Source organism: Sylvia atricapilla, chromosome 5 (genome assembly GCF_009819655.1).
Source record: "Sylvia atricapilla isolate bSylAtr1 chromosome 5, bSylAtr1.pri, whole genome shotgun sequence".
In the NCBI taxonomy this organism is placed as follows: domain Eukaryota; kingdom Metazoa; phylum Chordata; class Aves; order Passeriformes; family Sylviidae; genus Sylvia; species Sylvia atricapilla.
In genome coordinates this window covers 30,883,404-30,955,492 of record NC_089144.1, presented here as the reverse complement: position 1 = coordinate 30,955,492, position 72,089 = coordinate 30,883,404, and the positions used below count along the sequence as shown (strand labels likewise).

General features: G+C 39.8%; 1 protein-coding gene across 1 annotated transcript; it reads left to right on the top strand.

Annotated features, from left to right (window-relative positions):
- Positions 1–20,235: 20,235 nt before the first annotated feature.
- On the top strand, positions 20,236–58,726 carry LRIG3 (leucine rich repeats and immunoglobulin like domains 3). The gene is made up of 19 exons (XM_066319082.1): positions 20,236–20,423; positions 27,539–27,610; positions 27,882–27,956; positions 40,523–40,657; positions 41,319–41,462; positions 43,370–43,513; positions 43,829–43,972; positions 44,391–44,534; positions 45,804–45,884; positions 46,538–46,609; positions 46,970–47,041; positions 48,127–48,290; positions 51,233–51,553; positions 52,079–52,360; positions 52,804–53,256; positions 53,456–53,614; positions 54,692–54,835; positions 54,920–55,195; positions 57,691–58,726. Exons 1-19 carry the CDS (start codon positions 20,236–20,238, stop codon positions 57,933–57,935), a joined length of 3,315 nt encoding a protein of 1,104 aa, XP_066175179.1. The 3' UTR covers positions 57,936–58,726.
- Positions 58,727–72,089: the final 13,363 nt, after the last annotated feature.

The window sequence follows — 72,089 nt, the reverse complement described above, 5'->3', positions numbered from 1 at the left end:
TCAAAGTGTCGAGTATCTTGGGCAATTTCAATCCTTACTGCAGAGAGAAAGACATTACCACAGAGTTATTCTCTGCCAATATCAGAAATTCCCCTTTATTAAACAAGTTCAAGTAACAGCTCAGTGCTTCCAAACTTAAAGAAAATGTGAACTGTTACATTTTCCACAGAGCAAAAGAGACATATTTTCTTCTCTGGAATAAGTAATTTTATATTAAGTGAAACAACACAATAGTAATAATAATAATAATAATAACAACAATAACAACAACAACAACAACAATAATAATAATAATAATAATAATAATAATAATAAAGTTCCATCTGGACACCACAGCTAAAGCCAGAGAGAATAAAATCCTGGAAGCATATCCCATATGGAAAATAGAATTGTTACTGCTGTATGTGACAGTTTCATATACCTCTGTAATGGTACTGCTGTTGCTTTCCTCTGGAACTAGAAAAGATTTTACTCCATGATTGAAAAGTTTTACTGTATTTGGTATTCCTGACTTTCTGTCAGAAACAGTTCATATTCTAGAAGATTATAAAATATTTGTTATAAATACATCATTTATGTAGGAGTAAAATAGTATGGACTCATCTGGAAGTGATGACATTCACAAATATGACTGGTTTGAAATGAGATAGTTTCTTAATCTATTTAAGAAAATAATTATTTTTTTTCAATCAAGGACCTAACTTTCCTTCCTCAAATTCCAATTTGAAGTTATTCCTAGAGAACAAGCAAGGATAAAGAAATTCAAGACAGAGACAGACTGACTGCAAATGTCTTGGCTGGGATGGTACAATTCCATATTGTGAAACAAAAAAAAAAACAAGGACAGGAAAAAATACCTATATTAAAAGTATGAAAACCAGAACTCCATTATATCTTAATGTCATGTTAAGAATTTAGAAAGCAGCAATGCATCCAGTGATGAGGTCACTGATAAACCTGATCCAGGATTTATATATCTTTAGGATTTTTGGATGATATTCAGAAAATATCATATAATTTCAGATCTTTGATGAGAGAGAAAATGTTCCAAATGTACAGGGCAGCTAGAGTTGCACTTTCTGGAGCAGTAGTAGCACTGCATGAAATCCCAAGTTCATGTTCTCTGGAAAGGGATGAGTTACTTGGATGCATGTTCTCATCATCATTAACCATCATAAAGAAACCACAAATTGCACCACAGGTTGCAATTCACCTTACTGAGATGCTACTGCAAGGATAAAGAACAATTCACTAACAGCGTTACTAATGACAGAGATACACATCAAAGCATGCCTTCTGGAGACAAGCATCCTTACAGCTCTATAATGCAGAAAATATCTGCAAAATAAAATACTTTGAGAGTGATGAGAATGGCAAAGTGTTCATACTCCAGAGGCAGCCATATCTCAGCAGAAGACAACTCAGGAAATCAGTCCCTATTATGGATAAAGCCATAAAATGGAGTTTTATTTAAAAATGCAGGATAAAGCAGTAGCTTCAGAGGATTTGGAAGCTGGCAAAAAAGCTTGCATTGCATGTTTGAAATAATTAGCTGAGGCCCATTACAAGCAGAAATGCTAAATCAGTAGCATACACAGATTTATGAAAAATTATTCCTAATCAAGTAATCAACAGAACTAGGAGATCTGTAATACATATTTTAATTATTAAAATTTACAGGAATTACAAGATAGAAGCAGATTAATATTCTATTTTCTATGAAGTGCACTGAATGGAGGGCAAAACTAAGGTCATAGGCAAAGAAGTCTGTTGCTTATAAAGCCTATCAACTGGTTGCTCTGGATGAGTTGTGACCTAACAGCACTCTGACCAAGAGTTTCTTATTTCCTCTTTGCACCTCCCTATCGTCATTTCTACTCGCGTGCACTGATTCCCACTTACAAATTCAGGCAGAGACTCTTTTGATCCTTGAAAGATGTGTAACAAACCTGACTTGCTGAGACAGCAGGCCTCCATGCCCCACGGTAGAACACTAATCAGTCAGTGTCAATAGGGAACTTAAGCACAAATTATCATCTAATAGGTGCTTTGTAAGCAAATGAAGACAGAGTTGCAAGACATCCTACAGTGTCACAGCAGTTACCAAGCATACAATAAAGAACTCAGAAAAGAATGCATCAAAGAACAATGTTTTTGTTTCACATCAGCAGGAGAATGAATGACAGAACAAAAAAAGCAATAAAATATAGGGGATAATAATGGTCCAAAGCTCATGTACTCAGGTCAGCAGATGTGAATATAGCCTTCAGGAAGTACTTTTAAGCACTTGTGATTAAGAATGCAAAACCTAAACTGCATTGGAACAAAGTGTATGGGCGACACATGGTAGATAGCCCTGCAGCAGGCAAGGCAAGCAATCAGAGGTATCAGTGACCTTGTCATATGCAGTTATGTCATGTATATGCCAGGATCTGAACTTAACAAGAATCTCATCGGTCAGTGACACCCAGTGCTTCTGATTTTTCTGCAAGATTTGCAAATATCACATAATAGCAAACAACATCAACAGGAATCCAGAGATGACATTAAATAGAACCTAAACAGTCACATAGAGAAGACTAGTACAACCATGATGATGTGAAGGGAGAAGATGGATTCCTAGAACGTCAGTGCACTGTTGAAGTCTGGCTTCAGCAGGTCAAGAAGGTCTTCATGGAGAACATAAAATAGTTACTAAAGGAACATGTGCATATAACTCAAATCAAGGGATATGGCCTGGAACTGTTCATCAGTTGCCTCCTAAGGTGTGAACAGACATTCTCTTACAACAAAGCTATTCATGAAGTACATGCTGAGCTCATACTATCTCAGTGGAGAGAAGTTATAAACATGCAATGAAGACTTTATATTTTCTGAAAAAAGTATTAAGTAGTGCATTCTCCAAACCCATCATCTTGGAAACACTTCCAATCCAGACTTCATGTTCTCCATTAGTGCTGAGAGGATTTTCCCTGGGTCTGTCAATCCACAAGACTGCTCTGACAGTCATGTTGGAGGCAGCTAGTACTCTTCCTTCTTCATCCAGAGATGCAAACAAGTAGTATGAAAGTATCTCTTACTAAGACAGAGTAAACTATCATATGTTTATTAGAGTTTATGTTACATTGAAGCAGATTTACAATAACCAAGTGACAAAATTGGTGGAGTACTGACAGATACAGGGAGATGGCTAAAAAAGCCACAACAAGTCTCTCAAATGTTGGCTGCAGATGTTTGTCTACAAGTAACTATAGTCTTCAAGAATCTTTGAATCCTCACTTGGTGAATTAACTGCTTGCAAAATAAGGAACTCCAGGCATGTTGTTCCAGGCAGCGTGAAATGTGCCCTAGGGGTCTTCTGCAACCAAAACCCAAGCAGGACTTTGATAAAAGTAGTCTTGGGATTAGGGATTGGGATTAGGAAAAATTTAAGGTACCTGACTTCTGCTATGGGCCTAAGTGACTTACTCAAGAGCATTTGAAGAGAGTGGAGATTGAATTTTCACTTATATGCTAGAATTCTATGCTTAGGCTATCCTTCTGTGACTGAATGGAAGATGAATTTACCAGGTTAATAATCTAGAAAATATATATATGGAACACTGTCCTTGACTATCTTGTACAGGAAGAGCTGGAGGTCATGGTGCAGCTGTGATGGCAACATCTATGATGTAGTTGCCATCACAGAACTGTAGTGGGATGACTCACATAGCTGGAGCACTGCACTCAATGGCTGCAAGCTCTTCAGAAGGAAAGGGAGAAGAGGTGGAGGGGTGGCCCTTTATATTAAGAAGACTTTTGGCACCATAGATATTGAAAATAATGATGATGGAGTTGAATGCCTATGGGTAAGGATTAAGGGGAAAGCCAACAAGGCTGACATGTTGTCTATTTGGACTTCAGCAAGGTCTTTGACACTGTCTCCCACAGCACACTCCTGGATAAACTGGCAGCCCATGGCTTCAACAGGAGCACTCTTGGCTGGTTTAGGAACTGCCTGGATGGCTGAGCCCAGAAAGTGGTGGTGAATGGTGCTGCATCCAGCTGGGGACAGTCACCAGGGATGTCCCTCAGGGGTCTGTGCTGGGGCCAGTTCTGTTCAATACTTTCATTGATGACATGGATGAGGGTATCGAGTCTTTCATTAGTAAATTTGCAGATGACACTAAGCTGGGAGCATGTGTCTATCTGTTTGAAGGTTGGAGGGCTCTGCAGAGAGACCTGGAATGGTTGGATGGATGGGCAGAGTCCAATAAAATGAAGTTTAATAAGTCCAGGTGCCAAGTCCTGCACTTTGGCCACAGTAACCCCCTGCAATGTTACAGGCTGGGGATGGTGTGGCTGGACAGTGCCCAGGCAGAAAGGGACCTGGGGGCACTGGTGACAGCAGCTGAACATGAGCCAGCAGTGTGCCCAGGTGGCCAAGGCCAATGGCATCCTGGCCTGGATCAGGAATGGTGTGTCCAGCAGGATCAGGGAGGTCATTCTTCCCCTGCACTGGGCACTGGTGAGGCCACACCTCGAGTGCTGTGTCCAGTTCTGGGCCCTCAGTTCAGGAAGGATGTTGAGATGGTTGAGTGCGTCCAGAGGAGGCAACGGGGCTGGTGAAGGACTCGGAAAACAAACCATATGGAGAATGACTGAGGGAGCTGGGGTTGTTTAGCCTGGAGAAAAGGAGACTCAGAGGTGACCTTATCACTCTCTACAACTTCCTGAAAGTTGGCTGTAGTCAGATGGGGGTTGGTCTCTTTTTTCCAGGCAGCAACTGACAGAACAAGAGGACACAGTCTCAGGCTGTGTCAGGGGAAGTATAGGTTGGATATTAGGAAGAAGTTTTTCACGGAAGGAGTGATTAAATACTGGAGTAGTCTGCCCTAGGAGGTGGTGGAGTCACCATCCCTGGATGTGTTTAAAAAAAGACTGGATGTGGCACTTGGTGTCATAGTCTAGTTGAGGTGTTAGGGCTGGGCTGGACTCGATGATCTTGAAGGTCTCTTCCAACCTACACATTCTGTGATTCTGTGAAATAAGCTCAGTCTTTTTTCTGAGTGACTTCATTCTATACATCACCTTTAAATATTTTTATTTTTATCTTTTTTTCTTTTTCTTTGTATTTTGGGAGAGAGAAGGAGGGAAGGAAGAGGACATCACCTTTCCAAGTTGTTTTCAAATAGAGATTTTATTTTTCTGTACATAAAATTTTGATCAACATGTAACATCCATTTTAAGTGATGCTGACAGTTCTTTCTGCTTATATAAGGGAGAAAACTGAGAATTATCAGATTTGTCTACAGACATCTAGAATGTCATATATGACCTTATGTCTCTTCACACTGCAGAAGCTCCTGCCTTTGGATAACACAGGGTTCTGGAGAAGGAAAGCATAAGGAGAGGGACTCCATCTGCTAGTAACAAGCGCTTCCCTTGATGAGCTCTAATATTTCCAACTGGAAATCCAAAGAAGAGTTAATGCCTGCTTCAAAGTCTGAGGGCACAGATAACTTCACTTTCACTCTGCTTGGCCACAAACCAGAGCTGCTGGTCTTCTTATTACGTGGCAGCCAGTAAGAATTTGGTCTAAATCGGACTGTGGCTTTCCTCATTCCTATGAATCAAAGAATCACAGAATACCTACCTATGTCTAGACACAAACAAAGCTTCTATTCTTATTGACATTTGACAAAATTACTCTAAAAAAGAGCTCACTAAAGAGCTCAACCTCCACAGGCAATGTGATTTCCAGAACTCCATGTCACTGCACTGTTGAGAGGCCTGATTTATTATACACAGTTACGGGGTAATTAATATGTATTTATTACTTATTATTTTATTATATGTTTATTTTGGTGAGACAGTAGATTATCTGCAAAGCTCTTTTTTAAGATGTTTTATATCTTTGACTTATCTTGGCTTGAAAATTACCACAATTATTTTGCGGGAAATGGGAATGAAATTGAAAAAAAACAGGTACCAAATTCCAACTCAGAAACAGCAAAGGAAGTTACTTTTCTCACTTATTTCATTAAGAAAGCAAAATACATGTTTTGTCCAGCTTTGACAAGCTAAAATATAAAATCAGACTATAAAGCCATAGTCCTTCCATGAATTCCATCCTTTCAGAAGTCTGTGCAGTCACAAAACCCTCATGAAGTAAACGGGTATCTGCCTATTCACAGTTCATAGTCCAAGTGCAAGGGCTGGTTTATGATTTGTTTTCCAATTGTTTCACAGGCATTGTCCACTGTCTAATGGATAGGATATTTGATAACAAACCAAGGAAATAAACTATTTAGGACTGAAGTACTGCAAGTTCCTGACTGGTACTCAGTATTGATTTTGCATAGTGTGTTTTGGTTTTTTGGTTGGTTGGGTGGGTTTTTTTGCTTTGCTTGCTTTGCTTTATTTTGGGGGGAGATGTTTGTGGGTTTGTTTGTGGGTTTTTTGTATAAGCGATTCTCTTAATAAAAGTTTGAGTGCTCTTTTTTCCCATTACTTAAACACAAAACCTTGTTCCCCTAAATAGTCCATTCCGTTCAGAGGTAGAGTGGTAGAAAGTGAAACACTTGATTAATATATTCCTTGGCAACTTCCCACCAGCACAACCACAGATACAATTGTTTCATAATAATCTTTTCCTTCAATAACTCTTAGTAGAGGTTCTCTTTAAACCTACCATTGCCGAGCCCCGGCAGTCCTCAAGTGCAGTTGGTTTTACCATGCTTCTTTAGGTATGTAAATTAAGTTGTTTTAACTGTATTTTGCTATATTCCTTAAGGAAAATAATCAGAAGATGACTGCTTTTAAAAATCCAAACAGTGACAATCATCCCATTGACTTCAAAATTTTTATGGGTCTAATTTTCTCATTCTATTTCCTTTCAATATTTTGTTGTCACGCTAAATTAGTTTTAAAATGAAACAACATCTAAAAAGTGTTAAAAGGTTTTTTCCCCCCGCTTTTTTAGGCAATAAACATCTTGATACTTCACAAGAGGTCTCTCATTCGTTTTGTTAAAACATCTTTCAGGTAAGATGAAAAAGTGCAAGCATTTTGCTATACTAAAAGCTTTTTGCTATGCTGAGCTCAGAGGAATAAAGAGACTTGAATCGACCAGTGATGCTCTTAAAAAGTAATTACCAAGGTGCTTTCTAGAAGGATTAGTGCGTCTTAATATGCTGATTAATTAGCTTCTAAATACTGAATTTGTAAAACCAAAAGTAGTTAATATCTGAAGCGTGTTTAATTGTACAAACAGAAGTCTTTTCAGAAAGGAAAAAGTGCTCAGTAACACCTTTATTGCCTGCCTATTCTACGTGGCCTAACTTTGCATTTAAGGGTCCCCAGTCAGTAACAGGCAACAAACACCCCGTGGACTTCAGCGAGAGAGCGGCCGGGCTCCTGTGCCCCGGGGGACGCCGCAGGGACCGCGACATCCGCGGGGGGAGCGGGCGGGCACCTCCCAGCGCCCCGGGCACCTCGGCGGCACCCACCCTGGGGGAAAGGCTAACCGGGTGCCTCCTGCAGCTCTAATTACTGCTGCGCGTGGGAAAGGGCTCCCGACAGCTTCTTGCGACCTCTCAGTCGAAGGCAACCTCAAAAAGCAAATAGCAGATAAATACCTTGTAAAAGCTCAGTTAGAATTATTATTCAGTGCAACATAGGAGTGCTCTGCCTCCTTCTTAAAAGCAAACATAATTTGCCAAGGCTTCTTAAACTGCTTGTTACACCCACGTCTTCACTTGGACTTAATGAAAGTGTCAAATGTCCCGTTGGGTGAAACAGATGTCAATCTTTCCCTTGTGCTGCGGTGGTCAGCTGAAGCAGGGCATTTCCCTGGTCTGACACTTGTACACCTACCTTTGTCTGCATTTTCTTACATTCTAAGTAGTCTCCTTTACTGCAATCTGTTTTTCAAAGTACACTTCACTGTACATATCTGGATTTAATGTGTTGTACAAATAATCTACAGAAAACATTGTCTTTTGTGACTTTAGATATAGGAGTTAAACTGCTGGAATTAAAAGACCCTCAAACTCTTAAAATTAAACAGCTCAATAATTGGTTGCAGAATAGAGACCTACATTACTTCTTGTCTCTCTTTCTAATATCTACAAGTTATGTTTCATTATTTGCTGTCTTTTATTGTGTTTACAGTCCTTACTAATTATAAATATATAAACCCCACTTTTTTTACCCATTCTAATTCTGCAAATTAAAACAAGGAAGACAAGCCTTGGCCTCAAGAGCTGGACTTGATGGCCCTTGTGGGTCCTTTCCAGCTCAGGATATTCTAATTCTATGATCCTACAGGACATTTTTCACCAGTGTCTCTCCAGACCCTTTGTCTTTACTGAAGTTTTCAGCTGAAAATCTGATCTGTGACAGATCAGTTAGGGAAAAAACCCAAACCAAACCAAACCACACCAAAAAAAGCAAACAAAAAGACCCAAACAGCAACAACAAATCTACCACATAAAGATTTAGTGATACAGTTTATTGAACACTCAATTTACCAGAATGGACCAAATTTGTTCCCAAAATAATTCACCAAATCCATAGCAGCTGTAGGACTGTGTTAAGGTCACTGGTAGACAATATGAGACAACACTATTAAGTGTGGGACAGAACAGCATCTTTCTGATGATGAGAAATGCCTAGCCTTTTCTTTCATGTGGAGAAATACCAGCCTTTTTTAAACCATGCAATAAAACACCCATTAGCTGCAGTGTTATCCTCCTTACTTGATGGTTTGGTTTTGGTTGGTTGTTTTTTTTTTCCCCTGTGTGTGTGGCAATAACACATACTCCAAGTTTAGCATCAAAGAGACTCAAAGTTGCAGTTGTATAACAATTTGGTGAGTTTGGAAGAGTGAAGCAAAGGTTTCTCATCTGGGAACTTCTAACGCCTCAGCAAGGAGGATGTTTCTATCAACACTGCAAATCACAGAAATCTGTGGGGTGCAGCAGGATTTGCAGGTTTTCCTGCCAGGCTGTTGAGCCTGAGGCTGACAAGAGATAGTGTCAGTTGAAAGCTGCACTAGCTGTGCTTGGAACCTACTGTACTTGTGACAAAAACAAGCAGCACATGAAGTCAAATATGTGCACAGAAAGTTAAAGTACATATAAAAAGTATTTATGCGTATGTATGAATTTACAGGTGCAATATACAAATGGGTGTCTGAGCATTCAAATCAAGAAACCAAGACAAAATCGTGCACTTAAGAACTGTAGCATGCATGCAAACTTTGTGGCTTTAGACAAGATTTAGACAGTACTAGGAATGGAAGAACTTCAAGTACAAGCCCTAATGCATGCTGTCAGGATTGTTTTCAACTATTTTTCAGATTTTGAGCCCCTACACATTACTTACTGGCATTATGAATGTCTGGTAGGCTTATGAAAATGAGCTTGTTTTTCTTGTACTGTGAGTTCTATGATCATTAATACCACACCTGTGCATTACTGAAGTAAATGGAAGTGCACATTGGAGACAGATCAAGTTTGAATACATAACTGCATTCTGCCAAACTAGACAGTAGGATTTTTAATGCTGTCCTTAGAATCTTATACTAGCTTTTTTTGAGCTACTAATCGATCCATTCTGATCTTGCATAAAGCAAAACCAGGGGAGAAAACATCTGAGACAGCAAAGCTTCAAGATCAAAGATGTCTATGGAAAAAAATTAATTCATTTGAAGAGGAAAAGTGAGGTTTTTTAAGTTCAAAGAACTACTATGTTTCTAGACTCAGACTTGGTGCAAGAAGACTGGACTTACCACCACATTAAATGGTACTCTTTAGGGCACAATATTGACATGCTCTTTTCAGTGGTAACAACCATTTAAGGTGCACCTAGGACCCCTAATGCCTTGCCACTGGTTCATATTATGGCAGCTGGCATCATTTGTGGGGCCAAATGATCAACCAATGAACAGAGATGGGGTAGAAATAACTCTAACAAAAATCGTGATCTGGCTTCATCTAAGGCACCACAAGCAGCTGTGCTCACACTGTGGAAAGGGTGGTTAGGGCAGGTTTGAGCAGGCAGTGTGCCAGATGGGAAAATGTGAAGCCACTGGCTGTTTGAGAAAATGGTCTGGGGAGCCATTCACAGAGATACTTACTCTGTTTTCTCTCCACTACCTCACCCCGTCATCTTAAAAAATTGTCTGGAGGTATGGAAAGGTCCTCAGGCCACAGGCAAAAGGCTATTCAGGCACACCTGCTCTGCTGAGGGAGAAGTGCTAGAGACAGCCTAGGGACATGCTCAGAATGCTTGCAGCTATAATGATTTTCCCCATCCACTGTATCCAGGTCTGTTTTGCTACAAGTCTAACACTGAAGTCTAGTTCATGATGGTGAACTGGTCAAAAAGGGTTCTTGCCATCCATCTTACTGGGCTTACAGTTCTGTGTCCAAACCTCCTTCTTAAATACATGCTCGAGTGCTCTTTGAATAAACGACATTTTTCAAAAGTCCATTTCAGCTCTGGAGATCGGTGTGTGCCCCTAAATAATGACGACAACAAAGAATTGTTTGCATTTGCAAAGCAGCTTCTCTGGTAGACTTATTCATTTGTGTGAACTGTTTTTCCATATTTTATAATTAATTATACACTTAATTTTAACTGTTTAAGAAAATTAGAAAATGACGTATCCGGAAAGCAGTAGAATAAGTTCAAGAGAATTAAAATGCAAGAGAAGTCAGGCAGCTGTACTTAAAAATTTTTAACAAAATTCTACCGTTTTAAATTTAGCTGTTGACATTTTTAGACAATCACATTTAGTTTTAACTTTGCATGCTCTCTTCTTGTTGATTTTATTTTAACATACTTTATAGTTTATTTTTTCTGACATGCATTCATATATATGTGTAAAAAGAACATTTATTTATAATTTATGATATTAATTTATATACTGAAATATACACAAAGCTAAGTTTCTTGGCTAGATCTCTTTTGATTTTTAAATACTATTATTTTACAAATAAGATGCAACTCCAAGGATTTAACATTGCCCCAGGAGAATTGGTCTCTGAGGAACACATTGCTCACAGCTGCAGTGAAATATCCATCACTGAAAATTTCAGCACTTTTAATTCCATCTCAGTGACATCAGTGGAATAACTGAAATATTACTCACATGTGGTACTCAGTAAGGACATGTATGATTTTATCAAAATTCTAGAAAAGTAACAAAAATCAGAGCAAAAAATTTTACTGTGGTAACATGGTGTACTTGTGGTAGAATTTTTTTTTCATTATTATTAAAATAAGATGTAATTTTCTCAAAGTTTAAAATGATCAGCAAACCTCTTCCTGTCTACTTTAGTTTATAGCGTCTTTCTTTTAATCCCCCCACAAAATTGAGAAATTCATACTGTAGCAGTAGCTTAGCCAACCTTTTGGAGACTTTGCTGATTATAAGTCACTGAAAGGATAATTCATTTATTGAGTGTCTGCAACTCAATGAAAAAAATGGTTTCTTAATCACCACTGCCAGACTTGTGCCCAGCCTGACCACATGTGTGATAGTACTGCTTTGATTTTGACACTGCATATGTGTGCCAAGGTACATAATACCCCACTGTGCCTTCTTATCCTCAGATCCTCATACCTCAGATGTGGTAGGAGGCTGATAGTGTTGTTGGTATCTTTCTAGAAGATGGCTTTTTCTAATGCTGAGGTCAGTACTGTCCAAAGAGAACTGTACACTAGACTATTTGTCTTACGGCAGTGCTAAAGCATTGCACTCTTATATCCTATTTATTTATTTCTCCACAAGCTGAACAGCAATAGAGAACACAACTGCAAGGAGAGTCCCTGAACCAGAAGTTCCTTCTTTGGAGATTACAGCATACTACCAGGAAAGTATTTGAAGAATTGACATATGCAACTCTCTGCCCTGCTAAATATTTTGATAGATTGAAGAGTGCAGAGAGGTTAGTGAAAGAGAGAAATTACTGAGAGGAGGTGGCTTCAAACCTGTGAGGGAAAACAACAAAGGAAAAACTTCACAACTGACAATATTATGGAAATGTATGCTGAGGGTTATTTTAGTCCACCCTAGCAGAAAACCCACTTCGACCATTAGGAAACTGACAAACTTCAGTTTCCCTGTGTTCACTAACAGCTAATTAGGTATTTGGAAGGTGAACATCTCCATTTCAGAGACTTCCCAGACCGGATTGCCTGAATGTCAGAGATGTACTAGAGGCCACAGAAACTTTTGCTTGTAAAAGGTTCCCCAAAAGGATTCATACCAGGATTCCTTGCAGTTTCTCCTGATTCCATATCAACAAGATCAAAGCAAAGAGTGTGTTGCAGACCACTGATTCACCAATCTGGCCAGCTGTTGCACAGGACCGGTGTTGGTTGCAACTCCTGCTGGGATGTTGCTGGCCCCCAGCCCATTCAGATCTGCAGGCTGTGTGCTGCTGTCAGATCCAGCCTACTCTTTGATGCTCCAGCTTGGAAAGTCAGATTTTATTGGCAAACATAGCTATTTTAAGTAACCACTTGAAAGCTGTGGAAGTGGTGCAATGTGTGTTTGGCCAACTTCTTACTGGGATAGCACTCGCTAATTTTGTTGCATATAATAACTGGGAAAGCAAGAGGCAGCAGACAAGAGAGGGTGGGGAGCAAGTCCAGATGACACTACAGTGTGCTAGGACTCACTGGTTTCCTAACGATGGCAATGGGATATCTTTATGCAAAATTTGAAGTGCTACTTGCTGCACTGTGACACTGGGTATTCATTTTGTGAGAGCTAGAAACTATGTCCTCCTGACCTTGCTACCAGCTTTTTGTAGCCTACTCGATTCCTCTCCTTTAATATGTGACTTCCAAATGGGATATATTCATCTCAGTCCTCACCAGAACATTATTTCTTTCTCTCACATAGAAAACTCCAAGTGATATAGCCCAAAGTGCTTCCTATATTGTTACTGTTGACACATACTTAGTTTGTGATGCACTACTAGATCTTTCCTGCATGTGGTCCCGATTTTGTATTTGTGCATGATAATTCACTTATGCATAACACTTCCTCTTTGGTTTACTAAGTCTTATAAGATTTAACCCATTAATTAATCCTTAGTAGAACTTTTACATCAGCAGGAAACAAAGGGGGTATAATGCAATACGTTACAGGGGTATAGTAAAATTTAAAACTACAATTCATATTTGTGGTAAATTTTGCTTACTATTGTTACAATGATATTTAAGGTACTGTCATATTGATGCTGGCCAGATGCCAGGCACCCACCACAGCCACTCACTCACTCCCCCCTGTATCTGAACAGAGGAGAAAAAATATAACAACGGGTTCATGGGTTGAGATAAGGACCGGGAAAGATCACTCATCAAGTACCATCATGGGCAAAACAGGCTCAACTTAGAGATATGAAGTGAATTTATTACTAACAAAATCAGAGCTGAATAATGAGAAGTAAAATAACCCCTGAAAAATGCTTTCCTCCCACCCCTCCCTCCTGGAGGAGCTCTACCTCCTGGCTCTATTCCACTGGCTCAAGAGGCAGAGAATGGGAGTTATGGTCAGTTCACCACCTGAGGCTTCTCCCACTGTTCAGGGAGAGGAGTCATTCCCTGGCTGCACTGTGAGGCCCCTCCCACAGGAGACAGCTCTCCATGAACTTTTCCAGTGTGAGTCCGACTCACAAGCAATAGCTTCCCGTGAACTGTAAACTGCAGCAACGTGAGTCCATCCTATAGGCAACAGTCCTCTGAAATCTGCTGCAGTGTGGGTCACTCTTCCATGGGGTGCAGTCTTTCAAGGACAGGCTGCTCCAGCATGGAAGCAGGGCTCGTCTCTCCATGGGCCTCCCACAGGATCAGAGCTTCCTCTTGAGCATCCACCTGCTCTAGTGTGGGGCTCCTACACAGGCCGCAGGTGGATCTCTGCACCCTCATGGGCCTCCATGGGCTCCAGGGGCACAGTGCTTCACCATGGTCTGTACCATGGGCTGCAGGGAAATCTCAGTTCCAGCACCTGAACCACCTCCTGCCCCTCCTTCTTCACGGACTGTGGGTCTGCAGAGCTGTCCTTCTCACGTATTATCATTCCATTCTTGTCTGGCCAAAATAAAAATATATCACAACTTTTTTTAGTCTTTCTTTTTAAATAGCACAAAGGCATTATCATCATTTTTGATTGACCTGGCCTTGGCCAGCGGCATGTCCATTTTTTGAGCCATCTGGGACTGGTTCTGCTAGACATGGAAGAAGCTTCTAGAAGCTTCTCACACCTGAGAAGCCACCCCTGTAGCCTCCCCACTACCAAAACCAGGCCATGAGAAACCAATACAGGTCCCATTATAGAAAGAAATTTGAGAGATATGCTCCCTTATTATTCTGTTTAGCTTAATGTGTACATTTGAAGGCAGACATTGAGAATCATCTGAAAAAACAGGGTCTAGACTAAACTAGTCATAAGGCTCTTTTTAGGCAGAAAGAGAAAATCTCCAGAGACTGATTCACTGTAAATTCCTTGATTGTCTATTTTAGAAAGGTAGTAACCACTTCCTGGATTTGTCTCTTTTTCCAGTGACTACAGAAGCCAATACAAATGCTTTAGAAGAGATACCAAACTTCCAAATTGCTAAAATTACACAAGATGAGTCCCAGCTGCAGCTCATTCTCCCCCTAGAACAGACAATCAGACATAAATTCTTCAAAAATTTAGGGCCTAACTCCCATTGATTTCTCACTGTGAGATTCTTTAAGCAGTTGACTTCAAGGAGTTATACACCTAAAGGTACTGAATACTTACCATCAGGGCTGCAAAACACTGACAAAAATCTCACAAATCTGCCTGTGACTATTTAAGCCGATACAACCTTCAAGCCCTTTTTCCTGTGGCAAAAATTTCCATCCTCACTGCAGAAAGGAACTTATGTTTGAGCTTCAGGTACCATAATCCCCCACCCCAAGGAAGGGGAGCACGAGGAGCCAAAGACCTTACTGTCTGGAAGAGCCACTGCTAAGCTGAACAGAGCACACTTTCAGATTACCTTTTGGACCACTTCTTCATCTTTCTTACCATGAAATGTTGACTTATTTTATAAGATTATTTTAAAACCCTCACCAAACTAAAACAACAGGTAGAACAGATCTGGCAGGTATTTTATTACAGTAGCACCATCCTGAAATTACATCTACTTAATTTTATTTAAATTGACAACATTTCAACTTGAGTGTTCCTTAATGATATGAAACTAAGTCTTATTTTTTCCTCTTTGAAGGTACATCATTGTAGCTGTTGATAGTTTAATTGTCCTTCCAATCAAGCACTTAACTTCCTACTTAGTCCCACACAGGACATGACTTGAAGACATTAACAATCGTCACTAATGTGGATTGCCTTAGGATGTTTTAAGTTTATTTGTAATGGAGGCAAACACTCACTGTTTGGATGAATTCTATTAAAAGCTGAACATTTTCTGCCCTAGGCAAAGTTTTCAGAAAGAGTTCATATGGTTTTTCTGGTTGTAATCAGTGCATTCAAATTATGCATAATTTGGTTTTCATGGTTTCACTGTTGGATCACATAAAGTCAATTAGAATTACTACCAAAAATAAAATTCTGTATGCACCTTGGAATATTCACCGTGGAGCTATGACACACTAGAAGGAGATTCACAATTACTAGGAAATTACATAAGAGTATTTTATTATTTTCCTCAAATGCAAATGAAATTGCAATAGCTAATCACAGGGTTTGAAATAAATGGTCATGTAGTCTTAGTGCTACTACAATCTAAAAGTAGTATCAATTGCTATACCAAATGGTCAGAAGCAAAGGAAGGTGGAAAAGCTCTTCATTTAGAGTAATTTCCATGAAAAATATTCCATGATATTGGATGTGATTGTTGTTTACACATAAGGAAGTGAAAAGGCTCTTCTGCATACACTATGGAGGTTTTGTGGGGCCCTTCAGTAACTTCCAGACAGGTGTCTGAGGCAAAACTTTCTCTTGCCTATTGCAAAGTATTTCATGTAGGCAAGCAGCCTCCACAAAAACCATGTCCTGCTCCACTTCTATTTTATAAGCAGGATGGGTCTCACAGGTTCATCTCTCCCTTCAGCTGTGCTTTTAGAAAAAAAGTTTTGTTAGCCTTAAGATTATTCTTTTTAATGGACTAAATTGGTGACTTTCCAACAGACCATAATGATCTTGACAGCGTGAACTCTTCATTTCCTTCTCTCAGATAGCCCTAAACATGTTCTTTGACAATAAATAAAATCGAACTGTGATAGTTTAGGAATAAATAGACAGGACATTGACATTCTGCCAATCCTCCAACAGTGTTATATACTGACAGGAAAGTAAATAGATGGGCCATTGGTTTCATCTTGCTCTGTCAGAAGTGAGATGTGTCAGAGTATAAGCAATGTTGTTCTGCTTTGCTTCTGCTTTTTACTGCTGAACCCTACCCAAATCACTTCATTTACCCATGGAAAGTAGAAAATCTGAAATAAATACCAGACACAGATTTGGATTACAAGGTGATCCAGGAGTACATGGGAAGACTTTAAATTCCTGAGGTGGCCTTAACGGACAAAATCATTTAGTATTTAGTAGGTGTAACTGTTCAGTCCTTTTGACCTTCTGATATTAATCCTGCAGATCTAACTACACATAACTATATACAACTACATGTAATTGTCTGATGTAATGACTTGAGATTCCTTTGCAAAATGAATAAAAACCCTGCAATTAGAATAACTGAACTCTTACTAGTGTTACAAATGATGTTCTAATTTGAATTCAGAACAGAAAATGTATAGTACCTTAATTTAGTTTTGCTCAATCTAGCAAGAAGTAAATTATTTTTAATAATCTGCTAAACCCAGTCTGATTTACGGTTGACCTCTTCTGGAAGTAGATTATTTGAAAGCAGTGCCTGATTTCAGTGCACTAATGATATCCAAAAAAATCATACTTAGACAGCTTCTGGGTGTGTCTCTTGCCTGAAGTGAATACATATTTTAAACAACATATGTTTGGACTTGAATCTGTAAACCTGTGTTTATTTGATTTAAAATAATCAGAGACTGAACATGATACCAGTAAAATCAAGCCATAACATCCAAAACAGTGGGCTGTATCTCACGACACAATCCCGTCCTCCACTCCCAACTCATCCACAGGATTATGCTTGGTAGTGTTGTGGAGGAAACTAATCTCGTTAGCCAAAGAGAGAGCTTGAGGGTCTAGTTTTACAAGAATTTTTCTCTGCAACCATGCTTCCCCCTCCTCAACATCATTCCCTCAGGCTGACCTGTATTCAGGCTGCCATGAAAAGGACCTGCCTTTGCATAACTACGAGTAAAGTGTCTTCCTTGTGCAGCTACATGGAAAACTGGATAAGGAAATTATTCTAACTTAGAATTAGTATGTGTGGTGTTATTATTTTCGAGGGGTTTTAATGAGTCAAATCAGTACCCTAATCCTGGTGAATCTGCAGTTACACTAACGTCAATGCCAAAGAACTGTCACCAGAAGTTCCTTGCTACATGGGGAGATAACAGGGTAGATCAATGGGAGACCTCTTATTTTGGATAAGCTTACTTTTAAGCCTATAAGATATAGTCTGGCCAAACTTATGAAGGAAGGACTTTTATTTATATTTATACGTACAGTCACAGTGCACACTCAAACTAAAACCAATGATGAAGAGACTCCTGGAAGTGAGTGTTGCCAGAGCTGTCAGTGCTCATATGAGGTCCCTGAGGCTTCTGAAGAGAGCAAATCTCCCTGTGGAAAGGAAGACTTTGTGTCATGGGACTCTGAAATACACATACATATAAGTGTATATAAGCATACATATAAGTATATATAAGCATTGTAGGATTCATAATATTGATTATTTTGAGAAAAGAAGCTGCAAAGACAAATGAACTAATTTTCTGAATGGATTAACCTTGCTTAACTTGAAACAGCTTCATATATTACTAGTACTAAATATGCATTAGGTTTTTCTAAGGACACAGTATTCCCTGACTGCATGAGTGGTTTTCAAAATTACAAAACCAGAAGTTCCTGCCCTTTTCATCTTTTTCCTGCTTTTGTCTCTCAGATTCTCTCTTGTTCCATAGTTCACATATGAACTGTACCTATTATTGACTGCTATGATAAATTAAGTTCAAAATACTTTGTTTCTAATTTTTCTTTTCCTTGGATATTAAAACTGACAGCTTAATGACTCTCTTGCCACCTAGTAGTGAATCACCACCCGTAGTAACAGAAGGTAAGAGAAGCTCACTTTTCCCAGAAAAGTGAGGCCGTTTGCTGTGCAGTCTGGGAAATCTAATACAAAGCTTAGTTACTTTAAATCTAGTTTAATTTTTGTAGATAATAATTACCTGGAGCAACATAAAGATCCTTCTCTTGAATTTTTGATTACTCTGCAAAATTAGTAAGTATAGCATAGCTTGCCCATATATAAACACATGTTCAAGTGTCTTTGTATCTTAGTGTTAGAGTGTGAAACAATTGGACAGCTAGAACAAATGCTAGAACTTGAGAAGCTTTCCCACTGACTTCCATGGAAACATCTACAGACTAATGATGGATAGCTTCAAAAATCCAAATTTGGCACTGTCCTGCTTGTTTAGAACAGCTCAGTGTTTCATAGGCTTTGTTGATCTAATGGCACTCTAATGTTTTCCAAAGGAAGACTGGAAAAGAAACTGCAATACTGACATGCCAATGGTACCAGGACAGTTTTCATTCACTTAAAATAAAAAATAATAACTTGTAAAGACATACTAAGTAATTTCTAGCCTGTAATTTGTTCCTTTGCTTGTTTACTTGCTTTTATATGTAGAAAAAAGTGTGTTCCTGCAGCATTTGTTTGTTTTCCCATGGTAATTTCCTTAAGGAACATCACTGGTCAGTGGAGCACAAGCTGACAAAACACTGCACAGCTCTGCACACTCTATGCATCTGAAACAGTCATGCTGTCAGTGGCACATGAATGTTTGTAGTTACTTAGGACTTGTCAGTCTGGCTGGCAAACTCATGACTCCTGCCTAAAATGTAGTTTTGTTTAACAAAAATCCCTGCATCATGAGATATATAGGGAAACAATAAAAACCAGGACAAAGTTTCAGCCTTACAAATCTTGATACTGGAGCTGTTGAACTTCTAGAGGATCCAGGTTTACCGTGAGCAAGATGTCTGCCATCCTTCAGGTGTACATAAAGGTGGGAAGGAAAGCAGTGCTCCTGAGTAATTTGATGGCTGCTGCTGCTGCAGAGTAGGGGGTGTGAAGCCTTCAGTGATTGAATCCGCTGCAAAGTTCGGGCTTACATATGGAACTTGAACAATAGGTATTTACTTAAATTACATCGATTACCTCAGAGATGTGGAATCTGTACGTCCTGCCCACTTCCCTGAACCTTTGGAGCCGGGATCCTGTGGGGAACATAATGGGCTTAATTACGGTGTCTGGACTAGCCATGTAGGACCCGGAAGGCAGGAGTTAACCTCACCTCACCTTTTACATGCCAGTGACCCCAGGCTTGGCTGGGAAGCCGCTGAGGCCTCTGGAGCAGCTTCTGGATTACGAGGACACACGGTACCTGGCGTGATGACAAAGGGAAACCCGGGCAAGCACGGCCATGCTGCCCGTGCCTTCTCACCTCGGCCCGGGAGCGGTGGGCGACGCTCAGGGCACACGGGGCCCGCCGCCCGCTCCGCCCGCCCATGGAGAGGCCGAGGTCAGATGCAAAACCCCACAGCAACGGCCGCCGTGCTGCGGGGCCGGCCGTGTGCTGCGGGGGCCGGCCGTGTGCTGCGGCCCGGGCGGGACGGGGCTCCGGGGAGCCACCGCCGAGGCACGGCACTAGCGGGCCACGACGCCGGCCCACCCGCGCCCCAGCGCCGCGGGGCCCGGCCGCGGCTGTCACATGGCACGGGGAGGGGGCTGCGGCGGGGCGGGCCGTGCTCGGGGCTCCCCCGGCCGCGCGGAGGCGGGCTGAGGTGGCGGAAAGTTTGCGGAGTGGCTGGCGGCGCTGCGGTCCCCTCCCGCTTTCTTGTCTTTACTTTTTCTACGCCCCCGTCTCCCATCGCCTTCCCCCCCTCAGCGGCCGCTCCGGGGCATGAGCGGCAGCCGCCACCCGCGCTGAGAAGCAGGAGGTCGTGCCGCGCTCGGCTCTATCAGTGGGGGGAACGCCAGGGACGGGAGCCCGGGCAGCGGCTCCGAGCCCGCCATGCTCTGCCGGCCCCGCACGGCGCCCGCCGTCCTCCCGGCGCTGCTCCTGCTGCCGCTGCTGCTGGGCGGCCGCCCCGCCGCCGCCCGCTGCCCCGCGCCCTGCCGCTGCTCCGGGCACCTCGTCGCCTGCAGCCGCCTGGAGCTGAGCCGGCTGCCCGAGCGGCTGCCGCGGGGGGCGGTGCAGCTGTGAGTATCGGGGTGGCGGGCTGGGGGCACCGGCCCGCGTCCGCCCGCCCGCCATCTTCTGCCTCCGGGGCCGCGGCCGGCGGGCTTTGCGGGCTGCGGTGGCGGCGGCCGGGTGCGGGAGCTGTCAGCGGGAGCGGCCGGGACGCCAGTGGCCGCAGCGGGACGGCGTCCCTTGGGGCGGGCTGCGGCCCCCAGCGGGGGTGGCGATAAGCGCCCGGCTGAAATGGGCCCGGGAGTGCTGCTCAGTGTCGGAGGGGGCGAGGAAAAAGTTCTCTTGTCTTTCTTGGACGACGTGCAGTAATCATCACGTTAACGCTGATCGGTGTGTCGGGAAGGCTCCTATCGCTTTTTTTCGCGCAGGTCTTCGTTCTTGGGTAGTTTCGGCGCTGGCGATGGTGCGGGCCGCACAGTGGCCGAACCTAGAGCAGCGCGAACTCGAGTACCAGCTGAAGAAAAGTTACTTTCAGTGACAAACTTTTATAGAAAACGCATAAATTAGGTTAACTTTCTAAAAAGTTTAAAAATTGCCGAGGGAGTTCTCACATTTGTTTTTAATAGCTTGTCACTGGAAGATCATCTATATTAGTCGTATTAATTTTCTATTACATTTTCGAAGCAGATCGAGATAAGGGCTTTAAAGTAAACAGGAAGACTTTCAATTAGTTGTGGCTAATTCTGTTCAATTGCTTCGTCTGGAGGTCATGCTGCTTTACTCATGAAATGTGGATGGCTGTATTGACACCATATGGAACTGAACACAGGCATGGCTCTGGGAGTTGACGGTTTCCAGGACTGGTATAGAAAAGTGTGAGGGGAAAGGCACTTTTTTTTTTTTTTTTTTCCTAATGTGATTGAAACATACGGATCTACTACTGGATGTTTTACAGTCAAAATTCGACAACTGTTATTGCTTTCTACTGTATTTCATCCCTCTTACTCTTTTGAAGTGTTTCAATATGCGCACTTAAGTTTTCTGACAAAACATAAAGATTTTATTTTGATGTTAGGTAAACTTTATAGTTTAGTCTCTTAGCTTAGCATACATTAATGCTGTTAAAATTTCGTAAGGAGAAAATCAACAGAACTTTTCATTTTTTAGACTTGCTTTAAAAAGCATTTTTCGTTAGCAGTAATCCAAATTTGTCTTTTCCACTTGCGTTCCCGAGAGACAATAAAACACATTGCAGGGCTTTTTTTGTTAGCACAAGGGATATTTTTCTAATTAGAATTCCCTTGGTAGTGTAAATTGCCCTTATGTAAGTTCACATTCCTTTAAAAGTGTGAGAAAATAAGTTCCGCTTGTATAAATAAGCTTTGGTCTGTTGTAAGAAACCCTGCTGTGATTACTCATTGGACAGCTGTGTCACTTGCTTTTAAACTCACAGGAGTACATCTCTGTAGGTGTCACCAAACCATGTGGTCTGGCCGCTTTTGTGTAAATATTTCTTTTGTTTGTGACAAATGCCTTAGAAGTACCCAGCTCTTTATTCCTTCTCCTCTTAATAAGAACAAGGAAGAGTGTTACCATTGTCTGTTACCTCCAGCTACCCTGGTACTTGGACCTTTGATTGTGCAATCTGATAATTAATGCGTTCAGCTTAATATAGGCAAGGAAGGTTTGACTAGTCTGGATTATTGTTGCTAAAAACTGCACATTACAAATTGTAAAAGACTGTTTATTAATTTTATTGCTTTATGTCTGCTATGTTTTCCATGAAACTCTATGGTGGGTATAACCAAAGGGCTAGTAGTTTAATTGCAGGCTTTCCAGTCCTCTTGAGAAACAACTTTTTTACCACGTTCTCAACATACGCAGGCAAAACTCCCAAGCAGGAGACTGAGAGCTCTTCTGCCTGAGAAGGGCTAGGCCCATGTTAGGCTTTACACCTTCCTTTGCCCATCTGTACTAGCCCATATGGAGAGCAGGTTTTTGAAACTCTTGCTGCATTCTTTCATGCTTTTTTTTTGTTCAGATTCCCTGCTGAAAAAAAAAATTCTGAGAGTGACCTCAGAATGGACAAAGAAGGGGAAAAATGAACCTGAGTTACATCCCCTCCTTGGTGGCAGGTGTGAGTCTACTGCTTTGTATGGAAGTGGCTTCACAAAATGGAGTGTAAACAGGCTATAATTGCCAACTTCACTGTGATTTTAGCCAAAAATGCCTTCTTCTATTACCTTGCCTTCGCTAGAGGTAACAGTCTGCTGAAGAGTGATAAATATTTAAAATGGCATTGTGTACAGATAGTTTTGAAGTTGGATTTTCATTTAATTTCAGGGTGTGTATCTTGATACAGCAAGAATGTGGCATTATTGGAGCTGGAGGAGGAGGAAGAGTGTTGAGCGTTGGCCAGCATTCTCCATGTGTGCAAACTCCCACTGGCACTGCAGTAGCCTTTGCCAGGTTCACTCAGGAATGCTAGAACTGTTGGTGGAGCAGAAGGGAAAGTCTGAAAAATGATTTTCACTTGTGTTTGTATTACATCTTTAGTATTTACATTTTATAAATCCTCTAGTTCTCTACTAGAATTGCCAGAAAAAAATCTGTATGGTTTTCACAGCTGTTTTTCAATATTTTCCAGACTTAAGCTTGAACATAGCAAGCTGATTTATGAGTCACTTTGGATCAGTGTCTTAAAACAGCTACAGCCTGGCTTTTTGTTTTTCAGCTCTGCTGATTTCTGCTGAATTAGCAGCTCTATTGGCCCCAGTGGGACTGATTAAGGAACTGTTGCTGGATTTGCATTTTAAAATTTGACTTGGGGCTCAGGTTTCTGAGTTCTCTAAGGAAGAAGATGATAATTGTGACTAAATGTTGTAAATTAAGTTAGAGTCTAAAAGTTAGATCTATAAAATGTGTGAAGAGGCACTTGGCCTTCTCCCTGTATGCAGTAGGCTTCCTTTCAGTTTTTAAGCACACAAACATTGATGTTCAGAGTTATGTTTCAGCTAGTACTGATCTTGAGAGTTACAAAAGATGGTCATACCCACATAGTGGAACACAGAAATTAGTTTGTTTCATAGAACAGGTTCTTAGAGGGTAAAAGCTATGGCTTGCTTTCTCAAGTGGACGCAATTCTACTTAAACCTCCAATCACTTCTTTTAAAAATGTGAGGTGGAAAAGAGGTATATATGCTTACTATTACTATAAAGAATTTATTAATATGTATCTGGTTTCTGACTTTTCAGAGTGTGTTCTGTTCAGTCTTCTGTGACTTTTGAAATTTTAGTAGCAAAAGTAATCACAGAGGGAATTTTCTCCCCCCTTGTAATTTGGTTTTAACATACAAGGAAAATTCAGAAATGGAAAACATGTAGTAATAATGTTTGAACAATGTCAGTTCCATTTCTGTGAAGAAGAAATAGAATTTAATTTTCTTTTTCTTCGTACTTGTTTTAAGGTATGTTGAGAAATGCATTGGACTGAAATCAACATGCAGCTTTGCCACTGGGATGATAGATACTTATATTTTTAAAAATGGTGCCAATCCAGTGCTTATAAGTTCGAGAAACTTCTACAGACTTAAGCTTCACTTAGATTTTTAGTAAAAGGCAAATATTTTAACTCTTGATTAATTTCCAACTACCCTGATTGAACTTAAAATGTAACTTGCAAGGCTTTTTTTTCCTGAGTTTTCATGAAGTTTCCTATGCTGGTAGTACTGAAGTAATGTTTAATAAAATATTTGAAATACATATTTTATGCAACTATGGGTGGGCAAGCATATAGACTGTATGAAACAGGCAATTCAGTATTGTCTGGAGGGTTGGGCATTTTTTTGTTGGTTTTTTGCTTCGGGTTTTTTTTTTTTTCCATCTTGCATTTGACAACCTGCTGTAAGTAAACCAGGCATAAGAAATTTTTATGTATGTATTTTTTAAAGTAGGTGTGACTTGGAAAATGTGAATGTATCTTTAGTGTTAAAAAACAAACACACAAAAAAAAGTAGTTTGAAACCTAGTGTTAGTTACGCTCAGGGTTGCCTTGATAGACTCCAGATGGATGTGAGCTTGAGCTATGAGTGAAAGTGTCTGGCTCCAGTGTGGTGATCATGCACAGCAGTGGTTGTAATTGCAGGATTTTTATAGTTTAAGGACTCTGCCAGATTTTTTTTTTTTTAACATGTTATAACTCCAGCAGAACAAATCTACTCACGTCTGTTACTGTCTGGTAGGTCCTTTAGGCAAACATGCCTTAAATAAACCTTTTGCAGAGTTTTTAGGTGAAATGAAGAAATGCAGGTTTTTAGCACTAATGTTGAAAGCTCTTTGTTGAAATAATTACTGATTCCTAAGTCCTGTCTGAAGCGTGGAAAACAGTAACGTGTTAGGCACTAACAGCCATAACTTAACTGAATTTTGGCTGTTTATTTGCATAGTTTTTATAACCCCTACAGACTAAAGCCAAATACTGAAGTAAGTTTGAGGGCAAAAACTGTCTCTACTCTGCCTTTAAGAACCAAGTTGGATTGCTGTCTGGATTTTTGTAGCAGCATACTTTTCAGTATTTGCACTTAAGAATGCAGTGTGAGAATTTCAAATCTGTGCAGCTAATACCTTCAGATGTTAAACAAAGGGATTTTTCTCCAGTCTATGGCAAGGAGAATGTTTGCACTAGATTTTTAAGCAGTGAAAGATGCAGTCCTCTAACTTTAGTGTGGTTAACCTAATATACGGAACACAAAATAATAATGGTGAAACTAAAATTAGTGGGCTTTTGAAAACTTTGACACTATATTGGTTTTTCATCGTTAAGAGGAAAATCTGTAGGGGTTTAGACACCTGAAAGAAGGCACAGATACATTTTAGGTGCTTGAGTCCAGAGCTTAGTCTCTGAAAACATCCCCTGTGTGGCCACCTGAAGGGTGATGGGATGTGTTCCCCTCATGTAGGTGGCTCTCCCCCAGCACCCAGCCATCTTCTTTTGTTCTGGAAAATGCTATCTACACCTGCAGCTGTGCCCTGTGCACACTCCTGTGCAGCTCTGGCTTGGGAAGCAGAGCACATCTCTTGTCCCTGCCTGTGGCCCTGAGCCACAGCTCAGGGTGTCACAGGAGTCACAGCTCAGCAGCCTGCTGGGCCTGGTCCAGTTACCTGGCTCAGAGCACACCTTACAGCCCAGTACTGGTGGTACCCTTCATAATACCCATGCGTGCCTGGGATTATTTTTTATACTTAATTTTTATTATTACTGGGTTTTTTTAACTGCCAGAGGACAAAAGTGATAATGAAACTGTTCTGGAAACATTAAACGAGTCAGCTGGGAGAATCTAAAACAGTTTTACTAAGTCTAAAACGTGTTCTGCTAAGGAAACCTAGATGTCCCACTGGGTTGCAGCATTACACCTGTGTCTGAGGATGTGGCATCATGGGTGCAGGGAAACTGGAGTTCTCTGGATCTGTGGGTTTTCAGGCTTGATCACAGAGCAGAATGCCTAGCAAAGACTCTAGACTTGGCTTCATTTAAGCCAGTTCTGGTCTGTGTGCAGCAGGGATATGCTGTTCATCAGCTTTCTTCACTTCTGGAACTGAATGGAGAGTAGACATGTCCATGGCAGTCAGGCCTGTGTTTGGTGTGCTCAGCACGGATGACTGTAGTGAGTCATCTTAACCAGAAAAAGTGAGGAATCATGTCGTTTCCTCATAGAGTCCACTTGAAATAACACTTCATGCCTGTGTGGCTTGATGAGGACCTCAGGTATGGTGGATGACTCTTAAGTGCTTAATTAGCATGAGAAAAAATACCATGGAGTGTGAGCAATTTTTTTTCAAAAGGGTACTTCTTAAAGCACTCTTCACCTGATTCTACAGCTGCTCTGTGCTGAGGCGTGCTGCTTAATTTCTTTATATGTCTGCATTACAAACACTCCCTGAAGTGAATTTAAGAACTCATTAAAAATAATATTGGTTTTGTTAGCTGGATTGGATAGATGTAGTGTTTTAACTTGGAACAAATGCTTGCAGATGGCTGGGTTAATGCTGATGAGATAGTGATAATCTATAGTGGGGGAACAGAAACATGCATCTTTTGGTGGGTGAGTGGCTGGGAAGGCAAGGCCTTCAACAGAGCTAGTCATGGTTACAAGATGAGTTGTGAGTCTGTACCACTTATGCAGAGCTTCAGAGATGTGCAGGTTTGAGTTCCTGCAATTAGTTGTTCTGTCTCTTATTTTATAGTCACTCTTATTTCTGATATGTTTCCAGGAATTATGAGGCCAAAATAAAAAATTCTTAGGACTCTTGTATGGTGTCAGGTGTTTGAGAGGGTAAAGATACATGGCAGTATAAGGAAAAATATTTCTTGTGATCAACAGGAAGTGTTGCATTTTTAGTGCCTAGTTTGTTTAGTACAAATGCTACAAAGGTGTAAGGATTGCTTATAAACTGCATCAGTATATACTGGGGGATCTTCAACATGGCACAAGCTAAGTGTTCAAGCTACTTCAAGTGTAGTTAAGTGGGTATTAATATCACTAGTAACAGACATCTTCAAACTTAGATTTAGCCCTTGCTATGTCTGTTTTGTTCTGCTATTTCTTAAGATTTCCATTGAATTTGCTTATGTGGGGATGGTGTCCTGAATTTTGTGGGAGCATGAAAATACAATTGCCACTTACGGGCAGTCCTCATTGTGTATTTGTGAGCTACAGATTGCTTTTTTGACATGGATGAGAGGAGTGAAATATGATTAACCCAAGGAATGAGACTGCAATGACTATTGTTTTTTGAATTTTCCTTGTTAAAGTAACCAAGAAGTTGTTATAGCCATATTTTTTGTTGTGAGGGAATGTGGGAGAGGGGTGGTTAGTGGTATCTGAGTCAAAATCTTAAGATGTTTTCCCTGGGTCCTATGTACATTCCAACAAACAGTTCTATGTTGTTCAGAGATACTAGGAATTTCTTTGACACTGCTAGCAGTGATCAAGGTATTTGCATTTCTATTTGTGTATTTATACCTTGTATAGGCAAATGAGTTTCTATTCTAATTTTACTAACATAAAAAAATCTTTTTATGTACTTGGAGACAAGTGAGAACATAATTTGGATTGAAATTGTACTGCTTTACCTGATATTGTATGGCAAAACTGACAGGGTGTTTGTTTTTGTAACCTCATAGGGACTTAAGTTACAACAAATTATCTTCAATCAAGACCAGTATCTTGGATCACCTTCATAGTCTTCAGGAAGTGTAAGTTAATTTGTCTTAATTAAAAACCATACCAAAACATAAACTCCAACCAAAAATACCCAACCTGTGTTTGTGTATGCTATTTGTATAGTTATTTCTCTAGGGATGATTGCTTGAACAACAAAGATATTTGCTGTTCTGATATTTTACATTAAGTGAAACTGGAATTATTTTTTAATTTTGAGGTGACACAGTTCAGCAGTTTAGCAAGTCCAATGTACATACTTCTGATTAACATCAAAGCTAACTCTCCCTTTTGTAATATTAACAGGAAGTTGAACAACAATGAACTGGAGATCATTCCAGATCTGGGACCAGTCTCAGCAAATATAACTCTTCTGTCTTTGTAAGTAGATCTTACTCTTGTCCCTGGTTAGTGGAACTAACTCTGCAGGGTTCATGGAAATATGTCCATTGCAGAGATTAAAGTAAAATAATTGGAAATGAAGCAGCTTGTGGTTAGGAAGTTGATTGTGTCATATTATTTAGTAGTTCTTTAAAATGTATATAATTGAGCTTAATCCTTGTACTTTTTGTTCTTCCCAGATGCAAAGACTGCATTAGAATTAATTTATGTTGTGGTAGTGCCCAGAAGCCTCAGTCCTGTTGTGCTAGGCACTGTACAAGCATCCGTAAATGTTACAAAAACTTGTACAGTGCTGTCTTGAAGACTTACACTTTGTCATTATGCATCTTGGCTCAGATCCTGATGTGTTAAATCATGACAGAATTCCATTAATTTTACTGGCAATACAGGGAATCCTCTTGAGATACAACTTCACACCAAGTATCTAGGTTAGAAGATGTTTTGCTAATGTCTTGAAAAAATTTTTGAGCCTGTTTTAATAAAGTATGGCACATTTTTTATGACCGCAGTTTTTACATAAAATTATGACATGATTGACATGATTGTGTCCATGTTAATGGCTTTTCATGAAAGAAATGAGTAGGTTACTTGGTGTTCTTTTGTAATATGAGTATAAAGTTGTAAAAGGCGTATCAGGCGCGTAACCAAAAAAGTTGATTTTAAAGGAAATTTTACTCCTGATGTTTTAACAATAAATTAGTTGGAATTTTTTTGTCTGTGAATTAGTTCTAATAAACTGTTGAAGGAGGGTGTAGAAAAGTAGTTACTGTTAGTTAGCAAAAAGGAAAAGACCTGGTTTTCATGTGTGGGGTTTGCATTTTATCAATGAGAATCTGAAGTGTCTAAAGCTATTAATATGTAGCCCTCTGGCAAATCCTGTCCTTAAATGCAAATTGCAAGTTGCCTTTCTTGAAGAATCCTGAAGGGTTAAAACAATACAATAAACTTTGGAAAGCTGTTCAGTTAATTAAATTGATCACTATTCAATTGCTTACATCTGGTGATTTATAGGGGTTTGTTGTTACTCTAGGCCTAGGTCAGCCAAGTCAGCTGGTGCAGCCGCTGTGTCTGGGCTGCTCTGTTTGAATAAGAACTAAGTGACATTTGATACTGGTGTGGTTTCTTGCAGATCAAAATCAGGAAAGAATGAAAAAAAAGCAGATGGTGTCTGACGAATAATTGTTGAATTTAAGGACATCTTTTATTTTGCAGTAGCATTGGCATTACTTTTACACTGGCATAGCATTCTGTAGTTTAAGCATCTAATTGAGCTAAAGATTATATTTCTTATATATATATATATATATATATATATATATATATATATATATGAAACCACCTTGGTAACATCCTTTTTACCATAAGGCTAGAAAAATTAGCATAATAAAGAGGTTTTTATCATCTTGCTTTTCTTCTGAATTCTCTGTATTTTTTATTCTCATGGAAACTCAGAAAGTTTAGAGGAACCTAAAACCATTCCTTTGCAGCTGTGCAAAAAAGTTTGGCATTCCTTTGAGAGAATAAATGATTATCAGTCACTGTTGAATTGTTTGTTTCATAGCCTTAGGTCCGTGACTTGAGGCATTTACTCAGGTGTGGTCAAACGTGGAAAAATCTTTGTTAGGTCAGTGCTATGCACTGTATATGCTAACACTTGAAAGAAAAAGAAAGGTATTTTCTAAAAGCTTTTATCACACTACTACTGGAGTTAAAGTTTCTCTTGTTGAGTGTTAGCGTGTTTTCAAATTCTGTGTGTGGATAAGGAGATTACTGAATCTGACTTCTGCTACAGCTGAAATTTAATACCTATTCTACGACTACAGCAGAGATTCCTGGAGTTTAGTATGGCAGAAATAATTATTTTAGTGTTTTGTGTTAACTTATAAATTCCAGTCTACAGTAGTTAAGATAATTGTTTGTTCTGTATCAAAACAGATGAACACAGAACATAAAATTAGAGTGCTATTGTATTGCTCAAAAATAAAACATCTTGTCTCTTTTGCACAGCTTTTCTTTAAAACATAGAGTAGAATCATAGAATGGTTTAAGTTGAAAAAGACCTTTAAGATCATCAAGTCCAACCATTAACTTAGCACTGTCAAAGCCACCACTAAACCATGTCCATAAAAGCTACATATGCACATCTTGTAAATACCTCCAGAGAGGGTGGCTTACTCCCTTCCCTTTGCAGCCTGTTACAATTCTTCACAACCTTTGCCATGATGAAATTTTTCCTGATACCAGTCTAAACTTTCCATGGCACAACTTGAGGCCATTTTCTTTTGTTCTGTTGCTTCTTACTTCAGAGTAGAGACTGCCCTCCACCTCCTTTTAGGTAGTTTTGAGAGTGATAAAGTCTCCCCTGAGCCTCTTGTTCTTACTGGTTGGATGTTATTTATGTAAAGATATTAAATCTAATTTAATAGAAAGCAGTGTAAATAAAGAGAAATAAACATACAGCTGTTCGGCATAAAAATATACGTAGTATTGTGGCAGCATAAATGGACAAATGCTCAATCTAATGATGCTTTTTTTTAGAAGTGAAAAAATGCTTGCTTTTGGTTTTCTGTGGTGGATGTTATTTGAAGGGATTGAATCAAACTGAGTTAATATGTCTTAAGTCATGCGAAAAGAACACATATGGAATAATTAGAATATAAGTTTTAGAACTGCTCTTCTGAGAAACATCTGATTACTTTCTCCAAGATTTTAAACTTCTGTAAGGAAGGAGGTTGTGAAGCCTTTCCAAAGCAAACCACTGTTTCGGTGTTGAGTCTTTGTTCTGGCTTTCAAATGATAGCAGAAAAGAGGGTGATAGTGTTCTGAGACTTGATTTGATTACACTTCTTAAGAGATTCATGTATGGTTGGTTGTAATGTTGGTTGGTTCAGTAATGTTGGTTCATTACTGTCAGTTGAAAAGCCAGCTGTTTTTTTCCAAGGAATCTTCAAGGAATGCTATAGAAGTGATATCCTCTTTTCTTGCCAATATCTTCTTTGTTGAAGAAGCTCTATTACGAGATTTTTTTCTTTGACTTCTTAAGAACTCTCACGGAGCTGGGGAACCTTAGAATTTTACCTGTTCTGCAAGAATTTTCTTGCCCTGCAGAGGAAATTACACTGCTGGTATGTCTCCATAATAGTGCAGGTATCACCACACAGCCATGAATGTCTGAATTCTTTGAAGAATATAAACAAGCACGGGTGGATTATCATGTTAGTCCAGTTTCCATTTCTGGAGCTACTTCATTTCTAGCTATCTAGTTGATATTTTATCTAAATGAGATATTTACATACTAATGAATTATTCAGAATAAATGTACACAAAGCAGGAGATGTTCCCAGTCTCATGGTCCCAGTCTGTCTGTAACATGAAACAACAATGCTAACGTTTTGTTTTTACCAATGCCAGTTGAGGGTTGAACATCTTGGGAATGAAAATTACCAGGCAGGCACATCCACCCACCATCACCCTGGGAGATGTGTCAATGTGAAGGAGTGGATACATGGATATTCAGGCACACTCCTATTATTTGGCTGGAGATGTATCTATGATTTTATTAATGTGATGAGTATGTATCTTGTTACATGTCATAGGAGAGCTTGTGAGCATCCTGAGAATCTGGATATTAAGTTGAGCTTACATGGGTGGTACTTTGGGCTATATCTAGCAAATAGGCTTAGGTCAGGTCTCTGAAAATTGAATTGCAGGGTGTTCATTTTGCACAGCCTCCGAGCCCCTTAATATGCGTTCTATGAGAGAAGGAATGAGGAGACCAGTATATTAAGGCAGGAAGAGGAAAGTTCAGGTATTTGCCAGATAGTCAGCACAGTAGTTCTAGCCAGGAGGTCAGGTCTGCCATGTACTGGCAGCATAAGCTTTTGCGGAGACCATGGTATTTAACAACTGCTTACCACAGGTGTATAATGTGCAGGCACCACACATGGTAATGTAGGTATATCTGGAAGTAAAATATGTTAGAAGTTCTCCAGTTTGCATTCTCGAAATAAATGTAAAAACTGTTAAATTAATGGAGAATTGCTTTAAATGGTTGTAGCAGAAAATTCTTTTTATCATTTATCAAATAATTTCTTGGAGAAAAAACAAGTTACTTTTTACTCCAAGATAGGTGGATTGCTTTTGCATCAGGTACAAAAATGGGCACTAATGCCCTCATTCTGGAAGAACGTGTGAAAGTCCTGAATATTGTCTCCATTCTAATGACATTGTTTATCTAAGATGTACCAGTTCTTTCCTATTTATCCTAAAAATTTGTCTGAACCAATGATCTTGACACGAGAAGAAAACTAATATTGCCTTTTATGTCTATTGCAGTTGTAGTTTTGGACCAAGGGTAAAAATCGAGAAGTAGATTGAAACCAAATAATGTAGATAAAATAGCCTTGTCTAGAAGTCCTGCTTAGTGTTTAACTACCAACTACTATTTGCATAAGGGTTTTACTTTAAAACTCTTTCAAAATGTTAACTACTTTTTATGTGACTAGTATTTTGTAAGGAAGAGACACCGATTCGCAAATTCAGCAATGATATTTAAGATTTTGTTTAAGGATATAGAGTTTAAGTAAGAAGCCCATGCTACTTTTACTTGCAGAATTTAAAAAAATGTTTAGCTGTAGACGCTATCCAACATCATCAATACTCTGTATCCTTGAGTATCATGAAAAATGGAAGGTAGCTTTGAGTATTAAAGTATCCTGCTTCTCCAGCTAGAATTTACTGTTCTTGTCAAAACATATGTGTAGAACTAATATTAAACCCTCCATATTTCTTATTACCTGTGTCCAGGATATGTTCCCTGGTAATCCGCTTGCAGTCAGTAGGGACTAGAAGGCTGTACATGCCCAAGGCTTTAGTGCATATGGTGAAATTCTAACATTAGACTAGTTTTCAAGAATGGAGTGTTTTAAAAAAGCTTGTAATTTTACATTTTATTGAATAGGAGATATTTTATTTAAAGGCACTAGAGCATATGGTGTAGGTGATTCAAATTCTTACATTGTAGGGATTTGTCATATTAGTCTATTAGTCTACAATGCAAGCAAATATTTGGTCTTAATGATGCCAGAGAGGAAAATGCAGAAGTTGTGGTGTGGAAGTTAAAGGGTGCATGAATGATTCACAGTTCAGGAATGTTTTTCAAGTCTTAAATTAATGTGTGTTTTATATTAGGTTCCCGCTTTTTTTTTTTTTTTTTTTTTTTTTTTTTTTTTTTTTAGAATGTGATATCTTCTGCTTATAAGAGACATAATGAAAATGTGACGTGGGAGAGGTTTATCTCTGCTCTGCCGGGGGAATCCTCCAACTCTGTCTGTACAGGAAGCCTTTAGGGCAGGGACCTTTTGAGTTCTGAGATAGTTAAAAAGTGCTGCCAAAATTGAGGCAGTTTTTTGAAATGTGACCATGTGTTTGTTAAATGATGAACAGAATCCATGAGCCACTTCTCTGAAGGTTTTCTACAGCCTTTGGTTTGTAATATCTTTCTGTCAATATGTGCTGAATTTAAATTCACTGACTTTGAAGATGTGTCTTGTATCCTGGATGTTTAAAATGGTAAATGAACAAAAAGCAATAACAGAAAAGGTCAGGAGATAAAAACAGTACAAAAGAACTGTAAAATAACCAGTCCTAGGTGACTGCACAGCTCACAAGTCTTTGTAGTAAGAAAAACTTATTTCAAATTTAAATTTAGTTTTCTGATCAGCCACTACAAAATTAGCCTGATTACTTATCTTACTTTATGCATAAATATAGTTACTGAAGAAAAGTGGCAATTAATCCCTTCTACTAGAAGGGATTTTTTTTATTTTTTAAAATTTTCAGTATTGTATGTCCCTTTCTGTTTAAAAACTGGAAAAGTGTATGTAATGTAATAATGGGCATCCTGGATCAGGCTTCAGATAGTCATACTGAGAAATAAAATTCAACTAATTGAAGCAAATATTCAGAATAAATCCTGGATTTGTCCCAGCTGACAGTTTGGAAATAAGAGTCATAGTTTGCACTTTGTGAGAGTAACTTAAACCCCTATGAAGGGCCTTCAGTAAAGACAGAAGAAAGGGTATGAGAAGTTTGCCTCTTTGTCATCTGACAGTGGTCTGGGAGTGAAAGCTGTGTGTAAAATCCAGGAGAACACTGTCTGGGTATGTAGTTAGAAAGCTGCAGTCCTAAGAAGGATGTTTAGATGAAAATCCTGAAAATGAAAGCTTACATTCAGTAGGAGTGGATTCCTTTCCCTTCTGTGCTTGCCAGAGAAAGTGGTATTGTTTGTTTATAAAGCTAGTATGCTAAACTGAAGTCTGGATCCCAGTATGAAGCAAACATTGGTCAAATATTTTACATCCTTGTCATCTCTTCAGCTACCACTTTATTATGGGAAGGATTAAGATTTGGATGCTGGCTGGAAGAGTTTGTTTTGAAGAAGGATTGAAAGAAAGGGTAGAGGAATGCCAGATTGGGCTTCAGGCATCAGGCTACTTGGAGAATGTCCCAAAATTGAGAGTATGGTAAACCATGTGTGACTTGGTCTGAAGTTTTAGAGCAAGGAACTTACTGGAATTAGTTCTTACAGTCTTTGACATTTGGTGTGGAGACTTAAGAGGAAGCAAATGAATGGATTTTTAAAGGAACCTGACTTAGTCAGACTTACAGACATGGAAACTCAATTTTTATGGCAGCAAGTTAGGCTGAATGATGGGAAAGAGAAGAAGTACATAGAAACCCAGAGTTTGTTGCAGCAAAAATATAAGGAGTGAGAGCCTAGATTAATGCTTTTGCAATGAGAATGGAAAAAGAATGCAAATTTTATGAGCTATTTGCAGTGGATAAATCAGTCATGATTTTCTGTTCATATTGGTAAAGGAAAAGGTGATTTAAAAAGAATAGTAATGGACTACAGAAATAGACACCACTGTTCTGATACGACAGAATGGAAGAGTGGTAGGAATTTTACAGAGGAGTAGGGCATTTGATAAGGAAAACAAGAGAAGTGAGAATGAAATTGAGAGGTCAGGCATAAGTGTTGGGATTATGTTTTAGAGAATTGGTGATGCTGATTGCAATAGAGCAGTGAAATCACTTGTGCCTTGAGTGAAAGAGAGGTGGATGGGAGAACATTCCTTGCCTTGTATTAATGATTGAAGTTAGGGATACATCTAGAAGGGTCTAAACTGCCTAGACTTTGGTCTGCACCCTCTAAAAGGGAGGGTCGCTCTGTAACAATAAAGGATAGGTGTTTTTTACTTAGGAACTCTATACATTAGATTAGAAAGATTATTTATAGTACTGGAGGGCACTATGCTGGGTTTATCTTGGTCATACTTAAAATTTTCCAGGATTTTAGGATTAACTAACTGTCACACAGCTCATCAAGTCTGCAATGGGCTATTATTCCTGTTGTTAGCTCTTGCCAAAATAGTTACGTTTGCATTGCTTGTGTTTATAGTTGTTAAAATGAAGGGATGAACTTAGACATTCACTTGCCTATCACATGCTAAGTAACTTGTGATTATTTTGGAAAAGCTGGAAAAGTGAATTGGAAACAGACATCAGGGTATTAAGAAGAGAGTTTGGAAGGAAAGCTTAATTAGTTGCATATTGGTACTGTGACTGGAATCAGAAGAGAATCATTATGGAAGTATCATGTATTTATAAGTTTGGATTTGTCTCTTTCTTCTTTTTGATGATGAAAACATATCTGATCACAGAATTGTTTAAGTCTGCATCTTTCTCTTTCCCCTTTCCCAGTTTATGTTTGATTTGGAAATCAATAAACCTTTGGTTTCAAGTTTTGGGCAGGGTGTCAGTAGCCTACAGAGTTCTGAGTTCTCATTTTCTGTTTTATGCGTGCATACCATGAAAATCACAAAATATAAAGGCAGAGTCTTTCTGACATCTGACTTGAAAGAGGCATGAGAGGCATGGAGACCTTCAAAAGAAAGAACTGCTTGCTGCAAGGAAGGCAAGAAGCTCATGTGTGAAAGAGAGGCATCAGACTTGTAAGCCTACCAGTAGAACTGGAAGTGAGCCAGAATGAGTGAGTTTCTGCTGGCTTTGTCTTGGAGAAAAACAGTTTAACTTGTAATATTTCTATGGCTTGCAAATATTAAAAAAACCCAAAAAAATCCAAAATCCCAAAAAAAGACTTTTCTTATCTCAGTCCAGTTGGGTGTCTTACTGGTGAGAAGAGCATGTAGTCCTATAGGTATCAGAGGCTGGTTTTTTCATAAGGGTAGTGTTCAGTTTAAAACTGCAATTTCAGTATTTTAAATTATGTAACTGTTCATTACAATATGGCTCAGTATTCAGATGAGTAGAAATTGAAGTAAAAAAGAATATTATTGCTCTTTTTGAAGTAGTAGTTACTGAGGCTCTTCTGGTAAAGGTTCCTTAAAGTTGTCCAGTCTTACCCTAAAAGCCACAAGGTATGTATCTTCCAGCACTTCCAGTTACAGTCTTGATCCTTTTTGTATTTAGTAATTTTTTTTTCTTTTTGCTTCAGTTTTCCTCCATAAAGTATGTTTACATCATTGCTTCCAAAGGAGTTTTGGAGGGGAGGAGGGGAAGTTCAAGAAAAAATATGTCAGCTGTATGAATATGATGTCAGCTGATGAATGATGGGAAAAACAGGTGAAAAACCCAGAAAAATGTAAAAGGAGGCTGGGAGTTGTAGTGGCATACAATGGAGACCACCCAGAACATGCTCAGATGTGGATAGTCATGTTGGTTTTGCAAAGGCTCTGATATGGTTGCCTCCATAGGAGTTTTAATCTGATCAGACTAGGCATCCGTTAATCTCTGTGTCTTGGCCTCAGTACTGGTCAGAAGGATACATCTAGTCCTAGCAGAAGGCTTCCCCCCCCCCCCCCCCCCCCCCCCCCCCCTTTATGTATCCTCTTGTTTTCCAGCAGGAGATTCCACTATGGTTTAATTTACCTGTTTGTGATTCAGATTATTCTGCCCCTCAGGGCTTAGTTGAGGGACAGGAGGTGCTGTATTAGTCCAGATAAATGTTAAGATAGTTACCTCACATCAAACAGTTACGCAGACCAGGCTTCATGGACTCTTCTCCAAAGTTTTCTTTCTCCAACTTGTTTTTTACCAGGTCGCTCTACCACCAGGCTCCTACGTGTATTCCTTGTCAGGATAGTCAGGTGATCCAACTAAGAAGTTTTCAAAACAATGTAGATCAGGATGTAGCTGGAAGAAAAAGTTATGCTGGAAATGCGGGAGTGTCTTTTTGTGCTGAGCTTTCAAAGAGAAACGAAAGATAGGACTTCAGGTCCTAATCTGTTCCTGCCTTGGATTTTCCATGGTAGGGTGTGCATGATGAGTTACAACCCACAAAGCATAAATGGGTATTTTTCTTGGGTAGAAAACATTTCATACTGACAGTCTTTATCAGGAGACAGTATGACTATCTCAGATCTTTAAAAACTGAGGGGAAGGGAATGTTTCAGCATTTAAGAGCTGTTATATCTAAAAGGCATTAACTAGATTATCAACAAAATGGATAGAGAAATTTTTGACCTGCTTTGTCTTTCCCCAGAGGAGAGAAAGTACAAGTCATTAGGTCAGATATATGGTAGTTGGTTATATAGAATGTGTCTTAAGATCAGGATTGAGAGGGCTGTTACAGGATTTCTGGCCTACTGGTGTGTTTAAAGTCATGAATGTTGAGAAGGAAAGCTAAGGTTTCTCATACCCATAATGAAAAAGTGGCTTCCTCTCTTAAACTGGTATTCACACAGGCTTATGTAAAAGTTGTTAGGTCAGTCTGTATGCACTCGTGGTTGTTGGTTTGTGGGTTTTTTTGCTGAAAGTTGGTGTAGGCACTAAAATTGCAAAAGGCACATTTAAATTCATGTAGGTATTTTTTTGGTGAGTTTATCTGCATTCCTTGGTGCTCCTGCTGCGTTAGCTGTAACAGGAGAAGTTGTAAGGAAGCTGCAGCATGTTGTTGTTCCTTCCACATGAAGAAATGATTACCAAATTGCTGCAGGTTAATTTCTGGGTGAATTTGATGTGCTGGTTTTCTTATTGCAGGGGATCTCTGTTTCTCTCATCTCCCTCGAAGGTCTGTGAAATTAAACCAATGGGATGTATGCAGCTTGTTCTGTCTGAACACAGCAATAGTAGCATTTCACAGGAGAGATTTTCATTTGGGTTTTCTTACCCCCCACCCCTCTCTGTGAAAAAAATTTTGTCATTGTGCCTACATGTATATTCTTTGGTTCTATCTTGACAGTTAGACAGGCTTGTGTTTTCAATATGTCCTTCTTGACTAATTTTGTTGATGATTTGGCAGTTATGAGGAAGATGATATATTGTTAATTTGCTTAAGCAATGATTATGAAGAAAAATCAAATCGGAGTTAAACTTTCTCATTTTAAATAAAGTTGGGTCCTAAAGTAGAACTATTTGGATATCTTCAGTGCTGAATGGTCTTCCAGGTGTAAATTACTATACTTATGTTCTTTTGAAGAGAAACTGGACTAGGGTTCAGAGCAATAGGGAGTGAACCATTCAGCTGTTCTGTGGCTGAGTAACTTCTAGAAATATGATGAAGCAGGAAGGTGCAGTGAGGGCTGGTTTGATTTTGACTGTGAGATGGACTAGGACTGCAATATGTAGTGCAGTTTCAGTGAGCAAAAGAAGTTGCTTGTCACTCTTCAATATGGCCTTACCAGCTCCAAAACAAAAAATGTTCCTGAAACAAACAAGCAGTGGGGTTTTTTTGGTTGTTTTTTGTTGTAACATGGTCTGTGTCAGGTAATTTGCCAGTTGGTTTAAGTGCTACTCTGAAGACGGTGGAAGAGTTTTATTTGGTTCCATTAGATTCAACTAAAGTTTGTAATACAGGGGCTATTATCCTGCCAGTTGTGAGGAATTTCTGTTTTATGGAGCAATGCTGACACAAAGACAGCACTGTGCAAGCCGTCTTATAACTGAACACTTTCACACTGCAATTTAGGAGGCGTGCAGTTCAGGAAATTGCTGGCTTCTGCTGGAGCACACTTTTACTGCAAGGAAAATTTTATTCGTCACTCAAGTAATTGGCAGTTTTAATACCTTGTTAGTAATTACCTTGTAAACAAACTAATGCATAAAGGCAAGGCTCTATGACCTGTTATCTAACTCACATTCTTATTTGGCCCATGGAACTGACACATGGTGGTGGTGTTTGTTGTTGTTTTTTATGAAAGTAATTTGTTTCCATTTATTATAAATACTTTCAGATAAGAGCTAAAAAATGCAGTGTACCTCTACTAGACAGCCTAAGGAATGAAACATGATACAAGCTCAGCACTGGAGGGGCTGCAGGATCACTTACCCATTCCCATATGTGGTCAGAAAGCCCATTAATCTCACTTCTGGTTCAGTTTGTGAGTTAGGACTATTTTGTCTTGAGCAGTAGTTCCCCCACACCCTTTGAATACATCAGAGTTTCCCATGCTACCCTAATGTGTTGCTTACTGTTAGATCCAGAGCAAGTATTTCCAGTAAAGGTAAACACCTTCCAGAATTAATATTCTTGTTGATAGTTTTACTAAAATTCCATTTGCCTGCCATCTCTAGGATCTGGGGAAAGCTCTTAAATTTTGGTATAGAATGTACCACAGCTAGAACTGACTTGAACTTACAAGGTAATGAGAATCATTTCAGGTTACATGTGTTTAATAGGTCATGAGCTGCTTTTACCTATGTACTGCTATCCCTGAAAGATAATGTTGCTGATGTGTGTGTATGAGTCTGAACATGGAATAGGGTCACTGGAAAAAGTTCATGTGTGAAAGTGAAAGAAGGGGTGTTCATTAGAGCAGACTACAATACGCACATCTTCAGATTGTTGCATACTTTTTGCTGTGGAATTGAGTGTGATGGTGATCTAAAGTTTGACCAGACATGAAATCCAAAACTCCTGTAATGACCTCTAATATGCAGAAATCTGTAGGTTGGAATACTAGATCTAATTCCACAATTATAAAATGTTTTTCAGGGGGTTGCACTGTCATCCATCTTTCATAATCTAGCTTTGCGTTTTTTTCTGGAAACTGTTAGACTTCCATGCCAAGGGAGTTTTCAAAAAACCCCAAACACTGTGTTTAGCCACTGTGATAATAATTTGCTTAAAATAGAAAACAGCTCTAACTTTATTTCATTACATATCAATACTGTGACTTACTGTTCCATGCAAGTACCAGATATTTCTGCTCTTCAGAAGTAGCTGATTATAGAGTTTTAAATCTCTTTTTAAAATCTATGAATTGCAGTAATTTAATTATATTGCATTTTTTCACAGTTTACTGGAATTACATTTTAAGAAATAATAATGAAAATTTATTTAGACTATTCCAATTTGTGATTTCCAATTAATTTATGCATAGAGAACATACTTTATTGCTTTTCTGTAACTCAAAATTATTTTCAAGTAGGGGAATTAAGAACTAACATTTGCCAGAATTTTGTAGTTAATATGTGTTTACTCTGGAAATGACAGTCTTTTGCCTGCTGCCCTTAAATTTCAGGACCAGTAACAAGATTGCCAACATTTTGTCTGAACATTTGAAGCCATTTCAGAGTCTAGAAACTTTGGACTTGAGCAACAACAACATATCAGAGCTAAAAATTTCATCATTTCCATCATTACAACTCAAGTATCTGTAAGTAAAAATTACTTTTTGTTTGGTTTAGTTTAATTTTTGGTTTGGTTTTCTTTCAGGTAACTTTCAAAAATCTTGTTGGATAATTGAGATTGGCAGTTGTTTGTTAAGATACTAAATCTTCTTTTAATTGAAATGACATTAAATATTCTTACTTTAACCTGTCTAGTTTAACATAAGCTGCTAACTTACTTGAGTTGTAACAATGTGATGTTCTATTTCATTAAAAAAAGCTAAGGCAAATTTCTTGAGATGAAATAAATAGATGTGTCTCTTGAGAGAAATAATTATGTGATAAAAATGAATTTAGATTCCCTATGGATAGACTAGTTTGTATTTAAATAGAGTTTGATAGACTTCTTGTGAATACAATTTTAATTTTTATTTAGGAATATTGCAATGCCAGATACACTGACTAATGAAAAAGTAACAGGATTTCCACGTACTATCCTCTTCCATTATCACAGTCTAGCAGAGTAAAGTAAAATGGTGGTGGTGAAATGCTATTTGGCTATAGAATAAGCTGTCAAGAGCTCTAATTAATATGAAAAAGTTCCATTTTTAAACGACTAAGCACCACAAGAGCTTTGTGTTTCACTACTTGGTGTTAAGAATTTATTAAATAACTGTAAATTTAACCTTCTAGACAATGTTTCAACAGGTATATTAACAGTAACCGAATAACTTCTATGGAGCCTGGTACCTTTGACAATTTGTCTACCACACTTCAAGTATTGAAACTGAACAGGAACAAAATTTCAGCAATTCCTCAAAAGATGTTTAAACTGTCCCATCTGCAGCACCTGTAAGTGTAACCTACAATTGATTAATTGTTTTCAGGTTTTCCAAAGCACTGGCAGTGCTTGAACTTTAGCCTTTAATTTAACTAGAGGCAGAGTGAGACAGACAGAAAAAACATATTACTACAGCCCTTACTAACTGCAGCGTTGTACTGAACAAAACTAGTCTTATATGTTGGTGAGATGTGAACAGTCTTTGTGTTTAAAATTTTGTTTGCTCAATAAAAGTTAAAAAAAAAAAAGGGCTGGAAAATGGGTAGTAGCAATAGTTCTGTTTAAAAAAAGCATTAGGAAAATAGTAAGTGAAGTAAACTTACATAGTTCACTGCAGCAGTCATTTACTTTGTGCTTTCACAGTGAAATTAAGGAAATTGATTTGCTTTCAGGTGGCATGACAATAAGCAATATGCTTGAATAAATAGACTTGCAGCTGTACTGATACTGTGCTGTCCATAAATGTTTTACTGAGTAAATAGTAAAGTTAAAGAGACTGGTGTTGGTTTTTTTTAATTGGAAAACATAGAAAGTGCAGAAAACGGACAGGAAAACGGGTTTCACTTTGTCAAATCCTGGATAATTATTTTCCGTATCAGATGTCAGGAGTTAAAAAGCTCTTAGGTTAGCCTTGAAAGTGATAGTTTATAAGAGCACTGAAATATTAGGGTGCTTGACACTTGTGGAAAAAAGTGACTGTGTTTCTTCTGTACACAAGTGCTGGAACAGTTTTACTCAGGCCTCAGTAGAAGAGTATGAGAAGAGTCCTGCGAAGCTCAGGATTTGTTAATGATCTTGGTAGATGTTCCGATCTTCAGATTCACACTAAATTATGGATATTGGTTATATTCTTGCCAAAAAATATTCCCTTTATTCATAGTTGATATGCTGACTAAGTTATGTTAGGTAGCTTATCTGCAAGGAAGGCAAAAAATTTGTGTTATTACCTGAAAGTATTCAGAGAAGAATAGGGCGGAACTGAAGTCTGTTCTTACTGAATGTTCTTCATTTTTTATTCATGTTTAAACACAGGATGAAGAGGTAGGGTTCTCCCTCAGGTTTGTTATCAGGTAGATTTTGTGTCAGACTGCCATAGAGAAAATCTGAATTCTATAGGGCTGTGACTGAAAAATAATGGTATTTTAACTATGGGGGGACAATCATTTAGACCTTTTCTTTGCATGAGGAAATATATTCTGGAAGGAGAGATTCTTCCTAGTTTGGTAGGCCTGAGCGTTCCTTGAAGGGGCAAATGATCACTCCTTTTGCTACCTTTTGGTAGTACTAGCTAATCCTGTCACTGCATCTTGCCCTCCAGCTAGTTATGTCCTACATCTCCCTCACAGGATACACATTGCTCCCAGTTTCTGACCTGCGCAGAGTGAGTGTAGTGACAGAAGGGTGAGTGCCAAGACGACTTGAAAAAGAGGGAAGGCACTGTGTGTAACTAGTTCTGGAGGAGGGAGAGATGTAATGAGTGCTTGGCTACACAGAAAGGGATCACCCAGGATATTCAATTTTCTCTAGTTATCACAACTAAAATTTTAACTTTTTCTTGACTTGCAATTGGTTGCAATTACAAGCCAGCCTTAACAGCTCTACTGCTGGATAAACATTGCTTTCAATTTTGAATTTGGGAACAGGCTTAACTATGACATTCTAGATATATAGAGACTCTCTAAAGTCTGAAAATCAAGGAACTACCAAGTACTTGTCCTCAGTGTCAGAAAAGCAGAATGGTATTAACATGGTTGAACATAATGTGCTACAATAAAATGTTTGATATTTATTGCTTCTTGTCTTCGTTTCATGTGCAAGAAAAGTGTTTAAATCAAGTTCATTCTTTCAGAGAGGGAAGAAAGTTTGTTGGCATGTAGGTAAAATTTCTGTGCTGTAACTGTAAATTCTTTTGATGCAGGGAGCTGAATCGCAACAAAATCAGGAAAATAGATGGGCTCACTTTCCAAGGACTTCCTGCTTTGAAATCATTAAAACTGCAGAGAAATGGGGTTATGAGGCTCATGGATGGTGCTTTCTGGGGTTTGACCAACATGGAAGTCTTGTAAGTATCAGACTTTTGCTAGGTAGGTTCTGCTGATAACATATTAAGTAGATTTGCACAAAATTAGTAGAATTGTGTGTTAAAATTTAAGGGTGTTTTTGAATTAAATTTTTCAGTTGTGGTCTGAAAAGCAGCAAGCAGTCAGTATTGAATGTGTAGAGCAGCATATTTTAAATGTCTGTTTAAAATTCAATATTTAAATAGAGGCTCCAGCTATCTACCAGTGTGGTGAGGTCAGATGTAGACCTGTGGCATAGCATGCATGCTGCTGAGCTTCTGAACCTTACATCTTTTTCTGTTTGTGCGTGTTTGTAGGCAGCTGGACTATAACAACTTAACAGAAGTAACCAAAGGCTGGCTTTATGGCTTACTGATGCTGCAGCAACTCCATCTCAGCCAAAATGCCATCAGCAGGATCAGTCCTGATGCCTGGGAATTTTGCCAAAAACTCAGTGAGCTGTGAGTACCTTTATTCTATTCCAGTTTCAAAAGCCGAGTACATGGCAAAACATGAGCTTCGTAGCACTGATCTATGAATTTTTCATAGCAAAGTTTCCAAGGTGACAACTTTGCTGTATAAGACAGTTATATCTTTTTGAAAGAAGTGGAAGTTAGCTGTGATCGCGCCGTTTCACTGTAGCAGTTAAACTAAAGCTGTAACACGGTCGTTTTCAAATGTCAGAAATCAGTTCTGCAGTAATTTGTGAATTGTTCGAAACTACGCAAAATGCCATGTGGTCAGAAATGGTGTAGTGTGTTCTCTGATAATCATAAAGGGGAAGAATTATGCTTCCCCCCTGAAAATTCATGTGTGTTGAACTAAGTTATATGAGCACTGCAACATGAACATTAAATTTTTTTCCCCTTAAATTTGCAGAGATTTGACATTCAATCAATTAGCAAGGTTAGATGATTCAAGCTTCATTGGTTTAAGTGTGCTGGTTGGTCTGTACGTTGGAAACAACAAAGTAAATTACATTGCTGATTGTGCCTTCAAGGGACTTTCCAGTCTACAGATTTTGTAAGTTGACGAACTCAATTTGTAAGGTCAAAAATCTTAAGAAAAATCTCGTGTTTATACGTTATTTATTTTCTTGATGAAATAGACAAGAGCATTTTGTTAAATTCCCCTGATCAGTGTATGATTTTCGTACAGTAAGATTTCTTTCCAGAACAGTTGAGAAAGGGAGGAGTTCCTCTTTTGTTTAGGCTGTGCACAATGGATGATGGTAACTGTGATACAAACTTGAAGTAGCATTATTGTGGGAGAGGCCTATCTCTGCTTGAAGGCAGCAAGCAGAGTACTGCTACCCACACTTTTAGGGATCTAGATCATAGTTGTGTCTTTAACTGAATCATTTTCCCTCATAGCAGAAGTAAGAAGACAAAACTCACTGTCATGAGTTTAAGTAATGCTTTAAATAATAGAGCATGGTTTGGAATAGCATTTCTTAAAGGAAGGGAAAGAGCAAGGTAAACTAATCTAAATACATTCCTCATCATTTAAACCTTCCCATTGCATACCCCTGATCCATCTGTCAGCCAGATGAGCAAAATTATTGCCTTTCCCTCTAGGCTTTATTTTCAGGGGCTTGCTCACACTTAAAGCATCTAGGAAAGATGTAAATTAGAAGAGTGTACACTATGTTTTTTAAGAATATAGAGAGTTGGAGATCATAAAGAGAGGAAATCAGAGAATTGTGAGGTGTTTAGGTATTAAGTAGTAGGCTTCTTCTCCTAGATTTTTCTTTCTCCTCCAGCCCTACCCTGTAGATTGTTTGCTGATAGACCATTCTGTACACAAATCTCTATAATCTCATTATGCTTCATAGGTAAGCAAGTGTTTTGGGATGTCAAAATAATTCTCTGGGTGTTAGTATTACGGACTTAAAAAGACATGAGAGTGTTTAGTTTCAAAGGGATGATTGTTGATCCTTTCCCTTCCTGCAATGCACGTTCTCTTAAGACAGTTATCTGAATACCTTTAGAGAAGGGTATGTGGGTTGGTTTGCTCACAATTCTAGAAATTGTTGTGTTTTTGTTGTGATCTTTTTAACTGTCAGTGGGAAAAATACTAATAGTCTTCAAAGTCTCTCAGTAAAAATTGAAATGATAAGTTAATCAGGAAAAGCTTCTCTTAAAAAATTAGAGAAACCGACTGAACAAAAATCCAACCTAACAGAAAGCTGATTTCGAAAAATTTTGTAAGGAATGCATGCTGTTGAAGAAGTATGTGCCTTGTTCTTTTTAATAACTTTTGTGGTTTGATTTCGCCATCCCTCTTAAACAGGGATCTGAAAAACAATGAAATATCATGGACTATTGAAGATATGAATGGTGCTTTCTCTGGCCTAGATAAACTTAGGAAGCTGTAAGTATTGCTACAATAATTGTATCTTGTCATGCCTTAAAAAAAAAATTAGTTTGTGTCTTTCAAAGATCAAGCCTAACACTTAAAGATTTTAAATTTTCCATAGCAGAGATGATTTTTTTCTCTCTTAACCACTTTGTTCACCAAGTCCTTTTCAATAAAAGAAATTCAAGATTTTCCAAGTCAAACTAATCTGAAATATTTTAAGTATTATTGATATTTATGGGCATATTTAACAAGAAATGAGATTTTCCCATACTAAGAATTAAGAAGTGTTTCATATGATAAAGATATAGTGACAGACTTAGTCTTCAGTAAGGTAAAGCAGCATCCAATGGAAGTGCCTCCATTGCATTGAAATTTTCAAAAGCAGATTTATGGAGTAAAACACTGTTTATAGTTATACATTTAGAATAATCCATGTCACTTAACTGTACACCTTAAATGTCTTCTAAAATCCTTGTAAAATCTAGATAGTTATTCAAGGGGAGCAAATTAGTATTGTGTGGATGTTATACATTTTGATGCACTGGAGATGGGTGAGTGCTGAATAGTAGTTAGAGTTTAAAAGTATATGCCAAAAACACAATTACTCAGCTCAAAAATACTTCCTTTTAATTCCATTTCTTTTGCATTGTGCTTAAATTTTTCAGGATACTCCAAGGAAACAGGATTAGATCCATTACAAAGAAAGCATTTTCTGGTTTGGATGCACTTGAACACCTGTAAGTAGTAGAAATCCACATTTTACTCAGAATTGGGAAAAATTGGAAAAAATCTTTACCGAATTTAAAGTACGACTAACAAGCTTTACTTGCGACTTGGGATGAAATTACATGTACTATGGTTGCTACTATGATCTTCAGAAGATTTTTCCATTTTGGAGTTAGGCTGAGTGAGTTTTGGAATTAATGCAGGAACGTGTTAAGCATGCTATGAAACTCCTTATTTGCCTCTCTATTACTTTTGAGCTTGAGCTTCCTTTGTATATCACTGAAATAGCCAACTATTGCTTGGGTCTTAAATCTATTCAGTTCAATAAATTATTATTTTCTTCTAATCCTGTTTTTCTTTTTTCTTCCTAGAGATCTAAGTAACAATGCAATTATGTCAGTTCAAGGAAATGCATTTTCACAAATGAAGAAACTCAAAGAGTTGTAAGTTTCTATCAAAAGACATCATCTCTATTAAGTATATATATCCTGAAAATGCATAAATTAAAGCCTTGTAAGGCGTCGCCTGATGCAGTGATAAACGCCTGGTGTAATCTCTCTGAAGTAACATAAGAAGCTTATGTCAGTGTTCTGGGTTTTTTAATTTTTTTATATGATGGGTGTATTTAAGTGAGAGTGTAGGATGGGAGGCATTCATTTTCTGCTACGTTTGTTGTCTCTAAAGTCCTTATTTTAAATTGGATGATCTCTAACAGGTTTTAGATAAGGGAGACTTTGATGTAATGTGCTCTAAGATCAGCAGTGCTATCACTATCACTTGCTGGACCAGTGAAATGCAGTGCTGTAATTCTTTTGTAAAGACCTGGTTGTCAGTGCTTGTAATTGGGTCCTACTCTGCTGTAGTATCAGAGAGACAGATCTTCAGGGAAATCGTGAAGTGGTCGCTGCGAAAAATGTATTTGGATGGGTTTTTGTCCTCTCACCCTTCTTTTCTGTAGGTCAGTGCAGAGCAATACTGACTCACAGGTTGGGTGCAGAAGCTTATACCTTTGGCAACGTGTCTCTAGTGGGGCTCAGCAGGGCTCCATCCTCAGCCCTGTGCTCTTCATAAATGACGTGGATGCAGGACTGGAAGGGACACTGAGCAAGTTCACAGATGGTGCAAAACTGGGAGGAGCTGTCTAAGGACCTCAAGAAATGAGAGGGCTGGGCAATCAGTAACTGTATAAAGTTCAACAAGAGAAAGTGCTAGAGTAGGGCAGCCCTGGGTATATAGACAGACTGGGGAATGGGATGGCGGAAAGCAGAGCCAGGAAAGGGACCTGGTGTCCTGGTCGATGACAAGTTGAATTTGAGTCAGCAGTGCCCTGGCAGCCAGGAGGACCACCCATGTCCTGGGGGCATCAGGAACAGCATCGCCAGTCGGGTAAGGGAGGGGATTTGACAGGTAATGACAGTATTTCTCTTGGAGTTTGTGTGTTTGAGCTAAAACCTTAGTTTTGTTACAAAAGTGTGCTCATACAGATCTGTATTACAAACAGGCTTTGATTTTAATTGATTTTTCATAGGCATTTCAACACATCGAGTCTCTTGTGTGACTGCCAGTTAAAATGGCTACCACAGTGGATGTCAGAGAACAACTTCCAGAGCTTTGTAAATGCCAGTTGTGCCCATCCTCAGCTGCTAAAAGGGAGAAGTATTTTTGCTGTCAGCCTGGATGAGTTTGTCTGTGGTGAGTGTGGCCTCTATTTCTCATTCCATAAAACAAATTTTGCAGTGTGCTTGAGATTTTTTTGTGGTTCCTTGATATGTTGTGATTTCTGTAATAAAATGGAGAGGATCTGATACTTACTAACATTTTCTTCTGTTCCCAAACTGTGATGTAGATGCTCAAAGCTCAAGGCTTTGAACAAGACAGGGAGTGATGGTATTCTGACTTTCAGATTGCTTACATAGAACATACCATAATATGCAAGTGAAAGCTCAGTAGTTTGTAAGGGTAAATATATATGCCTCTAGATTTAAAAGATATTGTTCAGATAACTATCACTTTTAAATGAGACATACTTTGACAATGAGACAAATGAGACAAAATTAAGATGTAGTTTTAGGGTTTGGTTATTTGTAATTTTTTTTTCACACTCCATTAGTCTTGAGGTTATTCCAGGGCTGATAAAATTTGAAGGTAAAAAAGCCATACTGGCCTCAGCTCTGACATTTTTTGTGTGTGCTAGTTGTCTGCTTTAAAAATTATTTGGAGTATGTAAATTACTGCCTTTGTATAAACGGTGTTTAAAAAAATACTTGAGTACCACAGTTACAGTACTAATATTTTTTATTTCATTTTGCCAGATAGTAAATGCTAGCAAAATGTTTTTACTTTAGGGCCTGAGAATTTGAGGTGATAGCATCTGCCTTAAAAATGAAATTTTTCTATGTATGTTTAGTACCATTCATGAACACCTATGCTGTGTTCTCTATTCAAAGCAAAGTGAGGCTAAGCATTCAGAGTAAGGACGTGTATTTGATTACTCTGATACGTAAAGTGCAAACTTCGGAAACATGGGGAAATTTGAAAGCTAACTGCATTTCATGTTTTTTTTTAAATACATTTTATTTTTCTTACAAAGTAAAATTCAAACTTTTTATTCTTTGGAGACAAAAAGATGTCTTTTCAATAACTTCCTCTCATAGCAAATATAACTGGTTGATTTTTACTGCTTCAACTCATACCCTTTTTCGTTGGGAAACCAGGTCCAGAATATAAAATAGTGTATCAAAATGTTGTTTTTTCCATTCCTGTTAGCAGTCAAATATTTGATAAATTAAATAATGAGCAGATTTTAGCTACTACTGAGAAGGAAAGGTTGACATAATGCAGGGAATTACAGATTACTCAGTGACTAGAGGAGAATATATGAAGTAGACATCCTAATTTATGTGAAATGCATCCTGTCAAAAAATTAAACTGGGCATTTATATGTATCTATATATCTTCCATTCATTAAATCAGGGGGAGTTGTGATCTTTCTTTTGGCTGCTGAATGCTATTTTTAGGTAATTAATTTTAAACTGTTTAAGATGTATTAGTAAAAAGAAATGTACTAAGTCAGTTGTTGCCCTTGATACTTAACACAATTGCCATGCAGAAATAACTAAAACCTCCTAACACAATCATTGTGTGTTTCACTTACAACTTTAAAGTGTGTTATCACTAGACGTTCAGGTGTATTCGCTTTGCCTTACAAGTTTACAATGGCTGCTCTTGATTTTATAGAATTTGTAAGTGGAGTGTGTTGACTCCTGTCTGAAATTAAAAGGTGTGTGTATATAAGTGGATGTCTTTGTGATGCATTCATTCAAATGTGCTCTTGTATTACTCTGTTCTGACAAAACATAATGCTAATGTTATCCTAGTGTGTTCTGTATTCTGTACTGTATGCTTATTTGAGTGACCTTTTTATCACCACTTTCTGTCGGATAATTAAGACTGAAGTATGTTCTTCCATCCTTTCACAAGGCTAATTTTAGTACGAGTGTTTTATTTAGTTATTCCTGTACAAAGTCAGTGAATGTATTAATTCAATTTGCAAATAGTAAGACATAGGTATGAAGCATGAAAAGCAAATGGCCTCGGAGCTTCTTAAAGCCCACGCTTAGAGCCCCAGATCCATGTTCCCCTGTCACAGGAGCATAGCTTCATAGCTGCATGAATTTTGCAGACAGTTCAAGGTTAGGCTATCTGCACATCTCGTTTTCTTTTGTAACACAGCGAACGTTCTTCAGGGAAGTAACATATTGACCCCATAGCTGTTTCCAGTCATTTGAGATGTAATAAGACAGAGGGGCTAGGAAAAACAGCAGGATTCACAGGGAAGAATTTTTTGGGGCACAGGGCTTTCCCTGCACTTCCTGTGAAGTTTGTCCAGATTGGACACATCTTGAAAGTTGGGAATGTACTAAGGCTTTTGCTTTTGGGAGACCAGGACTTTACTTGCCTACTCCTTTTGCTCATGCAGTGTACAGACAATTGAATAAATAATTCAGAAGGCAGCTAATTCTGTAAACTCAAAATATGCTACTTTGAAGGTAACTGTCCTATAGTTAAGGAACCTCCAGGAATTCTTGAAATTCTTGTGTTCTTCCCTGCTTAAGGGACCTTCCATCATCCCCTTTGGCCCAAGCAAATGCAGATCACTGGAATACTGACTTTTGTACGTGATTTCTTTTTGTGGGTTTGGGTAAAACCCTCAACTGTAACATGCAGTTTCTGATAGCCGAAGAGCTATGTTTTCAATAAAGAAAAACCCACAGCACCCTGAGGTGTTGTGAAGATGTGAGGTAGGCTTCATGATTGATGTTCAGAATAGTTCTTAGGGATGTCAGGGAGTAGTTCTTCCATCTTTTGTGCTGTTGTTGAAGAAACTGTGCACACAGTCTGATTTTAAATGTGCTTTCTCTTCAATAAGAGATGGCTTGGCACAATAAACTCATAAATATGGCATCTTTAAATGCCCTAAGGCTAACAAAATTTAAAACAAAAGCATTGTGGATCAATTTAATAAGTACTTACCTGACTCTTCTCTCAAACCTATAAAACAAGGCTTACTAACTCTCTGAAAAGAGTCCTCAGGCATTACATACTTTTTTTTTTTTTTCTTTTCCCCTGTGCAGATGATTTTCCTAAACCACAGATCACTGTCCAGCCAGAAACCCAGTCAGCAATTAAAGGCTCCAATTTGAGTTTTGTGTGTTCAGCAGCCAGCAGCAGTGATTCCCCAATGACTTTTGCATGGAAGAAAGACAATGAATTACTGCAAGATGCTGAAATGGAGAATTATGCACACCTCCGGGCCCAGGGCGGAGAAGTGATGGAGTACACCACCATCCTTCGACTGCGCAACGTTGAATTCAGTAATGAAGGGAAATACCAGTGTGTTATTTCAAATCATTTTGGTTCATCCTACTCTGTCAAAGCCAAACTTACAGTAAACAGTAAGTATGTTACATTTCGCCTGTAAACTTAAAATTATTTTAATCATGATAGGTAGTAGTAGATTTTCCATTCATGTCATCTGCATCTTTTAGAAGATCTATGATATGAGATTATTTCTTAAAAGTTTATCCATTTTCAAGGTCACCATTCAGTTTTACCTCTGGTCCCAATGTGCTGAAGCATAGTATAGAAAAAACAAGTAACATACCAAATTCATAGTAAATCTGGGAAAATTAGTATTACCAGATGGAAAAACGTTAACTTTTTCTCACAGGAGGTAAGTGTATGCTCTGTTTGAGATGCCATGGAAAGGTCATATAGGAGGCTGTTAGAAAACACGAGATTTTGATCTAAGTGGTCTCACATACTTCACAGTTCCCTCCCTTTCTACTGGCTGCTGATCAGTTTAGGTTATATGTTTCTCCGGTGATTTTAGGCCCATGAAGGGTGTTCAAGAAAATGCTGTACAAAAAAGGAAAAGTATGTTTCACGTATTGATTTTGGTATCACCAACTTTTCTTTAGTGCTGCCTTCATTTACAAAAATCCCCATGGACTTAACCATTCGAGCCGGGGCGATGGCACGTTTGGAATGTGCTGCAGTTGGGCATCCTATCCCACAGATTGCTTGGCAGAAGGATGGTGGAACAGATTTTCCTGCAGCACGCAAGAGGCGCATGCATGTCATGCCTGAAGATGATGTATTCTTTATTGTTGATGTAAAGATCGAAGACACAGGTGTTTACAGCTGCACTGCACAAAACACTGCTGGAAGCATTTCAGCTAACGCATCGTTAACGGTGCTAGGTGAGATATTGGCAAACCTTAAGAGCACAATCAATGTTATGATTCAAAATAACAAAAGTTAGTTATGTTTCTCATCTGGTATGCATGGGATGGAGGCAAGAAGGGGCTTCTGTTTTCATTGAGAGACAGTAGATTGTTTAACTTCTGATTTCTTGACATTTTGTTTACCATTTTAACCATTTTTATTGTTGTTCTCTGCAATCTTAAGCATGTATGATTTGGCATTTTTACCTTGTAAGGTAATCAAGCATGTAAACCAGATGAATTGACAAATAAGTTGGAGGCTTTAAGTACAAATTCTTGAGTGTCTTAGAATGAGACTAAGCTTTATTAGGCCTTACTGATGCATTTAATTTAGCTTTTCCTCTTGAGCTGTGAAGGAAAGGGACACTTCTTACTCATGCAAGATCATTTAGAATGTAAGACTTGTTCTTTCTTTTCAGAAACACCATCATTTTTGCGGCCTTTACTGGATCGGACTGTTACAAAAGGTGAAACTGCAGTCTTGCAGTGCATTGCTGGTGGTAGCCCTCCACCCCGACTGAACTGGACTAAGGATGACAGCCCTCTTGTGGTAACAGAAAGGCATTTCTTTGCTGCAGGCAATCAGTTACTAATTATTGTGGATACAGATGTAGAAGATGCTGGGAAATACACATGTGAAATGTCTAATACGCTTGGAACGGAACGAGGCAACATTCGTCTTAATGTAATTCCTACTCCCACCTGTGACTCTCCTCAAAACATTGCCCCATCACTTGATGATGATGGATGGGCCACAGTTGGCATTGTGATCATAGCTGTGGTTTGCTGTGTGGTGGGCACTTCCTTGGTATGGGTGGTCATCATCTACCACACCAGAAGGAGAAATGAAGATTGCAGCATCACAAATACAGGTGTGTAAACTGAAGGTTTACTTTGGTAAGGAAAAAAAAGTTCGTGGTTGCTTTGCAGTGACTTTATTGTAGGACCATTTGTGTGCTTTGACTCACAGGCAGAAAGGTGAATTATTTGTTACTTTGCTGACAAGTTTAAAAACGTTTCTGCAAACTGAAGTATGCTGATGGCTTTTGTATGTGTTTTCCTTCCCCACAGATGAAACAAATTTGCCTGCTGATATTCCAAGTTATCTGTCATCCCAAGGGACACTGGCTGAAAGGCAGGATGGATATGGCTCATCTGAAAATGGCAGTCACCATCAGTTCCTCTCATCTTCTGTAGGAGGGTATTTTCTGCAGCAGAGAGACAGTAATGGTAGGTAGAAAATGCTAAGCAGATTTTTCATGTGGCTTGAGGAGCTGCAGTTTGGCTGTTGTCTTTCTAACTAATTGAAATAACACTAAAGAAGCATGTTTACAGAAATTTAATAGAGGATGTGAAATTTATTGCATGGGATTTTTTCAGTACAATAATAACTGGAACTTGTTTCTGTTCATCCAAATGACATTACAGTGTTCATTAAATCAGAAAGTTTTTCTCTAGTCTCAAGGGTAAATTTAAACTGATGAGGGTATGCTCAAAACAAGAGTGTCCAAAAGAAATTACCACGGCATGCCTTCCTCTCTTTCAGTTTGAAACGGATACTTTTAATAGAATGTAGGCATGTGTGGTAATACCAGTGGAACTTTAGTATAACTGTTTAAACTTGCCGGTTAAAAGAATCGTTACAGTCAGAGTCAGAAAAGGATTTAAGGTGACTGCAAGTTAAAAGCTGCAGTACTTATATTTATACGTGTGGCCCCTAAGGATCCTGTACATACCTACACTAGGAGGGAAAAGGCACCTTTCTGGGAGAGGGCTTGGGAGATACAATCAGGAGCTGGGACTGGAGTGATGGTGAGGTAGTTTTGCAATTGTAGGGTAGTGAGAGGAACAGCCTCTTTGTGGATCAAGAGCCAGAGACTCTGTCCAAAGGTTTCAGGAACCATTGAACTGAAAAGCTTTATAGCTGTTCAGGCTGCCAGTGACTCCTTCCGATTCTTCCAACCAGGACTTTGACATTGACAATCTGCTTTGAAAGGTGGCTGTCAGACAGATCATGAATTTGTCTTCTGTGCTTTGGAAGAAGCAAGTCCCTGATTCTGATCCTTGTGATGGGTTTTGTTTTATTACTCAGGGATTTTACGGTGAAGTGACACATTCTTTGTCAAGCTAATTAATTGAACAGTTACTGGAATTAAAATTCTTATTCAAAGGTTAGATAAACCTAAGCAAACTCTAAACTACATTAGGAAATGTAGTTGAACATGTGGGGTTCTTAAAACTTTCTCAAGAAATTAAGCTGAAGTTTCAAAAAAGACCATGTGCTTACACATCAATTTTATTTTTAAGGCATTTGCCATCTAGATAACAGCAGTGAAACGGACTTGGAGGGTGTTGCAGATCCATTCTTATGCCACTATCTGGGGACTTCGGGGACTTTGTATTTAAAAGGCAGTGCTTACAGTTCTGATGCATTTGAAGCATACGGTACAAGTAAGTTGATGGGGGAATTTTTAGTCCTAACTCAATCTTTGTTATGATGAATGTATATAAAATCAATTTTTCATTTATTTTTAGGTTGCAGCCCTGACCTGAGAACAGCAGGCCTGGGCCCCTGTGAGTCTGGATATTTAAAGAAAAAGGAATGCCATCAATACTCACCTCCACAGGAAGATCCCTTTGACCAGTGTGTTGGCATTATTGGGACACAGGCTACAAGTAGCAGATTGATGAACTCTGTTTATACTCAAAATGAAGGAACAGGACTGAAAAGCAAAAGCCCCAACGCAGACACATTTGATTTCAACAGAAGTTTGGAACCCTCATCTATTATGAGTAACAGCACTTTCATGGGTATGTTCTAGCTGTTGTTTTTTATTCAGGCTGCTGTTGTCTTTGTCTTTGCTGTCTTGTTTCCTACCTTCAACACCAAGCCAAACTGATTTCTCAGCCTTCTATTTCCCAAATGTCTGAAGCTGAGGAACAGAAAAGTGACTATAGTCAAACTGTGTAATGAGGATATTTAGATTACCAGACCTTAATAGATCACGCTTATGTAAAAATCTCATCAGTGATGCGATTCTTATCTTCTGTCTTAATATAGCTGGCAGATTTCTGTAAATGTTAGCATACATAACTTAAACATACCTTAACAGTCTCCAGGTGTACTAGAAGTTTTGCCTGACAGGCAAAAGATGTGTAATGAGGGCTCAGGGCAGGTGGGGAGACCTGACTAGTATGCATATATATTATATAACACAGCCAGAACTATTTGCCCTTCAAAATAAGACGCTATGTGAAAATGCCCTCTCTGTCCCTCCTTTGTTGTTTTCTCATGATGTGCATGACAAAAGGATTCCCAAAGTTTAGTTTAGGGTTTACAATTTTAATCCAGATTGCAGGGAGAGGTGGGGGAAGGAGAAAAGCATTGCATTATCCTTGAAGCTCATTAAATCTGGGATGTTGTTTTGGTTGCTTGGTTTAAAATGCATATAAAACCACATACTGCTTTCATCCTTGTGATATCCTAGCGCCAAGGACAGCCCTGGTACCATGGATTGTCTCCCAGCTGGTGTGTCAGCACTGGCTGATCCAGATCTGGGTCTGCTGGCTCTGAAGGGGACCTGGGGGAATGTGCATCACTAGGCTCTTTGTTCTCAGGGGGTGGGGAGGGAGGCACAAGCTCTGAAGTTTTCCCCCTTCAAAAGCCAGATGTTTGAACTATAAAATGTTGCAGATGCCAGGACATCTGGCAGAGACCCTGGGACTGCACACGGCCAGCCTCCTGGCTGCCTGCCACTGTTACTGTGGTGGGACTGTGCAGATAGGGCTTTAGCATGTCTCCTGCAGAAAGCAGTCCAACTGTATGTTTGTATATCCAGGAGTTAATATCACCTAAAGGGCACATAGTCCTCCTTCTTCCCTAAAAATGTATGCAGTTACTTCTTTCATCAGTTCTGAGTGTACTACCCCAGTTACGTTGCATTGTCATTGCCTTGGATGCTTTATAATCATTAACACTCTTCACTCAAAGAGCCTATGGCTAGGTTTTGGAGGTGTAGCTGTGGAAGAAGTCGTGATAGATTCCTTGTCTTTAGTTGTGAATTCACTTCTTCAACGTGGTCGTCAAATTCAAGCCCATTTTTGTCTGTATAATCACAGTGAAGAAGACAGCTGGCATCAGCGTGGCTTATTAGCGCATGGCTGATGCACAAGCCATAAAGTTCATAGCTTGGACTTTTGTTTTTAAGACAATTTTAAGCTTTGGTGCTGTGAGGAACATCTTTCATATTGCGTTAGGTCAAAACTGCTCTACAGATCATTGATGGAAATAGGGATTTTGTCCAGTTCCTTTTTTAGTAACTTCTCAGATCGCAGTTCCACTTGAAACCCGTGCTTCTAACAACTAAACAATAGCAGAAGGGTTGCATTTTGAGTTCAAAATTTATTAAAAACATAGTGTTAAATTATTAATGAAAACCTGAGTTCTTCGAAGTCAGCCTGTGGCACATTGTCCTCTGAAAATAAGTCCATAAGACAGTATGACTTATGGTGGTTGTATCTTTGTTCAGTGGAAAAAGAAGGCCCTTCTTGTAGAGGTGTTGATACTAACAGCTTCCCAGTGGTGAAGAGTGACATGCACTGCTTTTTTCCTGACTAGTAAATCCAGATAATTATTAATTACAATTTAACTGAAATGTGTAAATCTCTTTGCCCACTCTGCTGTTCTCTTTGCCCACAACTAGCTGGATGATCAGCAGTGAATGGAGCTTGTGGCTATCTGCATCTTTATTATTAATGGGAGATGCTAGCCAGAAAGAGATTGCGTTAGCATTCAGATTGCACTGTGGGGCAACGTTGTGTAACCTGATAGAGGTTGTGGGGTTGAAGGTTTCTTTAATTCCTGTTCTATTTTTTCTGAACTGCATGGCAAATTGCATGTGTCATTCATTTATTGAAGAAGACAATTGAGTGACTTTTGTATTAAAAATTTGTCTTGTGATGTGTTTGCAGTTTCATCTGTGTTCCAACCTCTCCCCTCACCACCCTCCCCAAATTAAAATGGGTATGGAAGTAGTCATGAAAGCAGAAGAAATGAAGTTGTAGGTGGCTGTACAACTACTTGGAAATGTTTTTAATGTCTCTAGTGACAGAATCTTGCCTTATACTTGGGATCACATGGATGTCTTCCTTTAAATGGTGGAAGAACATTTAAATAAAATCTCACTTGGGTGAACTTTTTCTTTTGTCAGTCATTGGCTTGCTTTTCAATGTCGCTTATGTATGCTAGGGTGAGACACAGCTTTTAGCATCAATATTTCTGTGCTCATTCTTTTACTGTCTTTCAGGAACATTTGGAAAGCCTTTATGGAGGCCTCAGCTGGACTCTCTTTCAAGCTGTAGACAGCCAGCAAATTGCCAACCAAAAACCTCCCATAATAATCATCATGTCTCACTGGACTTTGATGCAGAGGCAGATGAAGAGGGAAAGGAAAGGACAGTTTCTAGAGGAGAAAACAGCTTTTATACTTGCAAACAATCCTTTGAAAACTTTAGGACTTCTACTTTCCAATCCTGTCATCTGGATACGTAGCTCCTTTTGGACTTGCTGATTTCTGGAACCAAAGAAATAATTTGACATACTACTACCTCAGTATGGAACTTTATTTAAAAAGGGAAGGAGGAGAAGAAGGGAAGAAAGAAACCACATATGCTCTGAAATCAGAAGAAAAAGCAATATTTTTTCCAATAAAGCATAATTTCCAAAATGCTCTACATTTGTTATACAGGGAAAAAAATCCATATAAAAATACTATATTTGTATTAAAAATTATTTTATAGCCTTTATTAATGCAAAGAATATGTTTTGTAAATTAATGGTGTAAATAATAACATATGTATTTCTATGTCAGACTTCATTTTCCTGAAATGAATAGTAAGCATTCTGATTTTGTACTGTTATTTGTACCTTTTTACAAATGGAAACTCCATGCTGTTTGCAGGTATCATGCATCTTATTTGCACATTATTTTAATAAAATATGCTGCCATGTGGTCTTTGACCCACATTAGTGTATAAAGAATGAAAAGTGTGAATTACAGTTGTAGACAGTGTTGCAAATGTAGGTGCTTTCTGATGCATGTTTGCACCTCTGACTTAAAACTTGTGCCTTTAGATTTACTGTGTAAAATATGTTCGTCTTCAGAGAGTGGGTATGGTCCTGCCATGGCTACTGCTAAGGTGGGTTGCAGCTGCTTGAATCAAAGCAAGGCTGTAAATCCCCCAGTTTGTGAATTCAGATGTGCATGCACATGCTCTCAGTTTTCATGCCCGTGAGGCTGTAGCAGTTTGCCTGTGCCTTTTTTAGTATGCCTGCATCTGGTGGAGGGATATACACGGTAGACGCAGAAATTCATCCCAAGCTGTTTAGTAAAAGAAGAAAAAAAGGCACTGGATAGCTGCCTGGTAACCTAGCTCTTCTCTGAGTGGCTTACTGTCAAGTATTTGCCAAATATCCAGTGCATGCCTGAGTCTTCGCTTTCCCACACCCTTTCTCCCTCTTTTGCTTCTGCAACCACTCCCTGCTCAACATGAGGAGGTAATCCAAAAACAAGATAATGTTTTCTTTGGTTTAATTCATGCTTCTGTTCCTTACTTGGCTGCCCTTCTCTGGTTATAGATGAGATCTGTGCTTTAATTGCTCAGTCAAGTTGAGCAATTGTAGACTCTTGCTGGATTATATTTGTAGTAATGGACCCAGTATCTTTACCTATACAGAGAAAAGAGTATTGTTTACTATAAAACAGTAGTTAAAACTGAGTGAAAACAGTCTTTATTTTGTGTTTCTACCTACAGCTGCCTATTGTTTTAAAAGCCTGTGAATCCTGTTGTTATCACTGCACTAAAACTGCAAAGCTTCAAAATGGTTAATTCTACAGAACACTGGCATTTTAAATCTGCCTGCTTTGAAGGTGCAAACTTAGATGGTTGCCAAATAAGCTTCTTTTAAACTAAATTAAAAGCAGCTGTTAGAATAGGCCATCACAGGCATCAGGGCTAAAGCAAGAGCAAAGATTTCGTTGCCTGTTGTAGCTGAACTAAGGGCTTTTAGTTGTCTGCAGCCAGAAACCTGGTACCCAGATTGCAATGCAATTTTCCTTTAATTTAAGCGCCAGTATTAGAGGCAGGAAGTTAGTCCCTCCTTAGTCACTGGTGGTCTAAGCATACAGAATGGGTTTTGCGTGCTTTAGTTGATCATATTGCCAGATTTTTTGACTTATTGTTAATTTATCTTCATTGCTGCCAGATGTGTTGATGTGGTGACAGACATTAGTACGGGTATTTGATTATAATTAAGTGCATTTGAAAGAGATTAATTTTTCCTCAGTTAAAAGCAAACCTGTAGGTCAATAAGCCAGGAAAGCTAAAATTTGATTCGCTCAGTATCTCTCCTTGTTCTCCCCTAGGCGTCCCTCCCCAGTGACCCTGTTTTTAGGGAGAGGAGAGCTTGGTGCCTGTGATAGCTCCGGTTTATAACCAGACGTTGCTTTTTTCTGACCTACTAAAAAATACTGAAGTTAAAAACAGCAACTCCAGATTTAGTGTCTGTCCATAAGGACTCCATGTTAAAGGTCCATCATGAAAAACAAGCTTTAAATTCTGTAGCGGGTGAAGGTTGAGAACAGTGGCAATGTCATGCGTTTTTCATCTCTCTTGCAAAGATACTAATCTTTCAAAGGCTTGGATGTCTGTAACTAAATAAATGTTCAGGGTCAGTGACTGAATTTTAAATGCTTTTCATTAAGTTGCATTAGCAATCTAGACACAGGAATGACTTAAAGTTTTATTCGATGTCTTAAATGCCCAGAAATGGAAATGAAGGCTCCCAAGTCCTCTGTTCTGGTAGCTTGAGTTTTTGTGTTTTGTAAGTGGATTGTGCTTTAATACAGTGGCAATCTGTATAAGTGCAAGACAGTTTCAGTATTTTAGCAGTTCTTTCTAAACCAACGATGGAACCAAACACCTGTTTTAAAGGCTTAAAGACTTGGAAGTTTGGTTGCCTTTATGTTTTTTTCCCCTCCTCTCTGAGATAGTTGGATATTTAACCAGCTGAAAGCTAAATTGTGAGTTGGTGTGGTGGGGAAATAAACTGCAGCCAACCCTGAGTAAAGCTTACACTGCATCTTAAGAGTTACAATTAGAAACAAGTGTTGCTGAATGACAGACATTTTACAGTTCTATGATCAGCAGCAGCTGGAATCTTGCCATGGCCTCACTCAAAACTTGTAGAATGTTCTTTAAGGGCACTTAATGCTTTACACAACAAAATGTTTTGCCTGTTGAATTCACACTAGCAATTTTTGAGGTATAGTTTCTGCAAGTCCTAAATAGTTTTAGATAAATGGAGTTAGTAATTTATTACAATCTCTCCAGAGCAAGCATTTCCTAAATGAGTAACCTAAATGGTGGCACTAAGGGATATCTGCATCCTGAAGGGCATTAAAACTTCAAACACAACCTTATGGAGTATTACTGTACTTCAGCAGAAAATGCTTTAATTCAGAATTTTTAACTGTAAGGGGATCTTGAAAAATGGCAGAGTTAGGTGCAAAGTTTTCTCCAACCGAGGCTCATTAGTGTCACCAAACATTACTTAATTCAGTCTCGGGGATATCTTGAATGCTTAAGCCTTACTCCTTGAGCTGCTTCAAAGAAGCTCAAAACTAAGACTTGGCTTTGCACTGCAAACATTTGTGTTCTGCCAGCCTTACAGACAGTATAATTGGGGATTGTGTTCCTTCTTGAATATAAACATAAGCAGAAGCTCTGTTAGCTACTTGCAAGTTTTCTTGTTGTGGATATGACACATCTCAGAGAGTTATACTTTCTCAGTGAAGTTGTCTTTTTTGCTCACTTTGTGTTTTGCTTTGTCATAGAGAATACGTCTTGACTAGTTGGATGTTAGTTTACAACTGTTGTGAAATTACTTCATTAGAATAAGGGGAGAGGGGCAACCTCAGCCTGTTTAGTGAAGGAAAATAAAGCATATAACAAGATGCAGTTTGTGTTCATACTGTTTTACTCCAATTACAAACTTTCCCAGATACCTTCCTTTTTTTATATTTTAGAGAAGTATTGAAGGAGGGAATAAAAACATCAATGTCTTGGCTCACTAATTTGTGGCAAAAGGTGCTCCTCCTAGTTGTTGTGCATAAGTATTAAGGGGTCAGTTGTTTCCCTGAAATATGTGCACACCCAACCTCTTACTGAAAGGCAGAGGGAGCCTCTCCTCTTTCCCATGATGGTCCTTTTCTCATAGCTCTGTACTGCTCTCACGTCCTCAGGGGACCCTCTCTGGTAACCTAAGCTCCTCAGTTTGCTTGCCCTGTCACTGGTGACAGGCTGGGACAAATGGACTCAGTTTACAGAGCACAGTGCAATTGCAGGCAGTAAGTCAGCAGCGCTCGAAGAGAGGAGAGAAGTGTTGGAGAGAGGCTAGCTACAGCTTTAGGAAGAACTTGATTAAGAGTGTGCAGAAAATGTGTAATTCAGGACACAGGGACAAAATATTTAGCACAATGTTATAATATAGAGCATTTTTGTTCTTTACAAGCTTTACAGTGCTTTTTGTGCATGTAATTCCACTCACCCACTATGCTTTCAAGTGCCAAAAGCAGCAATGCACCAAAGAGTACGTCATCTGAAGAGTTACCTCTTACTGCATCTAAAATCTCCTTTTCTGGTAGACAAGAAACAAGATCTGGGGTTTTTTTCTGTGTTTGGGCTCAAGGCTGAATATTGCTGGTGCTGTGCATAGTTTCCCAGAGTCATGTGGTCTGTGTGTCCACTGTGTCAGAATGCGTGTGATCAGTGTGGCTCAAGAATGCCGTGGGACAGCTGGACCTGAGGGTGAAGCTGGTAGCAATTCTAAATTCACTGCTTGTAAAACAAATTTAGGCCTTGTGACTTCAGACTTTTTTTTTCCCCACACAACAGAGGACAGAACAATAAATTACTTAGATTAGGGACTAGTGAATAGCACTTCTGCATGATCCCTGGATCTCAGCCATCAACAAGGGCATTGGTGTTATTCCTATTCCATTTGGCTGTTAATCATGGACTGTTGACCAGCAATTTCAGTGCAGGAGTTTGCAGTCCGAGTACATGTATGTACTCTGCTCTGAAATAATGGTTGCCAGTTTTAAGGCATGTGGCATGTGGATTTCAAATATGGCATTGGAAATGAAGATGTAACTTACTTGACAGGTAGTAAGGTCCCTTGGATATAGAACAGGCTTTGGGATTTTGTAGGCCTCTACTTTGGAAGCCTGGTATGCAACATTGTCCAGAGACACTCATTTGCCATAGCAATATGTGACCTACTTATTTTCAGCACTTTCGTTGTAGATGTGCATGGTGAAGCTACGATTTATGATTCAGGTCTGCTGCTGGATTATCAAAATTCAGGTATTCATTATAGAGATGTGTGAAATAACATCATTTTGGACAGTGGGGCTTCAGAGTCTTTTATGGCAAAATTATGCCAAGTCACATCGGTTTTTATCCAGTTAAAGAACCAACCTTTGGCACTATTTCTGGTGTTCAGCCTACTTATTTTAGAAATCACTGAAAAAATACTGTCATGGAGGAATAGATGTTGATGTCCTTGGGTTGCTTGCAAAATGTTTGCAAAATGCTCACATTTTGTTTTGCTGTGACATGGAGAATTCAGGGTTCATCAACAAATGGATTACTTTTATCCTGATTTTCACAGATGTGCCAGCACTTGACAGACATACCCATTTCTGTCCTGTGCTGGCATGCTGCACGTCTGGGGAGTAGTCAGAGCTACTGTAAGGCAGAGCTACAAAGATATTGTAAAGGGGAATTCAGGGGAGGAGGGCTGTAGTTCCCCTCCATGGAGGGGTTTGGAATAGTTCCGTTGTTCCAAGGGAGTAACTCATGAAGGTTTTAACATTTACTCCTCGTAATTATATAAGCTTATCAAGGAGTTAAAGCTGCCGTGTTATTAGCCCTTGAATGGGGAAGTGTGCATTTTCTGCAGACAAAGTATGTTGGAATTTTTGGTAACTGCTTTTCAATCTCATTATGATTCTAGACTCTTAGAAGTAAGCAGAAGGACTTGGTCCTTCATTTGGCATATGGAGGTCCCTCATGATGTGCCTTACTGCATGCAGAAGAATTTTGCAGTCTATGACTAACCAGAGAGCTCACACAAAGAAAATATTTGATTCACTGGTACCACAAAATAATTTTTAACACATCTCCAAATGAGTCTTTTGTTCTGTTTTTTAATAGCTGTGGCTGACTAGCACAGCAATGAAGAAGCTGCTGTTTGAGTAAGTGGTAGAAGACGTATATAATTAAGCCAGCTCATAACTGAAACTAGCCACTCTTCTGGCTTAAAAGAAACTCTATTTGTACTGCTACCTGCTACAGGTCTGCACACCAGCAGCATTAAGAAAGCATCAGTGCTACAGCAGCCAGCTGCCCGTAACCTGGCCTCTGCCACAGAGTGATCGGATTCTTTATTAGTGTAAAGTTCTTTCTCTATTAACCTTCCCTCAGGAAAGGGGAAACACGGCCTCCATTGTAATTAGCTTACACAGCCTTCCATGTAAGCTAAAGAATGGAAAGTGTCAGGGGTGCTTGCAGCAGCCTCGTAAGGTATTTGCTGTTAGCAGGGAAAAGTTAATCTGCTCTCAGACTTTGGCAAGGGCACAAAACCCACGTGTAAAAATGTTCTTAGAAAGAATTAAATTTCACGTAAATGTGACCACACAGCAGGTAAAGTAGTAAAATGGTGGTGATGATGGAAAATATGACTAATGAGAAAGCTGCATTAACTTAATGAATAAAATTAGCCTTTAACATAAACTGAGGTTCTAAACTGAGTGCCTTTTTTTAAAAATGTGTTTGTTTATTGTTCTGTAGCTTATAGCAATTGTGTTATTTCACCTACCAGCACGCTCTAGCAGTTTTGTCTGGAACAGCATTTATATTCAAAGTGCGGGGTTTTTTTGCAGAAAAAAAAAAAAAAAATTGAAAATCAACTCTGTGACACTGAGTCACTAAACTTGTTTTACTAAGTGGCTTAAATCAGAACTTGAAAAAATGTTTTGATTTTTCACTTTGAAATTACTTTTCTCAAAATTGTTTTCATTTTTGGTTTTGAATTCTCCCTTTTCCATTCAGAACTAGAATATAAAGTGCAGAGCCCCTTGGGTTATCAGGGCAACACAGACCAGGCACACAGCTGGAGTGTGCAGAGCTGTTGCTTGTTCTTTCCCTGCTGCACATCCCTCTTCCCAAATCCATTTGATCTGAGTTTGGCAGGTCCTTATGGATTGATTCTCCTTCCTACCAGAGCATATTTCCTTGATTTCTTCTTGAAAGTACTGACTCAACAAGTTTCTGTAATCCTGAAGAGTCAGGGTTGATGTTTTTCTGTGTGATTAGAAGTGTTCTGCTCCCTGTGTGCTTTGAGAGCTGTAGGAGGCTGGTCCCAAGGTGGATTCTGAGCAAGCCCCGAGTGGCTCCTCAGCGTTGCTGTGTGTGCTGTTGGCAGGGGAGCCACAGGGGCAGCTTTGCTCTCCACGGCCCCTACCCTGGGGATGCCTTGATCCAGCAGATCTCAAACAGCGCCTCGGATTCAGGAGCTGTGTGAGCAATGCCCGAGTCATCTCTTCTGTTAAACTGCAGTGCAAATAAAAGGCTGCATCAGATAGTTATCTCTCAGACAAGGCAGCTGAGGAAACATTTTTGAGTCTGTTATGTCTGATTATTGATCAGGGGCAGAGGCTGAAGAGAGGGATCTGGGAAAGGCATTCCTACCTTTTTCCTCCACCCAAAGCTTTCCAGCAGTGTTGTAGTGTTCAGTAGTGTTGGACCTCTTTTCTCCTCACAAAACATTCTTAAATGGAAAAGGAGGAATTTGCTCTTATAGTTCGTAGCAATTGCAAAGTAACTATGTTATAAGTTTGGTGGGAAATTTCCTTTTTTTTTTTTTTTTAATGAGGTCTTTCACAAAGGAGTTTTAAGCTTATGTCGGCATCCTGCTCAAGCTTCATATATATTTGTCAGGAAAGAAAAAAAATGGGTCTGCTTTTTTTAGGGCCAGGTGTTTTATATGGCTAAGTTAAGACATGCCTGAAAAGGTTGTGGTTATTTTCCTGTCTGAAAAGTACTGCATTTATTTGTTATTTTTTCCCCTGCTTTTTGTAACATTGAGCACATAACCTTTCAAACATGCTATTTATTTCTGTGTTTTCTGTTTGTGAATCCCCTGCGACCATTAGTTTCTTTGGAACACTGGCATTGAAAGTGGACATTAGTTTCCTCCTCTCCTCAAATATTCTTACAGATGTTGCTGTAAATCAATTGCAGGGCTGACATAGCATTTGGCTGCCTGACAAATGTGCTATAATAACGCAGCCCAGTAAAATGTGGAATTTCTGAGGTACTGCTTGTAACTTTTTCGAAGCAGTTGTAAATTCCCGTCCATGTCAGCACAGGTGGAAAGACAGTCACAAATAATGTGTGCACGTGTGTTCGTAGAGTGTGGGGTGTAGAAGTTGTACTTGCTATTTCTAGAGAGTCCTCTATGTGGTTCACCACTTCTATTATTTAATTCATCTAGTTGAAGCAAAATAGAAATACTCTCGTTAAACTCAAAATGATCTTGCTTACAAAGTTTTGGAGAGAGAATGTGTGCACGCAGATTGAAGCAAGGAGGCTGTGGCAGCTGAAGGTAGGAGCTGGGCCTGGTAAACCATGACAAGCTTCACAGCAGCCCCTCAGGGAATGATAAAAGAGCCATTTCAGGTACCCACCATGAGTTTTTGCTTCTGAGAGGGCTGGACCAAGCTGCTCTTCATCTTCAAGAGAATTCAGCAGTGAGCTGGAGCACTGTGCTGGTAGTTCACAGCACTGGGCAGGGAGGGGAATGCATTGTCCCAAGACCTTCTGCTTTCCTGTGTCCTTGTGTGGTCAGTTGAGAGGCAAGATGCTTGGATATGTTTGGGAATACAGCTAATCCTACCGAATGGTCCACACTGACAGGGCAGCCCCCATTCAGCCTTCCTGGTTGTGCCAATCATTCTGCCTCCCTGGTGAGAACTTGTTTTTCATCTGAACATGTGCTGAGCCTGGCAAGGAGTTTGACCATCCTTTCCCCAAAAATAAGAATTTTTTGTCTGTTTCCTTTGAATACGTAAGTATAAGACTGCTCAGGAGTTGTTACACAATAGCTAAGGACAAAACATTTGGAGGAATCTTAGAATTTGATGAGCTGCTTCTTCTGAACTACCTGGGAGGAAAGCCAGGAAGGAATTCTGGGAACACTGATTTTAGAAATATCGTCTCCTGTAGCAGTTCGCTGTTTTTGCCACAGTGGAGGCTCTGGTATCTAGGCCTACAGCACGACTTCCACTTTACTTTCATGTGTGGGTCGGGTCTTGTAACAGACGCATGGTACCAATATGGCAGACGGTTACAAAAGACGTTTATTAAGTAAAAGGTTCAGGTTTTATACTTCTTATCTATTACTACGTCAAACAGGATATTGCCACACCTCCTGGGTTAGTAGTTGGAGTGGAAAAGTACTGGCACATGTTAGTAGAGGGTCTACATTCCTTTCAGGGGTATCTTATCTCGAGAGGGGGATGGGGCTTGCTCTCCTCCTCACCGTTACAGTCCGAGATCTTCCGGCCGCCTGTCCCTTATCTAACCACATCTCCCCCCCCTCTCTCACAAAAGAACGAGGTAGTTATACGCATATATATATATAGATATAGGCACTAAATGAGGTAGAAGGTTAGGACTTAATAAGGGAAAAAGGAGTTTGAAAACTTGAGTAATTTTCTACCAGACAAGTTTGGAAATCTTGTGACTGGCAATTTTAAATTCACAGCATCTCATGTTGGCCTATGAACAGAATGTTAGTCTGATCTAGGCGAGCTTTGACAAATGAAACTATCTTGTTCAGCAGCTGAGACAGACCCTGGTGTTGTGTTGCCAGGGCTGAGACACCTGTCGCTGTGCCGGCTGCTCCTAAGGCGAGTAGCATTGCGATGGTAACACCTGTCAATATCTCTCTTTTGTGGAGCCTGTTGGATTCTTCGAGAAGGCTGTACATTTCTTCCTCTGAGTGGTACAGGACTCTAGGAACAATCAGAACTTGGACACAGAAATCGTTAGAATCATCAAACTTGGGAAGAGATACACACGGACTTACTCCAGACCTTTGACAAACCCACATTGCCGATGTAGCAGGTATTACCCACTTGTTATTCTTTCTGTTAGGCTTTACAACTTTGGTACAGACATTCCTTTTTCGCTCAGCCAGGGTTGCATTACCAAAGCATTTGCCTCGGCCTGAGACCTGGCTTAGGGTGATCCCTCTGCGAGGTGTGTCCCATCGGCACTGCTGGGGTGCATCAGCGGCGGAGTAACTGAATGGGGTGTTTAAAGCAACTCCTTCATAAAAAGGTGGTTGGACATCATAACAAAGCCAACAGGAATTGGTTAGGTTAGGGTTAGATTCATTCAGGGATAGAAAGGTAGCTTCTAACATACGAAAGATTGGATTGGGATCTGACCTAGCTAATTTGTCCATCTGAAAGGCTTCTGCATCACTAGTTGGGGTTCTGCTGACACCCGTAGGTGCAGCCTTAGGGTAGGTCATATTTCTTTTTGTCTGTGTGCTTTTAATTATCTTGTTGGGCCCCACAGCTCTGGGTTCTGAGGGTTGAGACTTGGTAATTTGCACGTTCACCCACCTTTTTTGACCCTTGAAGGACCACTGTCCAGGTCTTGCCCACCGTCCAGCTAGGATGAGTGGGTTGCAAAACTGTCATGTTATAGTATATGCATTTTCGGATTTTTGGAATCTTGTAGCTATATCGATAGGAATTCCCGTGTACAGAGAGAGGTGTTTTACAACCTGCGGGCGCCCAGGTGAATTGCAGGAATTTGTCAGGTTTTTGTGGGTCCCACCCAGGCCCTGACGGCCTGGCGTCTGTTACAATGGTCTCACATCCCCAATGTCCGCAATATCCCCAGCCGGGGTTATTACAATAGCTTTTTCCTGCGTTTGAAGCTGGGCACCAATAGGATAGGTATGTGTGTGATGAAAATGGAGAATAAGGGTCTACCTTTGGTTGTCCTGGAAACAAATCGATAATACGAAGCACGAAGGATGGACTGTTTGGTGTGGTGATGTCTCTGAGCACCTTACCACTGGTAAGATGTCTCATGACCCACCTGAATGGCTGGTGTGGGTAGAAATCTGAGCTGGCTTGTCCTCTGGCGACAAACCCCAGCAACAAAATCACACAGGCATATCGTTGGTGCTTGGATCTCGCCCGCGTGGGTTTCTCTGGTGCTTTCTGACGGCTTGGTGGTGCGTCTCGTTCCTCTGGTAACAAACTTAAATCGGTTAGTTTGCACTGAGTTTGTTCTTTTACATTGTTAAAAGCTTTGCTCGGTTTCGCTGAAAACTTTATAAAATCTGTTATCTCCGTTTCCGAATCGGACTCGGAGCCCTCTGTAGAGCTCGCCGTGGAGTTGTAACTTCCTTCCGTATCGGAAGTGAACTGGTGGTAAGCTTCCGGTTTGCTATGCTTTTTCCCCGGACTCCGCCCCCGTCCCGCCTTCCGCGGGTGGGCTCGGATGTTCCCTCTGCTTTGACTCCATTCCGCCTCCCGCGCCCGGCCCCCCCCCCTCCGACCGGGGGTGACGCTGGCGCCTTGCGCGGGGGTTGTCCCACGTTCCCCCTTTTTGCTCGCCCCTGCCCTTGGTAGATGACACCGGTAAGGGACCTTGTCCGCGTGTTCGCCCCCCCCCCGCTCTCCTGCGCATGCGCCATGTAGGTCGGTGGCTCCGGAATTCCTCCGACCCCCCACGCATGCTCGGTCGCGGGGTTTTGCACTTCCGGGTTCGCATCGCCACGTGGCGCCCTTCCCTGCACGCGCTCCACGTGGCCGGCGCCATCTTGGCCACATGGCGGGGGGGGTAGCGGCGATTGGTCGCCCCGCCCCCGCGCCGGACCGTCGGCGCCATATTGGCCATATGGCGGGGGGTGTATTCCCTCCGCGGCGATAGCCAGTCTCTCTGCGTCTCTTGCCTGCCGCGCTAGTTCTTCCCAGACATGCCGCGTACTCTCCTCCGCGCGGCCGCGCCGCGTCTCCGCGCCCGGGGAGACCGCCGTTTCGGACCGTGCCGGGGAGCCGCCGCTCCGCGCGGGCGGCGCCGCCGCCGGTCCTAGCGCCGTGCCGCCGCTCGGACCCTGGTCGCGGCAAGGAGGGATTATCGGGGAAGCCGCGGTTTTTTCGGGGGTGTTCGGATCTGGGGTCTCTCGCGGGGGGACCCGGGGTTTTTCCGCGTGCTCCGCGGCTTTTATGCATGTATTTGTGGAGGGGGATGACGCGTCTGGCTCCCGCTTTTCCCCTGGGGTCTCTGCTGCACTGCGCCCCCCCCCCGTCTCTTCCGGGGCTTCTCCGGAGGGTCCTGCGCCCCCTCGGTCCCCTCTCCCCGGCTGCTTAGCCGCGAATAAACACGTTTTTGCAGCGTTCCAAGCCTCCTGTTCTTCCATTGCTTTTCGCAACACTTTTTCAACTTTTCCCCATGCTTTTAAAACTTTTCCGCTGCCGGTGGCTTTTGTATCTTCCGCCAGGGCAACTGTATATTTCTCCCACCCCTCTGAATTTAATATATATATTGGGCGTTTTATAACGCCAAAATCCGATAATCTTGCAATAGCAAGAAATAAATCCCTTTGGTCTCGCTGTTTCCAGTGGACCGCCTCTAAACTTACGACCATCGTCACGGGCTTTATGTTGTCCGCGGGGTCCTTTGGGGCGTCCCCCTTTTTCTTTCTCCTCCTCAGGAGTTCGGACCGGCCGACTCCTACCCGCTGTGCCTTTCCAAAGCGTAGCTCCCGTCCTCCGAGGTAATCGTTCCCGGGTTTCGGCACCACTTGTAGCAGTTCGCTGTTTTTGCCACAGTGGAGGCTCTGGTATCTAGGCCTACAGCACGACTTCCACTTTACTTTCATGTGTGGGTCGGGTCTTGTAACAGACGCATGGTACCAATATGGCAGACGGTTACAAAAGACGTTTATTAAGTAAAAGGTTCAGGTTTTATACTTCTTATCTATTACTACGTCAAACAGGATATTGCCACACCTCCTGGGTTAGTAGTTGGAGTGGAAAAGTACTGGCACATGTTAGTAGAGGGTCTACATTCCTTTCAGGGGTATCTTATCTCGAGAGGGGGATGGGGCTTGCTCTCCTCCTCACCGTTACAGTCCGAGATCTTCCGGCCGCCTGTCCCTTATCTAACCACAGTCTCCTCTTACAATGAATGGTAAGAAGCATATTTGCTTAAAAACTAAATAATAAGCTCACTCTAGAAACTTCTTTCTTAGCTATTAATTATTTCAGTCATCACTACAGAAACATGGTTTAGAACAGAATTCCAACTTACAATACATAATAATATTTGTAGAGCATGGATATGGTTATAAACATCAAGCTGCACACAAAACTACTGTTAAAAGAATATTTATTCTCATAGTTAGAGACTTTAAAATAATGTATTTTTAAAGGTAAAAATGAGTATTTGGCCTTGTCAGTCTTCATTAACTGCCTATCTTTAGCTGCTTGGTAACAACCAATTTTCTAAATCTAGTAATGTAGTAGGTATAAGGTGTTCTCACTTCTTATATTTTAAATAACATCCATCACTAAATGCAACACAATTTTCAACAGACAAGGATTATTAGAATTTAAAATACATGGAATAAATCAGATAGCTTACTTGGAAGACTAATCAGTGAGTATTCTATATTTTACTGGTTTATGGTTATTAGTGTTTATACCAGGATTTCCCAAAAAAGAGCATGTTTAAACACAGGTGTTCGCATTCATCAAAGTATTTGATTTTATGGAAAATTTATAATTCTATTCTCAACAGACTTCAAAATCAGCCTACTTTTGAAAACTATTATTGCCCTGCATGTTGCAAATTAGCATACTTCTAGGTCGCATATAATTTAAAACCAGTTGATCCAAAAGGTGACCCAAAATAATGTAATTTCCCTTAAGTGATAAAATGGTGGCTCCTTGTTACTGCTTCCTGGTCCTTCTTTTATGCCAGTGATGAGAAGCCATACAAGACTGGCTCCCACTTGGTGACACTCTTGCCTTAGACCTCTCGCTTTCAAGAGAAGGCAAGAGGTAAAATAAGGACATGGTGGTGTGAGGTAGCTTGTATGATTTTATCAGGAGCTGAGGGTGGAAAGACTCTATAGATGTGGAGGGGAGCAAATGCAGGAAAAGAGAGTCACTATGGAGATGTGTGGGGTGGAGGGATATAAAGGGCAGACCATAGAGATATGCATGGACTAGGAGGAACAGGGATGATCAACTACCTAAAAGCTCAGAGAAAGCCCAAACATATCAGCAGAAGGGGTCTGACTGGCTGACATGGCCCTGCAGCCATGTCTGTGGGCTGGTGGTTGGGCTGGGAGGAAGGAGAAGAGAAAATTGAACATTTGCCACAAAGAGGATCTGCTCTTCACAGTAAGAGCTCTTCTGAACAAATTTAAATGTCTGCTCTGCCAGAGATCGTTATAAAAATTCTTTCACTGTCTTGTATTAGCACCATTCAAACCACCCAAACCTGAAAGATAATTCACATCTTCAGGTGCACCATGAAAAGCCCG

Bases quoted from the DNA above. Each gene is read 5' to 3' on its own strand.
- LRIG3 (XM_066319082.1), top strand. From the start codon at position 20,236: ATGCTCTGCCGGCCCCGCACGGCGCCCGCCGTCCTCCCGGCGCTGCTC. The intron at 52,361-52,803 runs GTGAGATATTGG...CTTTCTTTTCAG, and splicing joins CGCATCGTTAACGGTGCTAG to AAACACCATCATTTTTGCGG. The intron at 55,196-57,690 runs GTATGTTCTAGC...ACTGTCTTTCAG, and splicing joins GAGTAACAGCACTTTCATGG to GAACATTTGGAAAGCCTTTA.